Below are 61,668 nucleotides of genomic sequence, written 5' to 3' on the forward strand. Positions count from 1 at the left end.
GATACAGGACAGTGAGGGCACTCCAGCCCTCAGGGTACAGAAAGGATCCCTCATCATCCCTGTTATGGGTACCTTTGCAGCCACACAGAACACCTGTTCCTCCATCTTATCACTACAGCTTTTTCTTAATATTACCAATTTGTGTGCTTTACATACCTGTCTTCTTAAGGAAGCAGCATCTACAACTGTCATGTCATCTGGTGTTCCCTCAAGCGGCGTATCCAAGTTGGAAAGACCGTATCTACCAGATAAGAGAGAGAGCTTAGCTGTCTCATCCATGCAAAGATTAGCAAGTATCATATTTTATCAACATTCTAGTAGATGCATTTTTTGGTGGTGGTGCTGAGAAGAATTAGAAAACTTTTTTTCCCAGCTTTTACGGACTTGTCTATTTCAATTGGATCCTAACTGAAGAAAGCACAAAGACATATGAAGTGGATAAGGGCTTGACTGAATCTGGATTTATTGCTCTCCATATTTAAATATTTTTGAAGATTCTCCACACAGACTGACTTCTTGCTGGCACTTGGTCTATCAAGAGACTGTTTACAGTTATTTAACTGATTAACGAAACTTGAAAATTCCCTGAGCTAAAATGCTAAAGTTGCAAGAGACTTGGCAATAGATTAGAAATAACCAAATGAAGACCTGGAAAGAACTGGTGTCTTATGCTCAGTACCTACTTAAATATCCCAAGTGGACACCACTGAAATTAATGATATCAGTCCCTTTAATCTCAGAATTTTAAGCAGAGAACCTTGCAAATAAAGAATCTATTGCACAGTCACTTTGTGCGCATTAAAAAGTTTGTTCCCAGAGCACCTCTCAGTTTTCTTAACGTAGTGATTCAGAGAAAACACTATTCTAACTCCAGGGCAAGTTAATTAAACATGGCACATTTATTATCAGTTGGGAAGTAGCAGACAGTCTCTACGTATGTGTTTTGATCATCCAAATGCTATCTCTTAACCAGATTCTTTTCCAACAACTGACAGGTAAAAGTAGCTCCTGATGCTGCACCTACCACTGAGTTTGTCACTCTGTCTTAAAACCTGAGTTTTCAATGTCAGTTCCCCTTGACCTGCTTCCTCATTAGGAAATCTGAACAGCTGCCACAAGCAGCTTAGGAAATTGAACAAACTAACATCAAGATTATCAAATTCATAACAAAATACACCTAAAAGAACGTTCAGCATTTAATGCCAGTTAATGGTCAACTTTGACTAACCTGAATATGAGTCGTATTCCTGAAGCTTGCACAACGGATACTACTTCTGTACTGCACGTTCCTTCACCACTTTCAGCAAAGGTCTACAGAATGCCCTCAGCTCAGACAGGGTTTCCTCTCCCCCCCCCGCCAACAGAAAACTTGCCAAAGGTTTCCCTGTACCATTGGTCATTAACGTGTTGTTTCTGAACAAGGATTGCTGTTTCTAGATGACAGTTAACATTAGTCTGGACTTTGACAACAGTTAGATCCTTGAGAGACACTGTGTAAGAGATAGGAAGTTAATTATGTTTTGGTCTGTGTTTCTTTGGGTTGATGGGTGCACAAGGAGAGGAAAGGGCTACCAGCAAGAAATTCCTTGAGACAATCTCTTGGGCTGTTACAAAAGCGGAATTCCTGAGTTAGAGAAGAATCACCTGCATGGATCCAGTGTCTACCCAAGCACAAACGTAATCTCCATGTTGGTGAAAACACAGAAGTGTAGTGGGAAATGGGAACAACAGACCTGGAAGGGACTATATTTTTTTTCCTTCCTCCCGACCATGAGATTACGTGTCAGTCCAGTTCCCCTGGAACGACTGTCAACCCGCCAAGGTAACGGTAGTGAAAAGGCATCCACCAGCTACAACTACCACCACAGGCACATCACTGAGAACTCGTGGAAAAAATAAGGTGATGCCAGGTCAAATTTTCTGGCAATAAAAATATGAAACTCACTACTGAACAGAAAATACTCCAAGTATACTGCTAATGTAATTTAAGAGCCTCCCCTCGCACATCGCTTTGAGCCAGAATTCTGCAGCACGTTGTACCTATGAGACAAGTCTTTGCAGACGACTTGGAGGGGTAAGGAATAACCGCCTGAAATATTTCAAGAGTTGAGAGGGAGGATAGGAAAAAACACTGTGTTTTAAAATAAGGATACTAGAAATAGGGAAACAGAAGTCTGAATTTTAGAATCTAAATTAGCGGATCATGACTAACAAAAAAATGCTCTTTACCTGATGTTGTCATGATGAGGGTTAGAGGAAGTGGTAGCAGCTGACCCACCACGTAACACTGGCCTACGGCAGGTTTGTGTGGACAGAAAGCACGAGACAGAAACAGGAAATGACAAACAGAGAGAAGAGGTAAACCACACAGAACAAAGGAACATCAGAATACTTCCACTCACATTGTATAATGTTTCAATACAATTCAATATCTATTTATTTTGTTGTAAATTGCACTTTTATATTTCTCTTATTCAAATTTAATCAACACTGAATGTTTATGCAGCTAAGACACGTAGGCAGTTTTTGATTATATAGTTTCATTTACGGAAGACAAACTGTTGGAACAGTCACTTGGGAGGACGTTATCTGCCTTAGAAAATAACCATGGGAAACTTCAGGTTTTAAAAAAATCCCCCTTACCCTCCCAAACAAACCCCCACCAATAACAATGGAAAAAAAAGTATATATATACTTATGAAAGCCTTTACAATCATCCTCTCCTCCTTCTAGGGAAAGGGGAGATTTATCTTTTCTTTATTTATCTACACTAGATCTGATTCAGAAAACCTGGGCTAGTAGCCTAAGGACAACATATAGCCCAAAGAGAGGTAGATCTCTCCAGGGAGAAGCGACTAAAAGCTTCAAGTAGATGGTATGAACATCCTTGTAAGTGTTGCTCTTTCAATTTCTTTTCCTTTTCTTTCTAGGCAGAGAGAAAAAAAAGGTAGAGCTGATTAAGCTGCTGCAACTATATAATATACATTCACTTTGCAATAAGAAGTTACTGTGTCCCAATTTACAGACAATGTGAACACCAGCAGTACCTTCTGACAAAGCCACTACTATGTGTCTTCAGAACCTCTAGTAATGAGGCACTACTCTTCCACATCTGTGATGTGGACCAAACTCTTCAAGAGCCTGAAATCTTTTTTCACTTCCTTCCCTTTTCCCAATGCCAAGAGGAGGTAGTTGTACCATGAGTTTAACCCATGTCTACTCCAGGCTATAAAATTAAAGAGAAAGAGGATCTAAGCACAAAGATCTTTACAGCAGGTACACGTAGGAGGCAGAGACTCGGTGCTGAGGTGGCTGAGAGAACACTGTGGCCTGGCCTGAAAATGAGCAAGAACTATGCAAAAATATCATTTGAAAGGATCAGGATCTAGGAGCCTTAGCAAACTCTGCTCCCTGATGCAATACCTCCTGGGACTAGTTCCTACCCTAAGTCAGCACGGTAAGGGCATACCACGATGTTTTCCTGTCTAGCACGTAAAATAAGCCAGCATGATGTGCTTTACTAAACAGAAATACCCATTCCCAATACATACAATAAAATAATATTCTTAACTAAATGCATGAGGTCTTGAAGAAATTTATCAAAAAAGATATTCTTATTTTTTAATCAGAGAAATAATTCAGCTAATCTAAAGTCCTGTCTGAGAGATGCTAGGATGAAATACTTTGCTGAATTTCTCATGCTTTCTCAAACAGCAGCTGCAGAATTTGGAACAGGCTGCAGAATTTCTCTGCGAAAATAAGTCACCTGTAATTAAGGGGCAGATACGTGAAGGTCAGCTTGACAGTATCCAGCAGGCATCTCCCACACCATCTGGCACAGGACAACAACATTTGGATTTTGTGTAATGAGAATGATAGGTCTCAAATGCTCTCTGAACTCTCAGCCTCTGTGGTATCTTGTGGCAAATGAAGTTTTATAGCTGTTGCAGAACTAATCATACTAATTCACACTACCCTTCCCAAGGAAAGCCCCTGGCTTGGGGGTAGCTGAGGGCTACAGCAAGGAATAAAACTACAGCACTCTGGGATCTGTACAAATCACAAACTCGGCCCAAAGACAAGCTTTAATCCCACTTCTCAGCACAGCCGGGCTGCAAAGAAGCTGCACGTGATTTCTTCCTTTTCTTTGCAGTTCACTTATTTCCTTACAGGTGGACCCAAAAGGATCATCAGAACATTCCCCTGCCTCTCCCACACTTTTCACTTTCCTGGTCTTACATATCAACAAAAAAATTCATTATAGAGATCACAGTGGCCTCATAACTGAGATCACCTTACCCCCAAATCAGCATCAAGATTTTTGGCAAATACTGAATGCACAAGCGTAATATAGTCAAGCTACTACACACATGGTCTTCTTTAAAAAACTGAGTAAGAGTACATTACATCTTTGAATTTTCTGGCTACTTCTGTCAATTACATCCTAAACATTAATACATGACCAGAAGCAGCCGTAACTCTGAGGCCGTGTACTCAACACTTAATTTCACTGCAAATGCAGTGGCAGCCTGACACATGAAGGGAATGCAGAGTAATCCCATTTAATAACAGTGGGAAAACAGGCAATAAGGCAGTGACCAAATGAATCTGGTCTGTCTTCCTCTGCTTAGAGCAGAGCATGCAATGGAAATACCACAGTAACGATGCAATCATACACACGTGGGCTGGGAGCAAAACACAAGTGTGGACAGTCTAGGTCCCTGGGTCCAACTTCCATCGTGTCTGTGCATGCACACAGGGGACTGAGGCCATCACATGCCCTTTGCCCAGCAGAGGCAGCAGCTACGGTCACCTCCCTCTGTACTTTAACAGACCTGGAAATCTCAAAAAGGCTGTAAGAATGGGCACCAGGACTTTATGGATGTGTTCTGGACATGAACTGGGTAAGAAGCTCAGCTTCCAACACACAGAAAGGATTGGTGCATTGAAGAATCAGTGACTGGATGAAACTGTTCCTCACTTGTCTCTCTGCTCTAAGTGATTACTTCAATAAAGCATCAAGCTACTGTTTTTCCCAGGATCCTTAGCATTTTCAGACTCATTTCATTTTCTTCTGAACTATATTACCCCAATCCAAAGTCAAGCATAGCCCCCTGCGATGGTCTTAACTCCGGTCCTATTTTATTTCTACCATGAAAAATACCATTAACTTGCTCAATATAAAAAATGATGTCATAACACCTCAAGATATGAATATGTGGGTGAAGTTTAGCTTTTAAGAAGGATAATGGCTTTTTAGAAAGGGCTATCGTGAAGAAAGGAAATAGTAATTGATTTCCATACTTTCTTCTCCTAAAAAAAAAAAGGTATTTATCCAAGAGTTGAAGAATAGTCAGGTAAAGTACAGATTTCAACACAACTCTATTCAGATATGAAATTGCCTTTTTCCTGCTTTTAAGACATCACTAAGCTCTCCCTAAATGTAGGAGGTTGTTCTGGGGTGTTTTTTGGTGGTTCTGGTTTTCTGGTTGTTGCCTACAGCATAAAAGATCAGTCTTTCAAAAACACTAGGTATAGGCCCTACAGTCATTCAACAGAATTTGAAACAGAAAAATGGTTAGAACTGGAAAACAAAACTGACCTATTGTCCTTGTCCAAGCTGAAGGAAATGCAGGAGTAAACAGACAGTGTAAACAATGATCATTAAATTGTTGCCCATTTAAATAAACCATTATGCGAGCAGTGCCGGCTCAACTAGGCATAATTCGTTATCTGCAGCAGTACAATCAGCACCTACCGTTAGCAGTTTTAGTAGATTGGAAAATATTTTGGAAAAAAAAAGAAAAAGCAAGCCATAAAACAAGTTAAAATATTTCCAGCAAGTAACACACAGTCAGATCTCGCTCATTTTAAAAGATCTCTTCTAGTATTAAGCATAAAATGTTAAAATACATAAGGTTTTGAGATAGATAGCACATTACACAGAGCAAAAGAACAGAGTGCACGTTTGGAGCAATTTAAAATTAGCAGTATTTTGCAACCATGCAAGTGGATCATCCAAATTTCACATTCCTACGCCAGCTGGAGAGTCACAGTGGGTATCTGAACACCCAACCACAAAGAATACACTTTCACCTTATTGAAAAGTTTGGGGTTTGGCATCTATTTGCTCATTGGTGACAGAAACAGGTTTCCCATTTATTCTAGGAAGGTTAGTAAGAACACCTCAAAAATTAACCCAAACCAGGAAGAATAATGCAGCTTTTAAAGTATTCAGAGCCCTAGAAATTTTCTGATAATTGAAGTAAGTTGAAAGTGTATGTAACGCATCTGTGTATGCTTTCCAGAACCCAAAACATTGGCAAGAACATACTTAATGGAAGCCAGGAATAAAACCCGTTAGCTTCACTGCAGACTGGGGAAAGGGCTAGAATTTCAGTCTATATTTTAACAAGGACTCTTGGCACAGTATCCATAAGTGCTATTATTCACACACAGTAGAATTCCTCCTTATCTGGGAGCTTTAATTTTGTAAAATAAAACAAACTTGTAATCCCATCTGATTTTTAATACTGACAAGGGAAAAACGGTATTGCTACCCAACTGTTGACAAGCATCAAAATTTTAACAGCTACAGCCCAAAATTTCAGAGCCAGGGTTAAGCATCCAACTCGCAGAATTTCAAGGGTAACTATGCAGCTAATTTTTTTTTTTTTTTCGTATGTTTTCTTTTAAGTCCCAGGGTAAGAACATAAAGGCCAGCAAGGCTGGAGTTCTATATGATTCAGGAATAATACAGGTATTTATATCCAGTCAGGTCAGCAAATACGGTGAGCTACAGGAGGTGCCAGTTTAAAAAGTGACTGCAAACACAAAAATATTGACAATAAGATTGGCTTGATAGTGACATTTTATTACCAAAACAACTAGAAAGCAAATCATTTAAATTCACGCTACAAGATTTTAAGAGTGCTGCTGGGATGTTAGCAACCAGAGGCAGATGAAAGTTTCAAAGAACTTCCGAGCACAGGCCACACCGAGTGGCTGGAGGAGGAATGAGCAGTTCCTCCCAACGTTCTTGCCAATTATCTCCTCTAATTCCACCTCTTGGCAAGCCCTAGAGGTCTCAGCTGGCCCGACACTAGAGACTTACTGTGGGCAATTTTTACCTGAACCTCCGTGCAAACATGCTATTGACATGAAAACTGCTTTCAGTAAATCACCCTTACCTAGCCTTTATGTATGTTTCTGCAGTGTTAAACATGCCATTCTTTCATTTTGTAAAACAAAACAAACTTGTAATTCCATCTAATTTGGCACTTTTAAGTGTTACCTTAGATCTGCCAAATCAAAACAGTCCAAGGATATATCAAGTGGGCAAAACTCCACTGAAGAAAATGGAAATTGTAGAATCGTTTAGGCTGGAAAACACCCTTAAGATAATCGCATACAACTGTCAACCTGACACTGCCAAGTCCACCACCATGTCCTCAAGCACTATGTCCACAGGTCTTCTAAATACCTCCAGGGATAGTGCCTGATTGCCACGAGGCTTGTATTGGCTCATGACCTCTCAAAGTATCCACCCACCCATACAAACAGAGACAGCATTAATGAGAGGAGCAACCATTCCCTTTCTTGCTCTCGGCATCCAGCAAAGAGGTTACCATCAGCCATGTCTCAGAGAGAACTATTCCCAATAAAAAAGGAAAGAGACTGAAGTCTTGACACGTTACCAAAAGCAGCGTCTGCAACGCCTTGCACAATATCCTGCCCCGTTTCTGTACATTTGTTTGAGTGCTTTATGACAACATCAACCCAATCTTATTGATTTGCACCATTGCTCACCAGCAGAAAAGCAGAAGACAAGGCTCATAAATCTGCAGGCTCAGGGTCAAATATTAATTGCAGAAAACACTGACAATTTGGGAACAGCAAAGTCCTTTGCAGTCACAGAATAACACCTCCTATTTTGATTTTTGCTTGGAAGGAAACCAAAACAATGCTATATTTGACTCCAACAGAAGCATTTTGAAATGTGAATTTTGGACAATTAAATTGCTTGTGAATAGTGAAAGCAAAGGAAAGCAAAAGCAAATCATTTCATCTCATTATTTTGTAAACAGAAACCAAACTCCACTAAAAAGGAGAAAAGAAAAAAAAAAGAAAAGCAGCAAAAGCCGGCAGAATCAGTGACAACCAATCACCTGCGGTTTTCATCCAGCACATCCAAGACCTGCTGGTAAGCCCTACGAGTGGAAGACTGGATAAACGACAAAATGCCACGAGCAGAGTAAAGATTAGTTCCATCTTCAGGTAACATATTGGGAGGACAGACACGAGCCTGTTGCAGTGATGGTGTCACACTGTTCGTACAAGCACAGTAAATGAAGAGAGAAATACTAGAGTCAGATTTTAAATTTAAAAAAGCTTTTCAGATAGACCCCATTGCAAAATGCTTATTGCTTGCTTTTGGTTTACCCTTCTCCCACCACTATAACGTAACACTCCCAAATTCTAGTAGTGTAGGGATCACCAGCCACATTTATGTATGTTCTTCAGAAACAAACACAAGTGATAATCCAAGGACAGTTTTTTGATTGTTATACAAATTGGTTTTATGAAGTTCTTGTCCAGCTACCTCTCTATCTGTTGAGGTCCCACAGAGTCTCTTCAACAAAAATTTTGTTCAAGCTGACTAAAGATGAAGAGACTATTTTGACTTGCACATGGAAAAAAGCTTAAAGGCAACTGCAAGAAATTTTAAAAAAGCACAGAATTTGTATCCCAGTGACAACAAATTCCATGATCTGAGCTTTGACTGTGATGAAAAATCCTGTTTAAAATACACATGACTGAAATTCAAACATGACCATTTGGATTATACAAACTTCATCTCTATCAGTCAGAAATTAGTTTTGATAAACTGCCTTTGATTTGCTCGTACTTCTTTACATTCAACCTGATGTTATCCACATTGTCCTTTGCACATCAATATATTTTAATTTTTTTAATTTTTTTTTTAAATCAGGAAACTTTAATTAAAGGTGAGATGCCTTTTAAATAGGAAGCAATTTGTGTTGACTTAATTGTAAATATTAGCACAAATGTAAACCAAAGCACGAGTCATGGTACCCTTTAAATCTTGGAATAGTTTTTATTCCAAGATCAGCATCCATAGTTAAAAACATTTCCTTTGATCTTGCCACTCATGCTTTGCTCTAACAGTTTCTGGAGTTTGAATGCCAATCTTCCAGCTTTTGGTATTTTTAAGAAATTGAACAAAGCATTAGTGTCTGAGTGTTTGGAAGCTGGTTTGATATTTGGATAATCTCTAGATGGGTCATAATTCTATGGATACTCTTATTTTGCATGGAGTTGTTCTACGACTGGCTGGCACCAAGATCACAAAATTGAGTAAGAAAGAAAATTCAATTGAAAAGACAGATTCAAAGCATGTTACACGGATGTCACTTCACCCACAGAGAAGTTCAGCTGTCCTGTGCTTCACGAGACATGCAAAGACAGCATGGGCTGGTGCTTGGCTGACACTGGTCACAATTTATTACCTAAACTGCAAGTATCTGTAGAGCACATTTGGACAAGAGAAAGTAAAAAGGAGAAATCAATAAACATCTACTTTGCTTCTTTACAGCTTTTATCATTCTCCAGGACTTGTAGAATCCATCTTTCTTTTATATTTATGATGACTTCTACTTTGATTAATGCCAGTGGTCACATCCACACATTTTACTCTTGAATTGCATTGGAAATGTCAATGTTCACTAGAAAACTACTAAGAAGCAGGGCCAAGTACGGAAATACTGATAAACTGAATTTATGAGAATTTCTACTCCTTTGTGGATTTTCTGCCCTAAGGTAAATGAGGGAAGGGCTAAAGGCTTGAATTCGTAGTATGTTTTATATTAAAAGAAATTTTTCCTGCTCATCACTTCAGAGATTTACAGAACAGGCTGAAAGACAGCTTAAAAAAAGGTAACAAACAGTAATTACAACTATTGCAAACCAGAAGGTATTGTGGAATTCCTGTTTTCCAGAATGGTATTCCTGTAAATACCACAGTAATGTTACTTGCATACAAAGTCTTCTGTAGATTCTGGGAAAAAAAAACAAAAGCAAAAACCCCACAAAACTATTTAACTAAAATGGCACAAAATTCTCTAGAAGAAAGTTACATGTGCTAATAAAATGGAAAGTGTGTATAATAACAAAAAAAACAAGGCAGACTTCAGAACTAGATAATTCCTAACTCCGTGGTGTAGTCCCTGGACTACTTTATGTTTGTTGTTTTATAGGTGGCTTGTAAGAAAAGGCAGTTTCAAGAGATTACTTAATTCATTTTAAGATATTATTTAATTCTTACTTAAGAGATGATTTAATTATTTAAATCTGTTTGCTCCTGACTAAAATGTACAGCTACATGAAATTACTTAATTTTTCCCCATAAAGGCTATTGTTAATTTTAATATCCTTCTAAAGTGCATAGTCTGAGACAGACCTCTCTCTTCCTCTCTGCCTGAAAGCGAGAATAATTCTATTATGAGGATGTCAGGATTAAGGAACAAGGAGGGGAAAAAAAAAAACAACACAAAAATCAAAATAAGGAGCAAAATTTTTCTTCTGTCACCTTTTTCAGGATTCAAAATTATTGTCCTATACCCATGTGGTAGTCCTTCAGACTACGTCAGCGACCATGGAGAAGAAATACTATGGGCAAATATCTGATACACAAATCAGCCAAGATGACATAAGAAAAATAATCTCTAACATCAGGATAATTATCTAACATTGAATATGATTACTTATAATTAGACATTGTGGCCATTCCCCTTCTCTCCTCTACTTGTAGTTGAGCAGTCTTTATCCTAGGTATAATTTCATTTCAAATTTCTGAAAAGAATTCCTACATACAGCTCCAGCCACTTACTATACCACTCCCTGGTTACAAACACCAGTCAATTCCAGGGTGTGGAACCAAAACAATTAAAATGGAATCAGAAGTTACTAGGGAAGAGCACAGTAACATTCTACTATGTGCAGAGCAAAAGCTCTCCCCTAAATCTTCTCAAGACATTTGTGCTATACACAGGGTTTATTTCAGATATGTCTCTGACTTACTGTTCTGGAAGTATCAAATAGAGGTTAATAGATTTAGCTAGTCAAGGTTACTTTAAATTCAACCACAGAGACAGACTGTATTCTCATTAAAGACGTGCACACCATAACCTTTTCCCCCACAACTTGCATGAAGAGCAGAATTTCTCAAACTGTGCAACTGAACTCTCTAGAGAGATGTGTTTTTCTAAGGGAAAGGTTGGAGTAGGAAAAAAAATGAAACGCTGTCCCCTTTTCCATGCACTCGTGGTGGTTTGTTGACTTTCGATGCAGAAGTAGAATCCTTGCATTCAACATCGACTGGCCATGGACAACAAAAAAGTTTTGTTCCTCCAGCCATTCAAAAACAGCCAAAGAACAAAGAATCAAACAAACTAAAGCTAGTTTTGAAATTTAATTTTTCTTTACAAATCAGTTCTTAGTTGAAGTTACCCCTTTCCTTTTGCCGCTAGGTATTTTTCCCCGATGTTCTTTATACAGGGAAACGATTTGGAAAAGTTTGAGAAACCCTGAAGCAAAATTAGAAACCACACATTCAGTGTAGCAAAAGCTGTTTCAAATTTTACATTCTAAGCTACAGATACTTAGCAAAAAAAAAATTAGTATTGCAGAGAGCTACATAATTAAACACACTCTTGATTTTCAGATACCAGGTAACATTTAGGCTTACGTGCAGTCCTTAGTCGAAAGAGGTGACTGGAACCGTGGCATTTTATTTCTTGGGACAGTATCTGATCTGTGCCACCTTGAATAATAATTGTAATCCCTTAAGTATGTATCCTTATAAATAGAATGTAATTTAGAGAGCTGTCATTACTGCTATGCAGTTATTGTACAAGCAGGTACCTACTTGTTAGTCTCAGTTATTTTGAAAACATCTGAGAATTACTGTGTTTAGTGAAGCCCAACTACCGAAAAATTCTCAGAACTGTCTCTGCATGCATCTGGATGATGAGAAGATGAAAACAACAGAAAAGAAACAACTATGTGTACTATGTAGAGAACACTGTGATAGGGAGCCCAGCCAATTCTTTTGCTTCAATCTGACAATCTATTCCAGAATGTTTAATTTTGTCACTTTGTAGGTCAAGCACTGGAGTTTTGTGCAGTACATCTGAACATTTTGTCCAAGGAGGACAACACCATCCTAGATTAAAACTTGAGTATTATAGTTCTATTTAGAAAACAAAGGTTTTAAAAGGCAGTGCTCCATGTGCCTTTTCAACGGCATCCTCATCACAGCATCTGAGCAGACTATCATATCTATTAGAAAGCTGAATCAAGGAGGTGAGAGAAACAAGCTTTTTAAAAACAAAAGTATTTTCTGGATAGGAATTAAATACTTGAAATAAAACATGGACTTCACTCCCTATTTGAAGACGTGAACTAGACTCACACAAGCACAGGAATAAAGAGCTGATGTTTGTCAAGTTAGAGTACCATAGTACTTGTTACTGCAAAAGTGAACTACTTAGGCATGGTACAAACTTAAAAGTTGAGCCAGCTTTGATGAAGCAGCATCATGTCATTGCAGTAACTAGAACAAAGATTATTTCTTTCAGCCAACAACACTGGAAATAACTTCAGGAGCAGCTGGTTTCTTACATTTTTGTACCACTGGAAAAAAAATATTTCTAGATGCTCAAGAAATTTCAACGTGACACATATGAGGTAACAGGTGTACAATTATGTTTTCTGTAGTGCAAAGAGAATTTATCTACTTAAAAGGTCTAATTTATCACCAAGAAAACTAAGCTTAGAAGACATGCATTACATTTACTACAAACCTTTAATAGAAATGGTAGCCTATGAGCTAGGTGATACCCAGTACCATCTGAGGTAGCACGATTTACATCAAGCAGGTTTGTTTGCTTGTATTGCCTATTTTGAGCTATACAATAACACTTCCATATGCATAGCTTCTCTAAGTAGCTATCACAGTGAAAATAGAGTGCCACCTTGTCAATTTTGTTTGTAGATTCGCTGCTTCTGGTTTTATTTACATGAAACTTGCAAATATTTTTGCAGTTTACCTGCATTTTCCTTAAATTGTGAGGAAATGAGCCAAGACATACCCTTTTCACCAAGTACAAGAGACTTGGCTTTCCTGCATCTGTGTGAGCCGTTCAAGTTCTACCTTGAACACAGTGCTTTTGTAACCTGAACTCACAGAACATTCTTCTGAGAGTGACCCAGGTACACAGTCACATTCTCCACTTGGAGATTGACAAAGCCTGGATGAGCAAGAAATGCCAGGCTCAGCATCACTGGAAACGCCACAGCATGTTCAAAGTGGTTTCTTATTTTGGATCACACTGAGTCAGAAGCAGCAGTGATGACAGAAAGATAAGTGATTTCTAGGAACCTCAGTGATTCAAAGCAGATGATCTAAAAGGTGGGCACAGCATAACTTCTGCCTTAAGAAAAACAAATACTTGAGAAGACAAGACAAATTAAGTTCTACTAAAATACATTATTTGCAGGTCAGAAAGTATGAAATGCTGCAGTGAAGAAAGATCACTTCTTCCACATGGGGAGAGCACAGATACAGCAAGCCCAGTATTAGCTAGCTGGTATTTTTCACATTTTTCATCCTGGATCTATCTGAAGTTTATACAGTTTTGCTAAAAGACACTCATAATGAAACTGCTTAGCATTGGAAATTTAGTTTATTTAACTGACATTATGCAGGCACTACCATGGGCATCAAGAGAAGAAAACTAATCTCCACGTGTCATAATTTCCTGGCAGTTGTGAATGATAAATCGGGTCACTCAAGCTATCAGTTATATGCTCATTGATCATATCCTTTTCAGTTTACAGAATTCCAAGCTCGTATTGTATTGCTAAGCCTCTGAAGGACTCCTTGTAGATTAATAAACTGTCACAGCAAATAATATTCAGACCATTTTAAACCAGTAATTCTATATATAGCTACCAAGCAACCACAAAGCCCACAGGTGAGTTTTACAGGTTTCTGATTTTTGGATTCAGTAAGTCCAAACATATGTGAGAAGTCTGACAGCACCTGGATAGATCCAGTCAGAGCTGATCGTGCCAGTTTCACAATGGGTGGCTGGGCAGACACAGCTCATGGCTTTCAGAAGACTAAACTAACCTGAGGAGCAAGCATAAAGTGACTTCAAGAAATTGCAAGAATTCATATACCATCTGGTTTTCCTTTCAGTCCAATACATCAAAGACTGGCAAAGCAGAGCTGGTAACATCAAAGGGGTAAACTTTTTCACAGGCACCTTCCATCACATGAAGCCCACCTGTTCCAGCACGTATCGTGCAAACTATCAGATAGGCAAGTGAGGGCCACTCCTGCAGTGAAATTCCAGTATGACCCATCCAACAGGACACAGCTGGATGACTGAGGGAACCTGGGCACTTAAAAGGCTGCTAGAACACTGGAGATCGAGCTGATCAGGAGCTTATGGAGGTGAACCTGGTTTTGCCAGCTCAGTGAGCATGTACAGCTCAGCAGACTCAAGTATGCAGACGTGTGCAAGCTATCAGCTTCTATGAACCAAAAGCCTGGTTAAGTAAGAACAGGAAGATATGCAAAAATATTTCCATTAAGATCTGGAGCAGGAGAAGGAGAATCATAACATGTCTAGAACATGCATCAGCACGTGCATTTTAGACAAACTAACAGATAAATATGTAGTACATATAGTACCTCCTAGCACCCCTGCTGTAAATAGAAGAAAACAGACGTTTCTAGGACATAATTCACTTGATCTGTTTTAGACTAAAAATAGGTAGACCCTAAGTAGGTTATGCACTTATTTCCCCCTAGTTACTGAAAATTAAATTTATGGTAATTTAGCAACAGTGTTATACAGTCTACGTTGGGACAGATGAATCCCATCTTCTAGGTCTTGTATCTAACATCCCTTCAACAAGGGAAAGTATTCTTTATGGTAGCTGTATTAGAAATCATCCTATATGTGAGTTTTAAGTGTTACATTGCAAAAACAGTTACTGCCAGGTGGAGAGATGCTGTCATTGAGAATAAACCAGACTAATCAGACTATGATATCTAATACAAATATACAGACCTGTATGTCTTCAGAAAGCACCATAAGAATTGCTACCTCAGATGGTATCAATAGATGTAGTTCCAATTCTAAATTCTACTCACCATTTTGATGTCAAAAAAGATATCTACTCAGAGATTCCAATACATTGAGTATGTCGACACCAAAAAAAAATTAATTATTCTAACATTTATAAAAAATATACATATTCCTTTTTCTATGAATGAAAACCATTATGACACCAAAAAAAAAAGTAATTATTCTAATATTTATAAAAAATATATATATTCCTTTTTCTATGAATGAAAACCATTACATAGTATCAAAAGTGAGAGAGCCAGGAACATTTTCATGCACACAACTCAAGTTTCCTGAAAATTCAGGGGGGAGAAAAAAATAATTATACCAGCTCAGAAACTGAAAAATTTCCTGAAGTAACATTTCACAATAACTGGTGAAACCAACTGTGAGCCCACAAACACTCCCACCCATCCACTCCAACAAAATACTTCACAAATGAGTCACCTCACTAAACAAAAAGTATAGAAGTTAAGAAACGTGTTGGCTTTATAATACTAAAAATTATGTATTTGCCACAACATACAAAATATTAGTTGAAAAAACCCAACCAAATAAGGAGGAGATAAATAACAAAGGAAATATGTAACAAAGGTGTAGCTGTGTCCCTGCAGGCTGTTGCTCTACTCACATGGAATCGTTCCGGGCCAGCTGCCCGTTTTGCCGAGTGGCGTTTTCGCTCATGGAACGTTCTCTCTTCAGCCTTCCCACCGAGCGGACCTGTGTAAGGGGGGAGGAGGGGAGAGATCAGAGACAGGGAATTCCACAAGACACTTGATAACTTGCATTGGAGTCTGTAAAGTTAGATCTGCACTCAGATATAAGGTACATTTTGATGAGTTTCACAGTGATTAGGAGGAAAACAACTGATGACAGGATCTGATGCTGGTACATGAAAAACTTACTGCAATCCTGTCATTATCTGTCCATGTGATCTGATGCCAAAAGCACGAACAAACAGAATTTTGAGTATGTAAGAAAGCAACACTATGTTTAATATCACTTCCCATAAGTATATTTCTACTGTATTTAAACAGTCTGTAGAGTATGCACTTCATAAATATTTTTCATTTTCTAAGATGTCAGTTATACATCATACCCCTGGATGACAATGCTACATCAATCTTTGAAGTTGATTTTCAGAGTTTTATTAAAACTCACTAACTCTTTGTGGTCTTATATCATCTGGCAGCGAATTCCAAAGGTTAACTATACATGTTAAAAGAATGTTAGCTTGTTTTTGAATAACCTGCAAATTAAAAAAAACTTGCGGCTTTCTCTTCCATCAAAAGGATTTTTTTGTTAAAAGTATTTTGAGTATTTCTAATTATTACTTTATTTTTTTAAGTTCTGTGTAAGCCTACTGAGCATGGCAACCCCTAGCCATCTGCCAGTTAAATATGGAGCTTCAAAGTCATAATTAGAAGTACTACAGTGCTAATAAAAATATTTTTATATTTTCCCAATTTATGTTAGCACCAAGTATATCTGCATCATAGCAGAGAAATCATTGGTCATTTAACTTTCTTTAGTAGAGTGCTTCCCAATTAAGGAAAAAGCAAAAAAAGTACTAGCCTCTTCATTTTGAGGTGTCTGTTGCGGAGGTTTTTCTAGGTCCAAAAAATCTAGCGGTCGATCACTAAGAGAAATAACACGGGGAGGAGTTTTCAATGCCAGTGGTTTGAATGGAGTAGACTGAAGAAGGTCAAGGTCTGGTGGTCTGGAAAATGGAATGTCTTCACTATTACCTGCAAGAACATCAGTTATCAATAGAAAGCAAGTGGTTCTGAAGCCTCAGGGCTAGGGCTAAAGTTCAGAAACACATCACGTCAGTTACTTCTCCTAATCAAGCCAAATAATTAAGCATACTTTTCTTTAAGAGGTCCTGTATTGTCAAAAACTATGGTTAAAGCTCTTACAAAGGCCGCATTAATTGACACTTATCTGAGCAGTTTCTCTAAGAACAATGATTCTGAGTAATCCAGAGCAACATCAATTGTTAGTGCAAGTGTGGGCACTTTTAATCTCAAGCTATAGTCCTATTAAAGGTGTATTTGTTTAGAAATATGGTGACTGGGGATGTGAAGATGTCTCTCTTTCAAAGCATAAAATATATGCATGTCACACATTTTGCAAATTGTAAGGCCTTCAGCAAGTCCAGCTCTGTCTCTGTGAAGTCCATTACCATAAATAGCAGAGAAGTATTGATAGAGTCCACCCAATGACAGACAGGCCCTTAGCATAACTAGCATTTTGTTTATAATCAAACACATTTTGCATGGCTAATATATAATACATCTCCCAAACTTGCTATAGTTACTTTAGCTTATAGTTAATTAAGAAAAATCAGGTGTAAATCAATAATGGTTTTTGCTTCAGAAATGATTTAGTGAGATAAAAAGTCAGCAATTAAATTTTCTGTTCATAATTCATTTGTTAACTGTCTCGACTCCAAGCTATACCAAAACTATTCATGAAACACTTTTAGAGTTTAAGAAACTTCCTAAGTCAAAGTTGATAAGCAGTAATTGCTTGAAAACCAGAAGGCATTTTCTTTTAAAAATATATCAATATATATTTCTGTCCATCCAGAAGTTTGGAGAACTAATGTAAAGTTTTGCCTGTTTATCTTTTAATGTGATGCAGACATACCTGCCACTACAATCCGCTCCGGAACCTGCATAGTTACACTGGCATTTGGAAATCCTTCTTGGACGCCCTTCTCAAGGTCAGCATTTTGAGGAGCTACTTTGAGTTTTTCTGGGACCCTCATGCGCTGACTGATTCCTTCCGTGTATTCCATTTCATACTGAAGGCGGTTCATTTCTGCCATCTCGGCAGCTGGAGACGGGAACGCAGCCCCACTCATCCTGGCAAAAGAAAACAAAAAGCTGTAAGAGCAATATAGGAAACCAGCAGAAAGCGTGTAAAGGGAACTCTGTTCTGATTACTAGGCAAGCAAGAGATGATCCTAACTGAACAGACTTATTTAGAGAAACAAATTATTTGATAAAATTCATAGGAAATGTAGTGACAAGGAGCTGAGAGTTGAGGGCAATGACAGAAGAACAAAGTGATGCTGTAGGTAACGCTTAAAGCAGCACTGAGGGTCCTCAAATTGAGCTGTGACAAAAAAAAAAAAAGTAGATATTTTGTATGTAATGTACTATTCCTGCTCTAGCTGGCAGAAAAAGAAAACCAAATAAGGCAACAAAACAAAAAGAACCAGCAGGATCAGTTGGAAATCTATTCAGGATTGGCAAGGAATCTGAAATACTGATATGTATTCAAACAGATCAGCCTATCAATATTTGAGAACATGGATGAAGTCTTACAAAACTCCAGGTTGATGTCGGGAACAAAAGAGAGGGCTGGGCTTGGGGACCAGCCTTCTGCTTGCTGCCAGCCACCCAGGTCTCACTCCATCTTTCAAGGACAAAGCTCCTTATCAACAGCTTGTCAAATCAGCTTGAAAACCCAGCATATCCATCACCCATTCCTAATCACATGCAATTCTGTAAACTTCTCACTCCTGAAAATGTAAAAGACTTTCATGTAAATGAAAGTCTTACTTTTGCAGAATAGATACAAGATGAGCAGAAAGCGAACAAGACTTTATTTAAACTTGGAAGAGGTTGCCAGTACTTCATGTATAAATTTTCCTAGAAAAGGAGAGAAATTTCATGTGAAGCAGTGGGGGAATCTCCTAGAAACTGGGCTGTAAAAAACTTACTAATATGGCAATTGCTGGGAGCCGTACTGACGACAAACCCAAGATAACTGCGTTTTTGAGGTTAGCTTTAAGGTTGAGAGAAAAAGAAATCCTAGAGCTGCACTTGGAGGTGGGCTGCAAAGAGGCTGCTGATGGAAACCGTGTGCTGGAAAGGGAACTTGAATGGCTGAGAGAAGTTGTTCACCTGGGCAGTGGTGGGTGGACCTTGCTGATGGCTCAGACAGATTACGTTTATGGGCTCAGTCAGGAGAGAGACATCCTGGAGCTGCAGTCAGAGCGGGGCTGGAAAGTGGCTCCCAGAGGAAACTGTGGCTGCAAGGAATGCTCAGTTGTGAGAAACTTTTCATCCAAGGCTGGGGACCTTGACAACAGCTTAGACTGAGATAACAGTTATTTTTAGGGTTAGGATTGAGATAAGTATGTATTTCTATACATATATGTACACACACAATATGTAAATATACTTATCCTGGCAAATTTGCCTACAGGAAGCATAGCTTACTCTAGCAAGAAATCTTTTAGTGGCATTGCTTGAAGTAATGAAATGAAGTAATCTATCCTGGCAAAAAGGCAGGTTTTGCCACTATAATTGCAACTGCATTGTTTTACTATTTTTGGCAGCAAGGCTACGTCTGTTGCTGCCTGTGTGCTTTCCTATGCTGAACACGCAGAACTTTGTGAACAAAACGTCCTCAGCACAGACCATTTCTGTGACAGGTGAGACAGACCACAGGGCACTCCTCCCACCATCACACAGAAGCAATAGTTGCTGTATTTATTTATTAATAAACCATCAAACCTCAAAGGCAAGAAGGTCACTATGTTCTATGTAAACTTAAAAAAAAATAAGTTAGAAAGGAAATACCTGAAGTGATGCAGATTTACTGTATCTGTATTAATTTCTACTGTTTCCATCTATCAAGTCAAAGGAACTGGAACAGCCCATTTAATTAGAAATAAGCACTTTATAGGAATTCAAGAGGTGCTCAAGCAGCTCTGTCACTTCAAAATTCTTAAGATTTCACTTTGGGGTTTTTTTTGTCCCTGCCCTTTGGTCTTGCAAGCAAGATTTGTCCCTCTTGCAAGACATCAGCTACATCAGCCAGTGACTTGAACAAAGCACACAGCCTTCTGACACTTCCACATTCCAAAGGGTGCTTCTCATTCCAAAACGTGGATCGGTAAAGCAATTCCAAATCGATAGGAGTAAAAATCATAATGTCAATAAAGAGACCGAATTTTAAGAAGAACTTAAAGTACCCACAATATCTGCTGGCAGCAGCTTAAAGAACAGTTATGCTTACAAGACTTGACAAAAGGTGTTCCACTGCTTGGTCACTTTCTCATTTTGAAATACCTGTACGGCTCTAATTTTCGCAAACAAGCACTGCTACACTGCACCAGCACTTACACCCCAGCTTCCCTAAACTTTGGTATTGTTTTTGTACATAAGTCTGCATGACAACTGCTTTCCAGCTGGAAGGTAAAACACAGAAAAAAGGAGAGCATTAGAGCAGTCATTTTATAAACTAAATACCACTTTGGGTTTAACTGTACTTGCCAAGGACCTATAGATACAATAACTCAATGTCTTCCTACTCTTGCCTACTTCTCATCTACTTTGTGTCATTAAGAATTGCATTTTCTGTAAAAAGATTTCAATTTTTATACCTTCTTAGAAGAGAATAGCAAAACAGAGATTTCAGCAACAGACAATTTAAAATATTGAAACAGAGCAAAACCTCCAAGTATTTAAAGGTTATGTTTTCTGTAATGTTCTTATTACACAAAGCATTTTACAGAAGACATTAATAATATATCAGGGAGAAGGAGGACTTTAAAATTGATATTTAGAGAACTAAGTAGCTATAAAGGGCCATGAGAACAGAAGAGATGTCCAGGAGCGATGAGACAATAAAAATACAACCACAAACACGGGATAAATAAAGGACAGAGAGCAGCTGAAGCACAAATGAGCATCAGTGGCATTTAGCAAAAGAGAGAAAGGAAGGAGAAAATCCAGAGGAGGATAAGGGAAGAAAGAAGTTATACAAGGTAAACTATATGTGTTCAGAAAGACACAGGGTACCTCCCTTCCCCTCTCCTAAACAGGAACGGCACAGGAGAGACAGGGACGAAGCAATGCATTTCAATGTGAAGGATGACATTTTGTCAGGATTCTGGCAATAATCAGACATTGGCCGTATCTGTGCTGCAACTGGGAATGTTATGCACGGTGTGGATGTCTGAGTTCGTTGGAGATCTATGTAGATGAGCACTGGTAACAGCACGGCTCAGCCAGCACTGAGACACAGCAGGTTTTACAGCCTACACCCAACTAATTGTAACTCCTCCAGCTACAGCACTGCTTGTTCCTGAGGCCGCTACTTTACAACTGGTCTGTTCAAGTGCACGTCGGCTACAAAGTGCTCCTTTGTCAAGTGCCTAGATATCCTTTGGCAAGTAAAACGGGAGGAGGAGAGCTTAAAGCAAGGTTAAGGACATGTATTACAGGACACAGAGGACTCTATTAGGGGACCCTAAAACCGTCAGAACATCTACCACGGAGGCACTCGGGGTCAGAGGCTATGAAAGCACTAACAGAAGGATCTGAGGGAAAGGAGGGGCAGGTGTAGGCTAAACGCTGCAAGCTGTTCTACAGGGCACGGTTATGTGTGTTAACTCTTAAACACAACACCTCCGCTCCTCAGCACAAGGATGACAACAAAATACCCCAACCCTATTATACGCAAACAAGGCTGTGGGATCACAAAACACTCAGGGCTGTGTTCTTTCAAGTTTGTTTCACTCCAGCTGGAGGTTTCAACACCCGCATACAAAAACACTACTGGAAACGTTAGGAGGTAAAAAAACAACCCCACCACCCCCCTGTCCCAGCCTGACAGCCGTTTCTCCAGAGCAGCCGCACATTCCTTGTGCTGGGAGCGCCCCGGGCGGCCCCAGGCAGCGACAGACGCCGGGGGAAGGCAGAGGGGAGCCGGGCAGAGCTGGGCACACCGGCACCACCGGCCGCCCCACACCCGGCACCGGAGGGAAGGGACGGTCACCGACAACGGGTGGCCCGGGGGGGCGAAGGGGAACCGAGACAAGCGGGGGGCGAAGAGCGGGGCTGGGGCAGGAGAGGAGGCAGGGGTGGCGGACGGAGGGGCACACACGGGCTGAGGGGACGGCTGGGCTGAGTGGGGGGACCGGCAGCCGGGCTGAGGCCCCCGGGACCGGCCGGAGACGCTGCCGCCAGGCCCCGGCGGCCCGTACTCACCCAAAGCGGTGGGAAGGCGGCCGGCGGGCCCTTGCCCCGTCCCGGCCAGGCCCCGCTCCTGCCTTGCCCCGGACCCCGGCGCTGCCTCCCGCGGGCGGGGTTGGGGGGTAGTTACGCGGCGCGGCACGGCCCCGCCGCGCTCCTCCGGTAAGACGCAAAAACCGGCCGGCTTGTCCCCATCGGGCCGCCGTAAGGGCTGCCGGGCAGGGGACGGGCGTCACGTGACCGAACGAGGGCGGAAGCGGCGCTCGGTGTGAGGGAGCCGGAGCGCATCCATGTTTAGTGAGGGAACGGAGCGCCGGGAGGCGTCCCCAGGCCGCGGCCCAAGGTCACCGGCGGGGCACAGGGGCCGCTCGCAGCCGGTGCTTGGCCCTGGGCGAGCCCGAGCGGCAGCTGGTCCTTGCGCGGAGAGACCCTGTTCGGCCTGTCCCCCGAGGCGTCTCCTCGCCGCCTGCCCCTCGGCGCGTTGCCTCAGCCGGGCCCCGCCGCCACCGGTGGCGCCCCGGGGGAAGCGGCTTCGGGCAGGGCCCGTACCCTCCCACTGCTCTCTCTGAAACCGTGCTTTGCCGCCCCTCGGCCCCGTCAGCGCTGGCTGCCAAGCGGCCGAGCTCAGGCTCTGTGCTCACACCTTGGTGCTGTGGTGAATTAACCTAGTGTTGGGTGTTAATTCTGCAACGCCCTGTTGTCACGCGGAAACGCGAAGATCTAATTAAGTGGGCGGAAGGTGTGGCTGTGGGGGAGATGAACCCGGCAACCCGCCCTGCTGTGCGAGGGCAAAAGGCCGGGCGCTCCGGGGCGGCACCTGCCCGTCTCCCAGAAGAGATGCCCCGGGGCTCCCAAGCACCCGGCTGCTGGCTCGGCCTCACAGAATCACAGAATCTTCTAGGTTGGAAGGGACCTTAAAGATCATCTTGTCCAACCGTCAACCTGACAAAAATAGACACCCACACAACAAACAAGGAGCATCATCACTAAACCATACCTCCCAGCACTTCATCAACCCATCTTTTGAACACCTCCAGGGATGGTGCCTCAACCACCTCCATGGGCAGCCCATTCCAATGTCTGATAACCCTTTCGGTGAAAAAATTTTTCCTAATATCCAGCCTGAACCTACCCTGGCGCTACTTGAGGCCATTTCCTCTTGTCCTGTCGCCTGTGACTTGAGAAAAGAGACCGACCCCCATCTCTCTACACCCTCCTTTCAGGTAGTTGTAGAGAGCAATAAGGTCTCCCCTCAGCCTCCTCTTCTCCAGGCTGAATAACCCCAGTTCCCTCAGCCTCTCCTCATAAGACTTATTCTCCAGACCCTTCACCATCTTTGTCGCCCTTCTCTGGACCTGCTCCAGCACCTCAATGTCTTTTTTATGGTAGGGGGCCCAAAACTGGACACAGTACTCAAGGTGAGGCCTCACCAGTGCCTCGGGCCAGTGGGGCCTGCACCCAGCCTGGCCTGGGAAACGCTGCCCTTTCTGTGTCAGTCGCCCCCCCATTAGCGTTACATAAAATTTGTCAGGGAATGGGGTTGATGGAGCCCTTGTTCCCTGCCTCGCTTACCCCCAGCCGGCCTGTTGGCTCTGGCCACAGAACACATCTCCCCAGGGGGTGAAGCACTGCCAGGGGCACCATTAGGTGACCTGTCCCTTCCCCAAACTGGCTCTCGCTCACAGCACGGGCTGCCAAAGAGCGGCCCTTTCCTTGTGCTGTGGGTAACTTGCCGCTTTTCCAGTTCCTTACAGAAAAATAAAAATGCCAGTATATACAGCAGATACTTTTTTTTAAGGAGAGGAAAGCAGCCTCTGAGCTTTCCCCATGCTGTTTTGGAGGTCAAAATGAGTAGTGATGCCAGAAGTATTGAAGCGAATATTGATCCAAGGCCCGCAACTTGCTAATTCAGTTCTTTACAAATACCAACAGCACTCTTTTACAGAGGTAGGTGGTCTGAAATACGATCTCCTACCAGATATAAATAAAAGTTGTATAACATGGAGAATTACACATTATTTGCCCTTAGATGTATGATCTTATATTTGGCTTCCTTGAAACACAAATTGTTGGCCTGAGCACATCTTACCAGGCAATCCGTAGAAGAATCTTCAGTTTTACCACTTCTCCAGGGTCTACGATTTACAAACAATCAAAAGGGATTTAGTTTTTGGTTGTTTTGTTTTTAATCTTTAAAAAGTCTAAAACTGGTTCCTAAAGCACAAGGAAAATGTGGTCTTCTCCATATATAATTTTACACAGACATCAGTTAATTATTCCACTGAATATATGACTTGTTCATAAATTGAGTGGTCACACAATAAAAGCAGCCATGAACTAGTTCTTCTAATCCCCAGGAAACTCTCCAGAAGAGCCCAGATGGTGATTTCTAGTGCAGTATCACATTATGAATTACCACTGGTAGGCCATGACTCTGCCGGCCTGTTCAGGCCCCATGTATTCTGTCAGATCTCAAAAAGAATTGCATCAGGCTGTACCCTGATCCCCTTTAAGATGCTCCTTCCATTTTTTAATTGTGTAGAAGTCCTACTACAGATAATTTTCTTTGACAGTTTTCAGATCTCTCTGCAGTTACCCTTGATTTTCTTGTTCAGTTATTTAAGAATGTTACATACAACACTGGTCTATCAGTTTGATGTTCAGATGTGTCTTATTTTCACACTGAAATCCTCATGATAGTTTTAGGTGTGTCCTTTTCTTTCTGTTGCAGACAATCTGCTTGTTTGTCTGTCCATGTGCACTTACAGAGTATCTGCAGGTACTGTCTTGTCTGAGGAAACACAGCAAGTCCTACTCTTTTCTAGTTTTTGCAGGTTTTGGCCTCCTTGGTGGCTAGTCCTTTTCTTTCTTGAACCTGGAGTTACACTGGTTCCCTAGGCAAGTTGTGAGAGTGAGGCCCTATCAGCCAGCCACCCTTATCTTCCTAGTTTTTCCTTCAGCGTCATCACAACCCTTTCTCACATGCTATTTCTGTCAACAGTAACTTGCCACCCACCTCTGCTTCATGCATAGAAATCCAGCAGAAAACAGGAATGAATGCAAAACAGAAGAGAAGAGAATAACATGGCTGAGTTGTTCCAGATCGAAACCACTGTCTGTCAGCAGTCCATCACAGCATCCTAAGTAGAAATATGTCTAGGAAGAAAGCCAGCATACAGCATGCAGACATCAAGCCTGGGTATCTACACTGAAGTGCCAGGCTTCTAGTGCAGTCCAAAGTAGGGGAGATCGAGCATCTTTCTGAGGGAAAACTGCCCCAACTGTCTCTTAATCAGATGCCGCTTTTTTAGTCAGAGGCTACTTTTTTTTGTGTGTGTAAATGATATTGCATATCATTCTATGCATAGGTAGTAGAAAAGATCCTTAGCAGCGGGAAGAACAACAACAACAACAAACAAACAAGTAAAATGGGTCTTTTATTTAGTCAAAATATTTTTATTTGGCTGTATTTAACAGAAGGTTTGCTTTCATCCTTTCTCCCCGCCTTCCCTCCCCCCCCATTGTTTGCTTTTTATTTCTGATTTTTCATGTTTCCATTCTTTCAGTACAATATATTAACACCTTGCAACTCTTCAGCATTTTCCAGTTAAGGCTCTCAAAGCATTTACAGACCTGAGTTAACTAATGTTCACAATAATCATTAACAGTGGAGAAGTAAAATGATCTGCATCTGCAGAGAAAAGTTAAGATCATCTTTTTTTTTTTTTAACCTTTTTTTTTTTTTATTTTCAGTGACCAGCTTGTACTTTGCTGGCCTTGATGAACGTATGTGTCCCTGCAGTTGTGTTTCATACTTTCGAAAGAAAGACTGAGATCAAACTCAAAAGCTATTTATGAAAATCCTTCTTTAGTAACTTGTTGAAGGCCACACAATAAGTGAGCACCAGAATTCAAAACTGGGAACAAGACATAACTTCCAGTTATGTGCAATTCCATGAGACATAACCCTTTGTAACTTACCTTTCGACTTTAAAACTACAACCCATTCCCTTCTCATTCCCCATTATCCTCTACTGACCATTCCCAGCAGGCGTCAGCCTCAGGTACTTACATTCGGCATTTTACTACCAAATTTTACATGAAGGTCTCCACCATCATCAGTTGTATACAGTGTGCAATGCCTTTGGGTCACTGTAATGAGCCTTAATGGAAAAAAAAAAAAAAAACCCAAACCCAATAACCTAGCAAGCAATGGGTGTGGATTTTATCTTTGAGTATTTAAAGCAAACTTCAGAGTTTATGGAAAAATCTATTATGTGATTGTTTTAAGGAAAACACCCCATCCCCAAACCTGGTTCAAACAGAAGACTAAATATTAACTTGACATTAACACCTTCTTATCAGTAGTGCATCTGCATAGAGATTCTTCATAAAAACCTGCAAATTCACAATTATAACTTGCAAACAGAAGTACTATGACTGTTCAAGCAAACAATAACTTTAAAATATGCATTCAGTTCATGTAAATGTATCCTCTTGTTAGCTCCATCAGAAGATACTGGCATGAAACACAGATGAAACTTTTTCTTAGTTAGGTTAACACTGAAAATTCAAACAGTCAGACAAACACAATGCAAGTATTTTAACAGAAACAATATAAAATTTCACTGGCTTAAAAAAGACCTAAATGCGAAATCTTGGTTATTTCAGTGAATTGCTAGACCCTACATTTAAAATGATGCATTTACAGAACTATTCAGATGAATTAGGCTTCTTCTATAACACTAAATACTTGAATTCTCATAGATTGTGCAAGTATTAAAAAATATCAACATTTTAAATGTTAACATTACAGTTTTAAATAGCCTTGCAAGTGCAATGTTATAAATATAAAAAAACCACCTCAGAGCTACAATTTTATATAAGTTATATGAGTAAATGAAAGTGCTTTTCAAGTCTTTACGTTTGTCTACAGTTGGATTCTCTTATGTCAGTCAGTGCTCAGATGGTACAATATAAATATCAGTATTTCAAAAAATTTTGAATGCGTACATTTAACTGGATGGAATAAATGTTTTGCAGAAATGTGTGATAAATATTTAAATACAGAACATAATTTTTGATAAATATTTAAGTATGGAATATTATAAAATGTGAATATTATATTTTTTGTTTTCTATTAAAATAAAACAGGAAGAGATCACATCCTGATGGGTGTGTGATAACCTGATAATGCCATGGGAGCCCTTGAGCCATACAGTGATTGTTAACTCTATCAAAATCCCAAATTATGCTATGCTAAATACTTGTTCTTCAGTAGAGACAAAAACTTGCGATCATAATAAAGGCCAAATACTGTCAATTTTTGAAGAATTTAAAAGATCTCCTGATCTGTGTCAAAAGCTATGGAATCTAATGAAAACTTTCCAGCACTTTCACTTAATCAGGTACAGTCCCTCTGGGGAACACAGCTACCACGTGTCCCCACTGTACTGTCTCACCAGGGCACGGAGGAGCTCCCTTTCTGGCCAGCCACGAAACATCACTTTCATAATGATACAAAAAAGATTGTATTCCTGTTTGGCAGCCAGAGGAAGCGCAAGGTAAGCGGGGAGATACTTGTTTATTAGACAAGAAAATCAAAACAAAACAACCCTAAGTGAATCAATATATATTTAAAAGTGCACTGAAAATATTTCCTATTGAACCCAATCTCTCATAAGTGCCAGATTTTCATCTTAAATTATATCCACTTTGAACACTGAACATATGTAAGCTGATATTAGAGCATTTAGTTCGTCTTGCGGTTTGAAAAGCACATGACACAAAGGCAGCAAGAACACCCTCCATGAAAGACCCAGCACTGCCATAGTTTTATCATGAAGATGCAGCTGAGAAGTGAGACAGTTCCGGAGAAGCCCCTGCAGGCTGCCCTTACAAGCTTTCTCCAACAAAGTGCTCTGTCATTTGCCAAAGACAAAAGTCAAACTGTTGCCCTACCTCACCGCAGTGCTGCACGGGCAGTTTACTATTTTCTTTCCAGATGCAGTTGGACTTCAATAAATTATAGCTCTTCAGAGTTAGGCAATTCTTTGTAATTAAAGCAGAGTTTCATGTTCCATCCAGAGTGGCCCCTGTTTAGAGTGGTCTCTTCATGCAGACCTGACAACGGCTGATGATATTTTCTAGTTCTCCTGCTTTCAAAGTCTGTGGCAGAGGTCTCCTAAAAGAAAGAAAAATAACATTTACTTTTTTTTTTTCTTTAAAAACACAGGGTTATTGACAACACCACTGAAATCCTTGACTTGCTTAAGGCATCTTTGTGCTACAGAATGACTCTAAACCTAACAAAGGGGGGACGTCTAATCTGAGGGGAATTATTAGGGGAGCCCCCACGTGTTACGCAGGCAGTTGTCTCCTCGGGCACTTGCAGCACGGATGCAGGGAGGTACAGTTTACCTGAACATTCTTCTTGGATTTAATGATGCCAACCAGAAGCTGTAGGAATTTGTGTAGTAGTTGCACGTCCCCCTGCCATGGCACTCTATGAATGGGATGGCTCGAAATTCTTCCAAACAAGACCCAGGAGATGCCAATGCTTGGCCAGAAGCTTCTGAGCCGGCACTTGTGTACTGTAACCACCAATACAATTTTTTATGAGAACTTGTCCCTCAGCTTTTAGTAAACTGCAGGCAGAAAAAAATATCTCTTTCTAAAACATACCATATGGTCTGTGGTACATTTTGGACAAAACAAAATGAACACAGATTAGTTTTATCAAAGTTATAATGAAGCACAGAAGCCTTATGAAAAGTCAAGGACAGTTATGGCATTTCTTCAGTCCCTGCAACAGCCTTTTTCTGCTCCATGAAAAGGCATGAAGCTGTAACCAGCACAAAGACTAGAAAGTAGCTGGCTTCTGTCCAGTTGAGGACTAGAGTAACTGAATTACAAATAGGCCAAATCCCCTATTTCTTGTGTGTTCCTGGTTTTTGTTGCAGTGGTTGCTTCTCCAAACAGAAAGCGAAGGAATTTTCCTCCTCTGTGTTGGTAAATGCTTGTAGAAATAGCTCTAAAATAATTTATGACAGTAGAAAATTGGCTAGAAAATAAAATTTAAATTTGGTGACGTTAGCAAATGATTTTAACCAGATGCTCAAAAAATCCTCTCATTCTTTTCCAAGATTATGATTACTTAGGATGAAATCCCAGGAGAGACAAGTTTCATGTTAGACCTAAAAGGACTTTAGATCATGAAAAAAAAAAAAAAAAAAAAAAAAAAAAGTATTTGTAATACAAAGCAAAAAAAAAAAAAAAAAAAAAAAAAAAAAAGAGAGCTATAATTCTATCTTTTATTCTCATTTGCTGACATCCTTATGAGATCCCACAGGCATGGATAACAAAGATGAAGTGCTGCCTCCCCTAATATAGATATACCCTTATTCCCATAATTGGTTCTCAATTTGCAGTCACATGAATGTACTTTCTTCACTCATATCTCGTTATGGCATCAAAACAGCCAAGGCAATCTTTTGTAGACAGTGTACTGCATTTGTTTTGATTTTAGCCTTCTGCTGAATTCAGCCCAAGATCAAATTTATAAAAGAACTGCCCGGCATGGAAGTGGGTCAGTTATTTCTGTGTATTTTTGTTCAGGACTGGTTTAACCACTCCACTCGCCAAACCTGTTCCCTAGATCTTAACATGGCACATGACAATAAGAGCATGCAGTTATTTCTGTCAGACTAAAATCCTATGGTTCTCCTTTCATCTTTTCCCCTTTTCTTCCTGCCACCTATTTTTGAGAACAGATCAGAATAGTTGTTCCTATGCTTCTGGTATTGAGTAAGAGTTAACAGAATTATTGTCTACTTCTTGGCAAAGGAAAAAATAATTTAACGATTATTAAGAAACAAACAAGCTTTGAGCAGATGAAAACACCAGTGAAAGTAAGAGGACATAACATTAATTATTCAAGTCTTTAGGTCCTTACCATAACAAAAGAAAAACCCTTCCAGAGAGATACCCAGCCTTCTGGACATGGAGGAACTACTGTTGTTTGGCTGTGAACTGCTATTACCATTGCAGCTCCTTCACACACAATACACCTGTAAGAAGAAACTGCATTCAGTGCAGATATGAGGAAAAATATGAAAGCAGACAAAAATTGTATCTTCTAGGATAGTAGCTACCTAATGGCAGGGTAGCTGCATGTGTGAGTTGTAATGTAAATGTCACAACTCACACAGGTTTTTTCTGTTTAATGAGGAGATGATAAGTAAAAGGAAGGCAACCCAAATACCTTGCTTTGCAATCTCTACTAATAACACCAGAGAAAAACTGGTGTAAGATGAGAATTAGTCCCAGAACTTTTGAATTTCCTTACTGAAGTAAGGAGCTAAATTTTACCCTCATGTGCTAACTAGTTTATGTTGTTATGGTTGAGATCAAAGTTCTATACCTTTATTTGCTAAGATTAGAAAAAGTAATTTTTATTTCTTAAACGAAGAAACTATGAAGCTGAGCTACTAGATTGCAATAACTGCGTAGGGCAGTCCAGAAGATGGAGTGCAAAGCTCGCCTTCCCATCTTTGTTTTTGCTAGTCTTGGTCTTCCATGCTTTTAGAGTATTTCGTCTTATGATGCTCTTCTATTCTTCTATTCTGCTCAGCTATTCTAAAACAACTAGAAAGGGCCACATTTGCACAAGAGCGTTTCATAGGAGAGAACCTTCAGCCCCAATTTACAATGTTCTTCAGCAACTGTATCACACATAATTGAAAGCAGAACTTGATTTGTACTGTATGCCAAATAATGAAGCTGTCTTTATTTTATTTTAGTCCGTCTCCGTTTTTTAACTGCAGTCAGTAGGATTGTGGGCTATATTCTCACGTCAGCTTTGCAGGTCAAGCCCTGTGGTGGGACCCTAGCTTTAATCTAACTTTTCTTAGTGCATCACTGAATTCAGCTGACTAATTAAAAAAAAAATCAGCTGGTTAAGAACAGTGTTTGTACTGGCTGAGATAGGCAAGTCTTTGCCTGAGATTTGCAGTTCAAGACGAATTAGGATGTCTGTGTGGTTCCAGGCCAGAAGAGCTAAAATTCTTATACTCTTACCTGCTTATATGGGGCTCTAGTGCCCTGCCAGAAATGGGTGCCATATCCACTGGCATCACTGTCGCAGTTGACAGCCAGTACGAATAGTCATTGCGAGAAGCAAAACTACAAACATCGTTGGTGTTACAGAACAAGAATGGCATGGTGGTAAATCTCTGCAAGCAGCTACCAGCTGTTCCTAAAAGGCAAACGAGGAGAGCTTTGTGAATGATAGGAGATTATATTTAGTGCAGCAAACAGAAGAGAGACACAATGGCATCCAGTCTACTATAGTGAATATATAGAGAATAAGTATAAAGAAAGAAGTGTCTGTACAATGGAATTACCCTAAAGCAAAATGCTTATGGCATGTATACAAATATGTATATAAAAAATAAGGGCTAGAAACAAAATCTGTTAAACTAATAGTATCTTCTTGAATGACATTGGTCCTTATCACAGCGGTAGGGACTCTGCTGCTTAAACAAAAGCTTCTGGTGCCATTTTTGACACCCTAAAGCATCCCCTTTAGTCTACAAAAAAAGCAAGACTCTCTCACATCCTGTGTTACTACTGTCAGACCTGTGCAGATTTTATGAACATCTATACTAGACATCTATCCATAAGTAACTGAATTCCTCCTCAGAAATGTCTAGGCACAGCAAAAAGGGAACATGGGAGTGCAGGAAAGAAAGGTGTCTTTCAAAGCCATGATTCCTAAATTGACTGAAAGCAGCAGACCACTCTGGGGAGTGATGGCTGAAACCAGTGCTCATCTTGGACACTTACTGTCAGTTTGATTTCATGACAACTTAGCATTACTGGACTATAAAGAAAATTATCCAAAAATTTTTACCAATACAGTACCAAGATCTTGTCCATGTGCTCGTTCATTTCCTTGTACAAAAAGCAGCGAGTAGCCAAAATAGATCTGCGATGTCCCATGTGGGCATGAAGGAATCTTTGTTGTTTGACTATGCCGGGTAAAGATAAAACCTCTTCTTGTTGGACCAGCAGTGGTAGAACCTGGTAATCCAGGTAACCCCTGTAGACCTGGAAAGCCAATTAGTCCAGGTTCTCCTGTGGAGAGGAAAGAAATACGACTGCAAATATTCTAATTTTGTTTGAATTTTTACTTCATTTAAATTAGTGGAACCACTTGAAAACTAACAAAAAAAAATCAGTAAGAATACACAACTTGAAAATTGGTAGTATTTGTTGTTAGATGTATTAACTCCTTCAGACCTAGCTCAGGTAGCTTTACATTGCACAGTTTCAAGGAATAGTGAGCTATTTTAAACAACCATGGCCATTTTTACCAAAAAAGTTGTAAAGTAAAAACATTTTATGATGACTAAATAAAAATATTTAGTTCTATTTTGATGTCATAAAAAGGCACACTTATACCTAGGGTTTTCAAGTGGATAAATAAATGTTATTAATAGCAGAGGAGCACAGTCGAGACATTATTATTTCAGTTGTGAACATGCATCTGTTAAAAGTTAAGAATGTGCTTACATGTGTTTGTGGCCCTAAAGTTACTATAAATGTTACACAATCTCAATACGTGCAAGAGGAAGGATTTAGAGAAACAGGAAGACAGTTTATCTGTAAATTCAGTAGTAGCAGTCAGAGTTGTCTGCTTTCCTCTACCTCTTTGTCCTGGAAATCCTCTGTCTCCTTTTGGACCAGGCAGTCCCGGTTGACCTGGATGACCAAAACGTCCTGGTAGACCTTTTAATCCTTTAGGTCCTGAATTGTAATCAAGAAAAATCCAGGATCATGTAGCATTAGTTATTCTAGATTTTAATAACTGTTAATGAATAAAGTTAAAATCCTCATGAAATGTAGCTGCATTAAAATAAAAACATGAGCATGAATTTAGTAAGTTTTGAGGCTATCTGTAGTGTTGCTGTCACCATATTTCCCATCAGGAAAATTACAAGGAAATATTGAACATATTGCAGAAAAATAGTCTCATAAGAAATGTTTACAGAAACCAAAGCAAATCGCTTTTTCTTTTAGGATGTGTCATACAATAGAAATATTTCAAAAATATATTAGCAGGCCATAATCTTTGTGGTCACAGTTTGCAATTCTATAAATAATGCAGCTCCTTTTGAAAAAAATTTTAAGGAAAACGTAAAAGAACAATTCTTTAGTGCCTGCTTTGTTATGCTGGAGGCAACTGTCATTCCTGAGTGGGGCCTGCCTTCTGGCAAGCCTGTCCCCCTAAGGAGTTTCCTTCCTGGGATGGAAAGCCGTGGTATTGACCATTGCACACCCACCTCATCCCACCTGCTTCTCGCTTCCCCATCCCTCAGAGCCGGGGCAGGCTTCACTTCCAGTGCCAATGGAGAAGCACCCAGCCTCTCCTTTCCCTTCTCACCCCCAGACTATGACAGACAGAACCACTTCATAGCACATCTAGAATACTTTTATTACGTGTGGTAATTTCCCCCCCAAAATGACAAACTTCCTGAGCATGGTTCTGGTTCTATAAATATGATGAGTGTTCTGATCCAAGTTTACTTTTTATTCCATTATTTTGCTTACATCTATGTTGAGGGATAATCTTACTCGCTCGCTGACTGTGAGGGTGGAGGGCAGATGGAATGGGACAGGTTATAAAGTTGTTAACAAGGTATAAAGAGCTATTTTTAAATATGGAGAGGTATATTTAAAGACACGTCGATTTTCTACGCAGAAGAATGTTTTCCCACCAAATCAAAATGTTTCACTAAGCAGCACACAAACATGTACAGAGATAAAAATATAAACCACCTTCTAGTCCAGGAATCCCTTGAATTCCTTGATCACCTGGCGTTCCTGGGATTCCTGGCAGTCCAGGAGGACCCTTGCTTCCTGGGATGGAAAATACTCTCTCAGGGACTCCAGGTGGACCTAGGAGCAAAAATATAATGAAAAGCTATTGCTTTATATTAAAAGAAAGCAAACAAACTACAAACCAAAATAAACAAATCAATCTAAGTCTTCTGGCATTAGAATGAGAAGGTTGGTTACCACGCTGGCCCTTTGGTCCCCTTGGCCCTTCTGCACCTTGTGGTCCAGGGGGTCCTTGATTACCCTTTTCTCCTAAAAAAGGAAGATTGAAGATATATCTGTCTGGTTTAAAATGTCAAATCAACTGTCAAAGTTTCAGAGACTTATTTACGAGTCCTGCATGATCCATGCAACCTTCCCAAAGAGTAACACAGCCTATAGACTCATCTGAAGTGTGAAAGTGGACTTCTACATCTCTGCTGTTACTGTGTAATTTATAGGTCAAGTGTATTCAGTTTACAAGAGGATGTTTCCATTCCTATCTTCATATAATGTCTGCTCCCAAAAATCTAGCCTACAATCTCAACTTTAGACTATGTCTTTTTATCTTATGTGTTTTTGTCACTGAGTTTGCAGGTCAAGTGATGCTGTTCAGTGACGCTGTGCAGCTCAACTCTCTTTAACTCCTACTGTCAGTTATGCTGATGGGTGTTAGGAGGGTTGTATAGTTTTTCAAGTGTTTAAAACTGAATAAGCAATTATTTTCACTGCAGAAAAAATAAGGTTACATTCAGATTACTATCCATGGCTCTGCTGGAAATAAAAAAAATGTAAGATGTTGTTTGTTATCAAGTCAGGAGATTTGACTGACTAAGCCATGAAATGAGAGCTTTTTGCTTAAGAAAGTATAGTTACTATCTATGCGGTGACTTTTCAAATTAGAAAAAATGAAAAATACACAACAGGTAATGACAATTTTGTGTGACTGTAAATCATGCAATCGAAAAATGAAAATACTGGAGTAATGAAGACTTATATCAGATTTAAATCACTAGAAAAATGTCTAAATTAAAAGGATTTTTAGCCAGCTCTCTAGGACCACACCTGTTACTATTTATTACATACATAATATTGTAATGCAACATGTAAATGATTGCATTTGGCACATGGACATGTATGTAATAAATACATGAATACCTTTTACACCTGGGAATCCAAGAAATCCAGGGTCCCCTCTAGCACCAGGATAGCCTGATTGACCTTCAATTCCCTGCAAATCAGAAAACACCAATAATAAGCAGGAAGCAGCATCTGCTGCTATGAAGAACATTTTCTTTTTGTTCAGAATATTCAAAGCATTAAGTTCACAGAATATGCTACAACTGGAATTATCTCCTCCATTTGTAAGCATGTCAGAAATAGGCGTATCATTGACAATGTTATTCTGTAATACAGAATGGCCAAGGAAATGATGTCAGAAATTTGCAATAGTTTCATTTTGGTCCACTTAACTCCATAAAAACTGCTTTTTGTATCTATTTTAATATCTTTCCTCTATTAGAAGATTTTTTGGGGAGAATGGGGTGGGGTTTTTTCTGTTTGGTTTGTTGTTTTGTTTTTATTTTAATTGTCCTCAGTGTTACTTTCATGGTAAGAGCAAAATTAATAATGGAGTAAGAAACAAGCAATATTCTTTTCACTGACTTTTGGACCGGGAGGACCAGTGTCTCCAGCTGGGCCTGTTGGCCCTGGTATCCCATCTGCCCCTCTAACGCCTTTGCTTCCTTTCATGCTGAGTGTGGGAAGACCAGGAGGCCCTGGAAAACCAGGAGCACCTATACAGAAACATCAGAGTAAGTAAAGACTGCTGCCAACAGCACTTCACATTCATTACATACAATGCAGTACAACATTCAGCAACTCTATAATGGTACTCATGTTTACCACCTCAGTGATTCCCAAGGAAATACAGACATTTTTAAAAAAATCAACTCAATTTTCCTAGACTGCTCATTTAATCTGAGATCAGAGTTGAGTTCTTGCAGAACTCTCTAGCACTACAGTTTTTTGGATATCCTCCAGCTGTAGTTATGACTGTAATCACACTCATACTATCTCACTTCTTTAAAGTTGGATGTTAGCTACCCTCCAGACCTCATAGGAAGAAAGCAAAATAATGCAGTTGAGTGAACTGCAAGGCTTAGCATTTTTAATTTTCATTTACATCATACTGCGTAGACCATCATGGTGTTTGCAATGGTAAAATTGCATTAACGGATAAAGGAACTACCTGTTTAATTATGAAACTCTCCTGGGGAAGACCCCTTTTAACCTTGAGTTCTGGACAAGCTGAATTCTGCTTTCAATTATCAGTATAATATCATTTCAGATAAATAAGGAGTTACAACAACACACCTGGTCTTCCATCTGCACCAGCAATACCTCTATTCCCTTTTTGGCCCATAATTGCCATGCCTGTTGCGCCTTGAAATCCAGGTAACCCCACTAAGCCAGGAGGTCCAATGGGTCCTTGATCACCCGGATGACCTTTTATACCTGGTGGCCCAGGAAAACCAGGTAGTCCCATGTCTCCTTTGATTCCTGCAAAGTTAAGTATTACATTTGGGGAGAGCTGTCAAGAGGATAAGGTGATGTGATGACACAGAATATGGGCACTTACTACACCGCAAAGGTGAAATTCAGCCTTTATTTTTAGTACAGAGAAGTCCCCAAAGCACCTTGCTACTGTAAAGCAAAATAGTTGTGAGAAGGCAGGACTAAACCCTCTACTTCAGAGATTGCTCATACAAAGGAATAAATGTGAGAGGAGGACAGAAAGACCAGAGCAGGGAATATTTCTTTATACATAAGTAGAAGAAGTGCTTCTTTGCCCATAGGAATCAGCAAATCCTTTTAAACTAAATTCCAGTTAAAAGCACCAATATGAGTACAACAAATAAGAGAATACTCCAAAATGATACTGTTCTAAGGTTGATCTCAGAGTGCATGATCTAGATATGAAAGGTATGAAGATAGAATATTTTTTCTTTAAAGTAAAGCAAATCAATGGATTTCTACCAGTACTAGAAATATAATGCAAAACCTAAAAAAATGGGAAGAGTCCCCTCAGTCAACTGTTCATAAATGTAAAAGGGGGGATAAACAAAATGCAATCACTGTAGCTTTCTTACAGTATGCTTAGTGTTTAGCAGCATCATCTTTTTTCATTAGAACATACTCTGTTAATCAAATTGTGTATCAAAATAAAATTTTAAAAGCTCTACAAGACATATATCATGTTCACAAAACCATAGACATTAGCTTCTTTATTCCCCTTTTCCAATAGTCTTAAATTTGCAAGCAAGAACTTGACTTTTAATATATAGCACCAAATCACTGATCAAAAGCACAGGATCACTCTTGATTTCCTCTCACACTCTTAGTGCCATTTCAAGCATCCAAAAGCAGGAGGCAACCTGAAGATGAAGATGATTATTCTGGTATATAAAAACTAAAAAAGCTTTTGCTTTCTGCAAAGACAACTCACCTCTACGACCAGGCACACCTTGAAGGCCAGGGATTCCTCTCCCTGGTGCTCCTATGAAATATTAGGACATGTTACACTCAAAGTCCTGAATAACTATTAGAAAACATCATAATTGTCTAATATTTCATACATTTCTTCAGAATTCACTGAATCAAAATGTAGATTTTAGTTATATGTAAAATATAACTTATTATTTCCATTTCTTCTATCCATATATACAAATTAAATTTGTAAATGTTTCTTTATAGTAGGAAATCTTATTGATCAACTGCATTTGAGGTACATTCTACAATAATGTGCTTTGTCTTTTTTCAGAGAAAAAAAACAGATGAAGAATCTGTGTTTAAGAAAAACTGTAGAATAAATGTAAATATCTAAAAAAGAAAATACGTTAACAGGGATTACTTCAAAATTATTGTGAAAAAACTTACCAAATACTATGAATGCCTTCCCAGTAACCTGTTTATACTAACATGCAAAGAAACATTTTCACTATAAAATATGAAGACAATTTCTGCCAGAATTCAGTGGAGGACTAAATCTATCTGTGGATGCTGATGACATCAGGAGTAACATTTAAATAAAAGGTTTTACAACCCAAGGGCCAGGTCATGGAAACCTTCACTAAGCATCTGTGTAGATACTGTGAGTCCTTTTATCTTATTTCCATGTAATACAGGGGACTTTAGGTTCTTTTAGTCTCTTTGAGATTAAACACGTAAGAACTGTAAACAGCAATACTCTGGCTCTTACTGACATTAACAATTTAGGTGATGTTATGCCAAATCACGTGTACAATAGAGCAGTGACCTATGCATTTGGGTTGTTGACAGCACAAACAACAATTACATAGAAAAACCTGTGAATTATGTAAAAGTGAAAAACCTTCTAGTTATAAACTTGTCTTTGGCTCCACAGAAACTCTTATTAATCCTTCCCAAATAATCCTTGTCAATTTAACTAGGGAAAAAAACAATTGTAAAATACAATGAAAATATTTCAGTGGTGTTACCTGGTTCTCCCTTTACTCCTGGGTGACCAGGCATACCGTCCTGACCTTGATTACCTCTTTCACCAACAAGTCCATTTTTTCCAGGCTCTCCAGCAGCACCTGTGAATAATAATGGACAAAAATAGCACTACTGCTATTTTACATTTCAAAGGGAGAAGATATGAATCCCCTTTATTAAAATATAATTAGTTCAGCTGGTTCAGAGATAGACGTAACTGTGTTGGTATCTAAACATTTGTAAAGAGCAGCGTATAATTTTTATTGAGCTCACTGGACTTCAATAGATTTTACACCCCCACTGCTTTTCACAGGCAATAACTTCCCTGTCTTTCAAAGACACTTTAGTACCCTGCCTTTGATGTATCCCAAGCTGGTGGGAATCCACACAGGCAGTATGGTTTCTCTGCCTGGCTTTATTACAAATTCAAGATGTCTCTAAACAGGGATTAGATTCTGATCTTTGCTAACTCTGCCGTTTTGTCAGTGCAAGTTCACTAAGTCTACAAAACCACAACATCATAATTTTGATGAGGATCTCTGAATATAAGAATATTCAATGCTCTTTTTGAAGACAATAACTGGCACTCACTTTAATAAAGTCTGCATTGCATACCTTTCTGTTGCTGCATACTTACACACTCCCCCTTAGGTTGAATAGTTTGATCTTTTCTGTTGCTTTAATAAACAACTACAACTCTCTCCCCTCTTTCCACTCTAATTCATTTTCTTCTCCTCCTCATCTAGCTACATCTTAGTATATTATTCCCATTTAGGAGGTAGAACAAGCCTTTCTTACAATTGTGTGGATATAACATCTTGAGACCTCTGGATGGAGAAAAAAAAAAAAAAAAAAAAAGGCAAAAAGCTTTACAGTAGTCAAACAAAATTAAAACCTCTTGCCTCAGCTGAACTGACAACATTAAAAACAAGCTGTTAAAGACCTTAGCTGGAACCAGAGAAGGTAAACGTAGCCTTGAACTAGCATAAACAGAGATTGCCACTGCATCAGTTAAATTCTAAAAAGCTCAGAAGAACAACATCAACTGCCTCATTACAAAGAAAATAACAAAGAAAATAAAAAAGCAGGGGACAGTGATTTGGGAGAGATGCTATATACCATACCAGGAGGGCCTGCGATGCCCTGTTGTCCTGGGCGGCCCTGCTGTCCTTTAACACCAAGATCTCCAGGAGGTCCACGCTTCCCTGTAATAAGAAAGAGTGTGGGAGAGGAGAAGAGGCATAATCACTACATGCAGACTCAGTCTGAGAACTTTGCTATAATTTCTGCTTTGGACAGCTGTGAAACATCTCTAGCTGACATAAGCAACCCTGGCTGCGGTGACTACAAAGGAGCTGTTCAGGTTTACAGCAGTTGAACGTGAACATGTCACCCCACGGGCACCCTGTGTAGTTTATTGAGAAATTACCTTCTTCTAGAAGCATGTCAACATCTCACCACCCCTCCAAACCAAAACATACCTGGGATTCCTGCAGTTCCAGCTTCTCCTCTGATCCCATGTGGTCCTGGTACTCCCTGATGTCCTGGATGACCTTGGGATCCTTTTTCTCCTTTGCTGCCCAAAGCTCCTGGGGGGCCTGGATCTCCCTGAGAAACAGCAGTTGCACAGACATGTAAAGAATCGCATTACATTAAATACATTTACATTCCATATTTGAACAACAGAAAAATCATATATAATTTTAAAGGTTAAGTGTAGTCACAGTTCATTAAGATTTTCTGATGAAAAGTCTTCTTTGACTTGAAGACATGAAGTCTTCACATAACAGCCACTGATCCTTTAGACATAACTAAGAAAAAAAATATCTTTCTTTAATCTGTACAAACCAACCAAAGTCTTTAGATGTTTTCACTGACTTCCCTTCAATTTTATTCTAACAGCTCTTCTTTTGATTCAAATGTACATTCCCTACATAATATGCAACTATACAAAATACTGAAATGCATTTTTTTCCTTGAATTTCTACTGACTTTCACAACAGTAATCTCATTGTGGCTACCCAGCTAACACAGAAAATAAACAGCTAATTTAGACAGATCACAGGAGTTACAGTACAGTTTGCAGCCTCAACCATGTATTTCAGATCTCTCATATGTAAAAAAACTCCCAGTTGTTCAACAACCAGAATATGTGGAGTAAAATTCTATCCAGTTGACCTAAGTTAAAAGATACTGTTTTTTTCTTAGCAATATATATTACTGAACATAATACATACCAAACGTAATATATATTGCTAAGAAAAAAAAACAATTCCTTTTATGTAATGATATTACTAGACTGTCAAAAACCAACAGCACAATTTTAGATCACAAAACTTTTGCACTTGCTAAGATTATATTTTCCTATACTTTTTAACATACTAGTATTGCTACTGCTGACTTTTTAAGTGCAAGTCCTTGTTCTTAATGGATTAGCAACTTCGACAGAATAAAGTTATTTCCAAGATGTTCCACCTTTACAAGTAAGACATTCTTGCACCAAGAGAAAGATGAAGTACAATGAATTAAAAAATTTCTCCTGAGTAATGACACAAGAATTTTCATATTTCTTATCACTTACAAATCATCTGCTTCTACAAACTCTGCAGCTCTTGCTTGCATGTTGTTCTGTTTCTATAGCCAAAGGCTCTGCTCATTGCCTAATACGACAATGTTGCCATTGCCTTGATACCTTTGGACCAGGTTCTCCTGGAGGCCCAGCAGATGGGTACCCACGATCTCCTTTGTCACCTGGAAAGCCACCATAGCCTGGTGGACCAGGGTCACCTGGTAGTCCTGGAAAGCCTGGAGATCCTTTCTGTCCTTTTGGACCTGGAAAAATACCATTCTTAAAAGGTTCATATTTGCATATCACACCTCATGTTTTGCGATCTACAGCTCATATTCAGATATTCATTCCTCATTAAAGTGATTTACACAGCCACGTGATTTTCATTCTAAACACATTAAAAAGAGGTTCTTACATGCAAAAACATATAAATTAAAGAAATTATATTTCATTTAGAGAGAGGGAGAACTGCATTCTGCAAATGAAGCAAATGCTGGGGTGGTGAGAAATCTATAGGTACTGCAAAGAATAAATCCCAGTGTAAGTATTTTGCAGTGGGCTTACAGAAACTGCTCAGGTCTGTGCAAATGCTTCTATACGGTTCTATGAATTTGTAATATGGCTTGACAGAAAATAACCTGGAATTCCCATGTCCCCTTTGTTTCCTGGTGCACCTGGGAATCCTTGTCCTCCAGGAATCCCTGGAAGACCCATAAATCCTTTGACACCTGCAAGATGAAGAAATAAATGTCATCTTCACGTTTGCTTTAGACACTGGCTGGCTGGTAGAGCTGTCATGAACACATAATCCTCTACTGCAAACCTTGTCCTGGCACCTTATTGTTTTATAAATCAATATGCAGCCTCTGACCCCAGACAGAGATAAAATTATCATTACTGTTGTCAGAAAGTCAAGGAAATAACAAGTATCCTATGTATCAACATTAAAATTAAGCTTTGTGACCACAGGACTTAGGGGCAACAGCTGAAATATACTTTTGCAAATTTTTATCAAGATCATGATTTTGTATTGCACTGGACTCTCTTTTCATTGTCCCCCAAAGTTCAGTCTGGATTCTGGGCACGTTGCAATCACATTACTACTTACTCATTAAGCATTTCTCATGACTAGTATACTCAAGAGCTTTTTCTTACATGGCTTAGGCACGTTTTCCCCCACTTACTTATCTTTAGCCCAATTTAGCTCAATTAACATTCAGTGTAATGACTAGCAGATCTTGTTGCATCTAGAATGTCCAGATGTCTAAATTCCAGGGTACTAGCGATGCCTGAATATAATAAGGTCTTATTTTGTTCCATAAAAAGTTAGGGAGTAGCACAACGTGCACTTTTTCCTGCAATGGCTACACTGCAATGACTACAGAAGATGTTAATGACAGAATATAGCAATAAAACTATAATGACATACAGCACGGATAAATGCCATCATGAAAAGAGCAATTTTAATTACAAGTTTAAACTTATTTCTAATTGTCATCATTTTTATGTATCTCAAAAAATCAAAAATACAGAATATAGAGCGGTAAAGATGTTTTATTAACTTTAATTTGAAAAAGCAGATGCATTGTCTTACTCAAGGGTCAACATTTATCACTATGCATGAGGTTATGGTAACAGCAGAGCAAAACTTTGTAAAGTAGCTTAGGTAGGTTTATAATTTTTGCAGGTTCTTTTTAAGTCTGCTTTTTACTGAACACCTGGTAACTTTAAAAATATAAGCCACACATGCAGGCTTTGAAAATGGAAATAAAATCAATCTGATAAAAAAAAGCTCCTGAAATATTTCTGTGCACAATTGTAATGCTCATGTTTTAGAATTCTTATTTTTTTTTAATAATACTGGGAATCCAAACTTCTGTTTATAAATACCAATTTTTATTCATTGGCCTCATCAGCTTTTAGATTTGAAAGTTATTATTATTCAGGATTTAATATAATTTTCTATTTATCACCCCGAACAGTGGTCTATATTTGGAAGGAAACAGAGAATCATTTGGCAGTAGCTGCTATGACGTCCAAGCAGCAGTTTTTGAAATTACTTAGTTTCAGAGTTCTCAGAAAAGCTTCAGAGTTAATATAAAGAATGTACTACTGCTGCTGGAGCTACATTTATGTGCTAGCACTGAGGCAATATTATCTCTACTTTTCACATGATAGAGTAATTTTCAATATACATATTCCATACCTGGCACACCAGGTATTCCTTCAGACCCATCAAGACCTGGGGGACCTTGCACACCAGCATCTCCTTTTTCTCCTTTTAGACCCATTCTTCCTTGAAGTCCTAAAACAAAGTTTCATTTTAAAAAAATATTACAAAACAACATCTTAGAATATGTTTTATGTGCAGTTTAAAGTTTTATAACTCTTAAAGCTAATGAAGCAGAAGTGGGGCATAGGTTTTTCACTCTGTGAACACACATAAGCAAGACACAATGTCACAGTTAACGCCTTCTGTATTTCTCATATGGAGACAAAAGAAACTTTCTGAAATCTTCCATAGGAAAATGTCTACACAAAAAGCCAGATAGTGTTAGTTACGCATGTACAACTCATATAGAGAGAGTATATATTAATATTGCAAACAACGGAATTCTTCTGACAGCCAAGTATTTCTCAGCAGACTCAATTGCTTTGCAATCCAGCATTTAGTTGGTAAGTGCACCCGTTTACTAGCTCTGTAAAAACATGAATGTATAGCATATACGTATAAATATGTATATAAACCTCCTAGTACTACTGACATATTATTATTGGTTTAACATTACAGTAACAGTTTTTTTTAAGGAACGTGGATATGTAAATAAATATAAGTGTAACATTCAACTATCCCATAAATAAAAAAGCAGTTACATTGTACAGCAATAATTATTTAAAACCCATAAGAATACTCTCAGTAGTAGAGTTAGTTTTCTTCCATGTTTTCGATTCTACTGGAACTGCAACGTAGATAACAACCCTAACCAGTTCTGAATGACAGAATAATGAATGTGTACCTTTTAAGCCTCGTTCTCCTTTAGTCCCAATACCAACCAAGGTCTCAGATGGTCCGGGAAAACCTTTATCACCTAGTTCACCTTTTGCTCCAAGAAACCCTTTTCTTCCCTTTAGTCCTGGGATGCCAGAAGAACCTGCAAGGAAATATAATGAAATTTTCTGAAGAAACCTGAAGATGATAGGATAAAGCAAGCAATGAGACTCCTGTCTTCAAGGACAATTACATATGTCAATAAACATTCCAAATCAACAACCTAAACTAGCTTCTTAATTACTCCAATCATCAATAAAACATCTATAAGCACAGATTACGGCAAGAGATGGTAATTATTTCTTATATTCAATATATGTATAATCTGTTGAGTAGATACAATAATGATATTTGGAAGATGACTGGGATGGAAAAAATAGAGAAAAATAGCTCTCTGCTCTTTAAATAATAATGTTCTCATTCAGCTCGTAGACTGCATATATATAGAAGCCAAAGATTTACCAAGACAAAGAAATTATGGTGCAACACACATACTCAGGAGTGATAACATACATCAAGATGGATCACAAGACTACTTCAGCATGGAAGTTTCTATATTTTAAGTAACAATGAAGGCAGAAACTGTGGCCACTTGCCTCTGATACCCGGGTTGCCCGGTCTTCCAATCATGCCAGGGGGTCCAGGAGTTCCTAACAGGCCCATTATACCTGGCTCTCCCCTTGAGCCTGTGGAATTGAAGCAATAGGAGCATATTTTTTAGTATTTGATCAGTGAAACAGAAAGCTTCAGAAAGTTATACGTGCCTGTCACTTAAGTGTTTCATTGCTTATTTTTTTTCTCCATTTCTGTAACATACTAAATAAGTTTTCCAGTCTTTAATGATATGAACAGCCCTTACACAAACAGTAAACCCCAAACTACCTAGATTAGTAGCTGCAACAGCTTCTATCAATGAGTGAAATAACTGACAGTGAGGATAATGTAGCTGGGTTATCCACACAGGGATGGGAGACCTGTAATGGGATGCAAAGGAAAGACATTCCTTTCTGCCTCAGGAACTGAAGGCTAGCTGGGATACAACTCCACTCAAATCACATCAGAAGTCTAGGTTTGCATAACTGAGTCAAATAATACATGTTTATCATTAGTTTTATAGATTGTATATATAGAAAGATATGTACCATCTCCTTCCCACAGAATAAAGAAGGATTTGATAGCAATGAAAAAACCTTTGTTAGAGATAAAAAGCATCATAGGACTGACTTTTTTTATTCTACAAATCAAATAAAACAGGCATTACCTACCTCACTTAAAGTTAGCTCTGGCTAACGTGACAGATTTTGATCTGACTCAACTCTGTCAGACCCAAGATCTGCACTTGCTTTTTAAGAAAAAGAGGATAGCATCCATAAGCTATCTGTTTGAAAAGGAATGCTGAGTAAGAACTAAACACTTTACACTTCCATTATGCTGGGGAGTTGCTTTAAATGTTAACTATTTCATGTCCTACTGCAAGGACATTACTGTACAAAAAACAATGTAAGGTAGCCCTCTGTTCTCAGAAGACTGTAATATAAAATTCCGTACTATGTCATGACAGCTTCAAGACATACTTGTCATTTAGGGAATGACAATTTATTTGTTTTCCATATAGACAGATCTCAGTGATATATGAAAGCTGTTGATAGAAAAGTATTTCAGCATCTTCAATTTGGAAAAGCATGACTGACACCCTTCTGCAGAGACTGACTTAATTTCTACATCAATCAATCCAAGTATTTGGGAAATCCTTACCTGGCACCCCAGAGATCCCTGGCCTTCCAGACTGTCCCCTGAGACCAGGTAATCCTGTATTTCCCTGAAGACCTATTAATCCAGGCTCCCCAGGCTTTCCATAGATTCCTGGGATACTCAAGCCAGGGGGACCAAGGTTTCCTTTTGAACCTTGTGAACCTCTTCCTCCTAAGAAAAATGCATGACAGTGCAGTATAGTACATCAATCTGAAAAATAAACCTTCATCTCTATCTTGCCATTATGAGAATGAAAAAAAATCCTCCTGTTTAAGGCAGATATTAGATCTGTAAGACAATATACACGTTTGGGAAATCTTTAGAGTTATGGATTGTTTGTCTGTTTGTTTTTTTAAAAGGCGGGGGGAAGGCGAGTAGACAATTCTTGTCTTTCTCAGAAAAAGAAGAAAAATCCAAACACGAAAACCCCACCAATTATGCATTCATCCTCTTAAAAAAAAAAAAAAGTAAAAAAAATAAAAAAATTGAAATATCTTTTTGAAGCCATATACAGGAGGACTATGCTAGGTATTCAAGTGTGCTTCTTTTGGACTGATAATCACACACAGTATATGCAGGTACTTTTGAGACCCTAAATTGTTTTTTACCTAGCTCAGCTCTTCCTCTGTTCTGTTTCTTTATCAATGACATTGCACCAAGGAATCTAAGTTCAGCCCCACATAGGAGACACAATGGAAATATGTTTTTTCCTGTGGAATTTGGGCCAGTTTGTGATTACTCTTTATATTATACAATGGAATCTGAATTGTAATCCATCTCAATCAGTGCATGTGTTTCCTTCCATCTGCAGAAAGTGCATCCTCTTTAAATGGACTCACATTTTCTTGCATACTGTCCTATAACTAATATCCCGAAACAAATTCAGTTCCCTCATGCCATTGGAAGGTAGAAACAAAATCCCAACCCACCCAGCTAAATGGCACATTTGATTCAGAAGGTCCTACCTGGTGGGCCTGTAGCTCCCTGGCCACCTGGCAAACCTGGCAGCCCAATAAGACATTCAGCAGGTTTCCCTGGAAAACCTGGATCTCCAGGAACTCCAGGTGAGCCACGGTCTCCTAAAAGAAATGAGACTGGATTCAAAACTATTTAATTAGAAGTTTCAGGCTTTGCGTAAGCATTGTTTGTCTTGGCTTCCCTTTCCTTAAAATAACTTGCTGTGTTCCTTGAGCTTGTTTGACAACGGTACCTCTTAGGCCGTCATCACCATCACGTCCAGCATTCCCTGGTAGGCCTGGAAGTCCTGGAAATCCAGTTTCACCTTTTGAGCCAGGAATGCCACGACCTCCTGGTGAACCCAGTCTACCTGGCTCTCCAGGAATAACCATGCCTGGGTCACCCTGCAACATAGAGAGAAATGTAAACAATCCACTATGTTTTGCAAATTTGCCAAAATATTTTCTTTGCTGTGTGATCAATTAACCTCTTTTATTAGGGGTTCTTTTACAATGTAATTTTTAATGGCTCCAATTCAGCAGACCAATTGGATGCTCTCTATCAACCAGCTGCAGGTTCTATACCAGGGGAGTAATTCATCTAGCTTTTGAACTTTATCTCCTCACTCTAAGAAATTGCTACCAAGCAAGGCAAGACACACTTCCCTCCATGTGGCCTTTACTGCATTGTGCTGTTTGCTGTAGCTGTGAAAACCTTCAGACCAGTATCTGAAAATTTGGTTAAGTTTGTGCAAATACAACTTTTCCTATATTTTTATCAAAATATTTATTGACATAATCAAGGTGAGCAACCAGTGTTGGAATCTTGGAATACTCAAAGTCAGTTGCTGGTTTTTTTCATTCTTCTGAACATTGTTTTCTATGAAGACTGGTTTTACCACAAATGCCCCGAGTCTATTCCCCAAATAGAAAGTTTGAATTAGTTTTTTTTAGGCTGACTGAACTGCTGGTTTTTTGAGTACTAGCTTTGAGTACCAGCAAATCAATATGTTCATAAAGCAGGTCAGTAGAGCTGAGCTTGTACCAGTCACTGATATACATAAACCAAAGGCCACTCCACATCTAGCCGTTCTGTGGTATAAAACACACATTAAATAATAATTTTTTTTAAAAAAGTCTACAGCCTTAAACTCCACACTCCATCATGTGAAAAAGCACACAAAAGAATGACATATGAGCACACAAAGAAATGCCACTTTTTCAAAACATTTAGGTGTTATTATTTTGTTCAATTTAGAATCCTGATTACAGAGTAGCCAAGAGCCCTATATTTACATATGCCATCAGTACATTAGCTTCAGTTCATCAGCAAGAGTGGCTGCAGTATTACCTCCAACCCACTTGCTTTATGCTTCAAATCAACAGATCACTTGCTATAATTAAATGCAAACTTGCTTGTCACTGAGCTCCATCAAATACATGCTTAATTGCAACTTCTGAATAGCCATCTTTTCAGAAGTTGTGGCCTCAAATTTTTGCTGTGCAAAAACTTGCAATGCAATATCCTCCTCGTGCTCTGAAAACCGCACTACCAAAACATCCCAAACACTGGGGAGTTCTGAAATCCCATATCTGAATGTAAAATTTTGACTTGAGGCCCTTTTTTATACAAAGAATTTAATTTCATAGTTTGTGCATCACTGGTCAGGAAACTCCTATATTCCTTACACTTAATTTATTTGCTCAGCATCACATTTAATGAATGGGACCTGTGGGAAAGTCTGTGCTGTATTTCCAACCAAACCTTCTCTCCTGGTTGTCCTAGGTTTCCAGCTCGGCCTGGATCTCCAATCTTTCCTTCACAACCTGGTGACCCTCTGCCTCCTGCAAGCCCTTTATTTCCTGCAAAAGGAATTAAATGGCAGCACAGATGTTACAGTTATCACCATATTTTACAAGTGGGTATTTGTATGGATGCAGTAATGACCCTCTGACACTAAAGTAGCTTACATAAGCTGAAGACAATATTGTGATTTCAGAGTTGCTGTGACACACTGCATCTTGTTCCTTACATATTTACTCAATGTTTACTCTAACGCTGCTTGGTTACTTTCTACAAATCAAGTATTTCACATGGAATGTTTTTTTTCAAAGTGAGGCTATTCTGATATCAGTTCCCCATTCTTTTCTTTAACAGCTTGGTAGTAGTTTTAGTATCAGAACTTAACTTCGCCCTCCTTCCCTGCCCCCCGTCCTGACAGGATTATGAACATTTGGCATTTGTTAATATTTCAGGTGTCCACAGGGCAGTTTGAATTTGCAAGAGAAATGGCCAATTTCACAGTATTCAAAATGCTTTCTGTTACCTGCAGATTAGAGCAGATATTGCATTGTATGTAACTAAAATTGATTAAAAATAAAGTACTGACACTTATACAGCTTTGTCTCTGTAACAGATAAACAGGTAAAGAGAATCCATCTGAAGTACGTGTGGCACTCAGACGTGCTGCACCTGTTTGGGCAGTATTCCAGGAAGCATCAAAGTCTTTTAAAATATTTTCCTACTGCTAGCTTTGATACTTGTTTCTCTGAAATACTTAAAAACATTTCAAACTTGCAATTTATATGCCTTAAGACAGTAAATTACAAGAATGCTAAAACCACTTCCCTGTATGATTAATGTTCATTGATATATATTTTTTAATTTGTTGATTGTTTTTAATGTGGACTGAAAAAAAAAAAATCAGATTTTTTGGGAGGTGTGCTTTTTTAAAAGATCAAAAAGCGTATTTTACCTTTTGGACCTGGGTTTCCAGGAAACCCAAGCCCTGGAAAGCCTGTGTCACCTGTTGGCCCTGGATGTCCTGAATCACCTTGCTGACCTCTTGCTCCAACTCTACCTGTATGAAGAAAATAAGAAAACTGTGATGTATCTTACCACAGAACATCAACTTGTAAGATTAGGTGTTATATAGTTTATCAATTAGGATACCACTGTAGATTATATTAGAACTTAGACACTATTTCTCCTCCACAGCAGATTTTCACAGTTAAAATGCTAAATTATGTTTACAGTATCAAAAGCAGGCATGAGTCTGTGGGTTAAGTTTTTATGCAATCTGCCCAAATTCCAGACTTCTAGGAACAATTACGTTCAAATCTTCCACTTGTTAAGAAGATACAACTACATTCTATAGGGTTGAGGCTTGTAACAGCAGCAACTAGCTACCATAAAGCTTCCAAGAAATTTTCTTATGCTGTTCAGGACAGCTTTAAAGATTATTGTTCTACAAAACCAAAGCAATGATGCCTTATGGTTAGCCTGAATGTCACTTACCGTCCTTCAGTGCATTCAAAAATTCTGCAAAAATTTAAAACACCAGCAACCAAAAAAGTCCCACCTAGAACCCAAGCCCAACACCCACCCAAAAATGGAAACACACATTCTTAATATCCTATAACAATGGTTAGTAACATTCATATCAAAAAAGGAACCAGGAAACTTGGTAATACAGTTACTTTTTTGACTGTGCCCCTGGCAAAGGCTGAGAAGGGCCAAGGGCTTGAGGAAGATTAAGAATACTTTAACCTAATTTTGTTCCTTTTGTTTTGAAGGTTGCAGCAGTCCCAGCATAGTTTTGGATATGCTTTTGTCAAAATTATGCCAGAGGTGCCTTTCTGGATACACAAGCTGCAACATATGCACCAGATGTTTCTGATTCTTGGAGGAACTAAGCTGTAGCGTAGGACTACATGGAATCTTGAAAGGGAATGTGACAGCTAATTCCATAGTTTCTGTACCACAGAAATCCTTTTTATAGTTATTTAAAAGTAAGCCAATGGTTTTATATGGCCAGATCTGGGAGAGAAATCCCAACCAGTGAAATTTACTGCATTTAGTGCAGATGTACTCACCAGGCAGTCCTGGGGGTCCAGGTAAACCATCTGGTCCTTGAGGTCCTGGCAATGCAGGTAATGGAGTTACCCTAGTGGTCTCTCCTTTCAGACCTTCAGCAAATACAAAATTAAAGATTACAAAGCCTTATAGTTTGGCAACAGGTAATCTTAAGCACTAAAAATATTAGTAATCAATCTACTTGGTTAAAAATGCAGTCTTCTACACTTCCCATATTTCTGAAGCTCAACAGACTTTGAAAAGCGTTCAGATCCTGGCTTTATTATAAAGCAAAAGAATTTTATTGACATCAAGTCCACCTGCAGTCTTTCAGCCCTCCTCCAGTCTAGTGGAGACCCTTCTGGGTCAGCAGGAAAGCACAAAGTCAGCAGGAAAATGATACAATTGAGAAATGCTTAATCTGCATCTCCATTTCATAAAGATTTAATGGGTACTCCCTTTAAGAAACCTTGAATATATCTGCCACCCAACTTTGTGTTCTTCCAGATTACGCTGGCCTATAAATACGTACACTGGTATGTTTTCAGCACTTAAAAATGATTAAGTTCTTCATATCTTAGAATCATAGAATCATAGAATTGTCTAGGATGGAAGGGACCTTAAAGATCATCTAGTCCAACCATCAACCTAACTCTGACAAAATAAGAAATAAGCAATAAAAAAATCACTAAACCATATTCCTGAGGACCATGTCATCTTCACCTACTGACTTTGCTAACATTAATAATGATGACTGGATGCATATTTAAAGAACTTTTTTTTTTTCATGATAAAGACAGTCAAGCACTTGAGCAAGTTGCCCAGAGATGAGGTGCTGGCTTTGTCCTTGGAGGTTTTCAAGGTCCAACTGGATAATGCCTTGAATAACTTGGTCTGAACTTACAGCTGACCCTGCTCTGAACAGGATTTTGATCTAAAGACTTCATAGGGTTCTTTCTAACTTCAGTTATCTTATGAGCCTAAGACTTTTGCTATTAGCTCCAGTGGGACCAAATTTGGAACAATGCTGTGGAAATCTCACAGCAAGAACAACGTCCTATGTTTCAGAAATTATGTTTTTGACTTCAATCCATCTCTGCAATTTCAATCAAGTACTCTTTAAGATAGGTAAAGCATGTTAAAATAGGAAGGTACAAACCAGCTTCTCCAGGTAATCCAGGTGGACCAGGTATTCCTTTAGAGCCTTTGAAACCTCTTATTCCTTGTGGTCCATATCCTGGAAGTCCAGGAAGCCCCATCTCTCCAGGAAGACCAACATTGCCAGGCAATCCAGGGAGTCCTCTATCTCCTTTTGAACCAGCCAATCCCTATTAATGATTACAGGTGTACGTATACAAAGTGTTACTTGCTTTCCACACCAACTTTCATAACAAAACATCCAATTCTCTGTCTGAGTATAATCTTGCACTACTTTAATAACAGAGTAGCTCTGCTAATTTAAGAGGAATTTTTCCTCTGATTTACTTAGGATTAAAAGAATGTAAATTTTAATATCAATGGTTACAAATAGAGGGTATTAAGAGTGAAACAGTACAAATAAATACAGCAGCTTCGTTTTTCAATAGCTGTACGCTGTGTACTTTTTTCTTTTTAAAACAGGTTTGAGAAAAAAACCAAAACACCTCAGCTCAGATTTTCCGGGAATACTGTGGAGTCAGGTTTAGAGATAGTTATATCTGAATCGCTTTAACAGATTCTCAGCTGACACAACACAACAATAATTGTTATTTTTTGATTCTGCTGAACAAAAAGATGATTCTTAGTGAAGATTATGCTTCCAGTTTTATGGTTAGTCCTCCCAACTTTTTTGGTTTCTCTCAGCCCTGACTGAAGGTTAAACTCCTCAAGACTGTACAGAACTATTTGAATTACTATTTCCTTTTAAGCATTTTAAGTAGTTGGGAAAACTGTCTTTAAAAAAACCCAAAAAACCCAAAAGCAAATCTTATTCATCATAGGAATACAAGGTAACTCTGTAATATAAATATCCAAACTAACACCACAATAGACTGCTGAGGTTTTTCAGCAACACGCACCTACACTAGCCTCATGTCTCTCTGGTATTACATAAGAATATCTACTTTCATTCTTTCCTGCATATTGATTATGCATATTGATTGCTAGAGTAGAGCATAGTACCCTTAAGTCAGGTACTAAGTCAGTTAAACTACCTGAATAGATTAAAAAACTGTTATTCAAGATACAAATACTGACTTAGTTTTTCATGAATTCTGTATTAATTACAAACAGTGCGTACCCACCTCTTCACCTTTAGAACCCTTGGATCCTTTAGAGCCAGTTCTCCCCAGAAGTCCACTTGAACCTTTTCTTCCTTTGTCTCCCCTGGCCCCTGGATCTCCTCGCTCACCTTTTGGCCCTTCGGGATACACATATCCTGGCTCACCTTTTGATCCTTTATGTCCTTGATCTCCTCTAAAACCTGGAGGTCCCTGGAACAGAGCAATCAAAAGAATTTCAGTACTAGACACATGTCAGCTGTTTTCAGGCTTGCCTTTTTTTTTTTTTTAAATTAAATACCTGATAGTGGTTCTCTTTGTTCTCACCTTTTTCACTGTAACAGCACATCAATGAACAGGGGATTTTGGAGCTTTTTTTGTTTTTGTATTTTTCTCCTGCGTTTATTCCAGTTGGACCTGATTATCATTTCATTTAGGCTACTATAAGCAGGAATGATGCAGGATCATTTAACGGATCAGACTGTTAGCTACCTGGTTGTGCTTCGGTGGCACAAAAAGAAGGACAGGAAAGTACCTTAAAATCTAATTACAGGTGTCTCCTCCATGTGGGAATATCTCCCCAGGAACACTGTAACCGCCACAGTTAGTGCTACTTATAGTTAACTTCTCCTCTCCTTTCTTTCCCCCTCAGGATACAAAGTGGGTTCTCTATCCCAGCCAAAACTAGTGCAAGCTGAAAACATGCTGGGTTCTAGTGATCTTGGGCTCATGAACTCTTGGCAGCCTTCTGGAAAAGCCCGTGTGTAGACTCATTCAGCACCTGTACTGCAACCACCACAATAAATACTTGTGCATGACTTTTTTTTTGTTGGACAGTACCAACTGTAATTTCCCATAAATAATTACTACTACAGGCATAAGTTAGAACAAGCAAATGGTATGTCTGTGGCAGCAGCTGTCAGCCTTCCTTCTTCATAATGTTTCCCAAGAGGGAATGTCCTTTGCACCCCTGAAGAGGGTATTATGAGAAGGAAGCTCCTCTGCACAGCTGGGGCTTGAGCAAGTCCTGAGTATGCTGGAAACAGAAGTAGTAAGAAGTCTGACAAAAATCACAGCACACAAAACTCTATATATGCTTCACAGCCACTGCCATGATTATAGAATTATGTAGATGAGCAGAAGTTAACTGTAAACTACCCATACCAGGCAGAAGCAGCAGCCTAGCCATCACGAAATGCAGCACAGGTTAATCACACATGTATTTACCTGCCCTGCTGCCTGGGCTGTGCTTCTTACTGCACTGAGCAAAATAGGCTCCTGTAAAGCCAGGTCACCGTACCTTACAGTCTCTACCTAGGCCTTCCATGCAGACATATCCATTACTAGAGAAAGAAAACTGTTGAGATCACCCAGTATGTCACTGCATGTAACAGCAACCATGAGGTTTCTTTGAAATAATTCTTGTGCAATCTGAAAAATAATCTGAAAAACCAAAGTCTTACTTGAGCTCCTGGAAACCCTGGTGCTCCTGAAGAACCTGGAGAACCCTTTGGACCTGTTGTTCCTTCTCTACCTGCAAAAGAAACAGCATATTTTGTGATGAAAATTGAAAAAATGGACATGGATTTTGACAAGCTCCAGTAATCACACCCAGCATTGAATGTTTCTGCTTGTTACATTGACTGCATCATCATAGACTGATTCATTGCCTAAGCCTATTAGCATTCTGACTTCACATCTTTTATGGCTTGTGCTCATATCAGTGGATGGAGCTGCATCAGGCTCTCACACTCATCACAACCTCAGGGCTAGTTCAAGGACTGCAGGCTGCAGACATGCCCATACCTGATTCTCATGCTAAAAGCAAAATCATTGGCATTTCCTACTATCCTGTCAGAAACAAGACAATTTACCAGGCACGCCATCCTGCCCATGTGGCCCAGGAGAACCAGGACGACCAGGTATTCCTGGAACATAGCTGCAATCAGTACACACATGAGCATCATCACCTGAAATGAAAACAATTCATTAGTAGTTCCACACAAAATCACTCCCAAGCCTAACTAATGCGTTACATAGTCTGTTACAGAGGACAGGTAACACTTTTTGGTCAGACAGTGGCAGAATCACGGCCTTAATTTTGTTGGGAGATGACTTCCAACAAAATACAAAATTGCCTGCGGTCAGACAGTGAATCAGAACTGATTACATTTAATTAAAACTGCAGGAACACCCAGTTTAAATTCAATTCTAGTTTTAGTAAACCGTTTGAGTACAGTCACTCTGCTGATAAGCCAAATTTTCTCAACAGAAGGAAAGGATATTGGCTTAAACCAAAGGATATTGGCAAGCTCCATAACAGCCTGTGTGACTTTAATGGCTAGCAAGCGGCAAAGAGACTCAGCATCTCCTGTGGTGAAGTTTGCAGAAGGAACTTTCTCTCGGAGAACAACTGTTCATGTTTAATATAACAATATGACAACCCTAGCATAATTGTAGGGTTTTATACCCTACTGTAATAATTGTTTGTTCCAGTGAAGATCTAAGCCCTGCTGCAGTGCAGCACAACGGGTGTGCAGCACTGGCACGTGCACTGCTCTTTTAGCTGCTGTTTACTGTAAGGGCAGGAAGACATCTTGCTATTCCTCATCAATTTTCTTAAATCTCTGAACTCAAATGGCTTAAGAGGTAAATTTCATTCAAAATCTCATGAGGATCCATGAAGATTACTGGACTGCACCATCAACTTCTGAGTGATAGTTTTCTGAAACTGACCTTTCATGCCAGTATCTCCTGGAGGTCCCGGAGGTCCTGTACACCCTGGCTCTCCAGGTGGTCCTGGTAGGCCTGTTCTAAATGTTACTCTACCTGTTAATGAAATGAGCATGGCACCATTACATGAGCAGATTATTCAGACAATTCTCTAGTTGCTAAGAGGGGAAAAAAAGTGCAGGGATGAGCTGGAGTATTCTGATCCTTAAGGATCCCTCACAACTTGAGATATTCTATGATTCATTTAAAAAATAGAACTACCTGGACAAATACAAAAGACCTGCAACTGGAAATATTTCAGGATAAATATGATAATGCCAAAGAAAACCTCAGCAGACTGTTCCATCCATCTGTCTAGCCTGTAAAAAGCATAGTCGCTTCTGGGGAAAGTATTTCCATTTTATTTGAATCAACAGAAACATAATTCTTTCTTTTACCATGAATGGAAGGGAAACTTTTTTAAATCCTAAATTATTAATGCTGTTCAAGTATCTTTGACACATTTATTCTGGCATATTTACTATTAATTTGGAAAAACAGAGCGTGCACTGAGCTCTTCCTAAGGTGATGCATTTGGAGGATAAATACATTTTTCAAAGAGAGAGAAAAGGGAAGCACTACATTGGTATTGCTTCAGAAAAACTTTTTTTGGCCATACCACATGTAAAATAAACATGATGTTATTGGTACTCCTAGTTAAAGAGGTATTCCTACGTAGTAATTTTATTAGAATTTTTATAAACTGCTACTGTTTTATTTTCATGCTGGCAGAACTTCAAGCCTGCTCTAAGGCCTGCTAAGACCTCTGGAGGCATGCAAGTGATTTTTCTAGCTTTCAGATTAGCCCCTTCTGAATTTACTTTTACAGATTTACTACAGCCCTTGGAATGATTAATTTAAAGAACAGATTTTCTCTCATTAGTCTTTCCTGGTTTTATGCACCAGAGTTTTATAGTCAGAGTTATACAAAAAGGTAAGAAATCTTTATACTGGGAAGTCATTGTATTTTCCCTACAGAATCTCATTAGCAGTGGAGGACAGACCTTTGCTACATACGATTTCATGAGAATCCTAAAACAAAATTTCCAATGAGAAATTATATTCGACCATATTACTCAAAACATACTCTATAAATAAGGTATTTATATAATCTCATATATTAGATATTGAGATGACTCTGGATCTGTTCTCGTTCATCATAATGTAGAATACTGAAATGTCACCTGGTTCTCCTGGAGGACCTGGTAATCCAACAGGACCAGGTCTGCCAGTAATACCAGGTAGTCCTGGAGGGCCTACAATACACAAGCCAGCTTGTCCTTTTTCTCCTTTTGCTCCTTTTGGCCCAGGAAATCCTGGGGGACCTCTCAGACCAGGTCTTGTCACACCTAACCAAAGAGGAAAAAATACAAAAATAAAGTTAAAGAAGAAGTGGAATTTCAAAGCAAAGTAAATGCTCAATAGAATGAGTGAGAGATAAACATACTGAGTTCATCCTACAAATCTTTTTTATCTTGTAACATATTAAATAATGACAATGAGACTGTTAAGAAATTTAAAAATTATCTTTAACCTCTCCTTAAATGCTTGGCCCATCAAAGCTTTTGGATGAGATTTTTTTACCACTCAGAGATACCTCTCAAGTCATCTGAAGTTAAGATTCCACAAAGCTGGTTCAGTATAACAGGCAGGAAGAACAAAGTGTCTTATTGTTGGTACTGGATCATTGTACATACCTGGTCTACCAGCATACCCGGGAGGACCCTGTGGCCCTGCAAAAGCAATGTATTTAGAACTTGAATTAAACCACTGTATACTCTGCAAAATCACTACTCAATAATATTGACTGCAAACTTTGGGCTTCTGCATTTCAAGCTTACTTTATCTTTTAAGAATTTGTTTTTGCCTGAATAGGCACCTACCACTTATGCATCCGTTGCATACTGACAATTCTCACTGAAATCTGGCAAGATAAGGATGTTTACAACAGATAGGAATAGGATCCACCACATTTATCTAAGGTGGGGATGCACACAGTTACTTGAGAATGATTTTACATGACTTTACAGGCCTGCAAACTTGCTTATTTTTGCCACTATTATTTGCTCTAGTAAATATACCACCTCTTAACAATGCATTAATTTCTTTGCAAGGCTCAGCTTTCCCGTTGTCATCCCTTGGAAATACATAAGTAGATTTATAGCAACAAAGTGTATTCACTGAATGCAACACAATCACTTGGATACATAAATATTCCTAAAACTAGAACACCAAAACACAGAAAGCAAGGACTTGCTAGATGTGTACGAGACGGTCTACAAGATGCTGCCTCAGAGTTCAGCCCACAAGTCCTTGTTATATTGTGTTACAGCTCAAATAATAAATCAGTACATTTTAATTTTACAGCATGGCCAAAATAAACATAATAAAAACTTGATAGCAAGAGACAAACTATGAAAGCTACCAAAAAAAAAAGAGAAAAAAATACATGATCTTTAAGAGGAGACTTACAGCCCTGATGGTTTGCCTATGGCAAACAAAATAATGTGCTGATGCAGCAGTCCACTAAAGTCATGAGACAGGATGTCAGTGAGCTTATTTGCTCAACTCAGTGCAAAGGAGCGTGCCAGATTCATTATTTTTAAAAGGAAACACAGCCATAAATCAAAGTCTCAGGAAACATTTCAATTCTGCAATTTGCTTGGAGCAATTTGGAAATACTCTTGTAAAGGCAGAAGCAGGTTGCTGGGCGCTCAAGAACCCAGCCTGCAACAAGCCCTTTGAGTGGACAGCTCTTACTAAGAGATTCTAATTGTGATGTCCCACTCACCAGGCATGCCACGTTGACCTTTTGGTCCTGGAGGTCCAGGGGGTCCTTCATCTCCTTTTTCACCAATCACAGTGTCATAATACTCTGTCTTAAGAGAAAGATGGTAAAAGAAAGAATAGTAAGAATGAAGAGAGAAGCACAGTACCTCATATTGAACATTTCATTAGAACAACATTATGATCTCATTCATAATTTTGATGTTGCAACACCATGAGACCTAACTACCTAATCACATGGTAGTTACAAGGTGCCAGAAATGAAATCATAATTGTTATAGACAGGTAATGTCAAGAGGCTGTGAAAACATGTAGGGCTAAGATTTCAGCTCAATTCCTCAGCTCCCAGAAAACTCCTCTGCCTGCAGATGCAATTATATAGGCAAAATATAAGCTGAATACCCCATCAAAAATATTATGGTAGCACAAAGTAGAAAATATTCTTGAGAGAAACCTCTAGGAATGGCCTAGTCTATTCCATTGGCTCAAAGGAGCATCATTTATATCTAGACTACTCTTTTCAATAATCATACATGGAAACAGACATAAATCAACCACTTCATGCACATATGCATTAAAATGTCATTCCTATAAAGATGAATACTTAATTTATTAAATTTTAATATTATGATGTTTCAAAGTTTCTACAAATGAGAGGCAAAATCAAAAGGCAATTTGCTGTAATTATTTTTTTTTTTTTTAACAACCCCAAATTTTTGCTCTCTTCTGGATTATTTTGCATGAGCACCATTACTGGCAAATCACTATTATAATAATTATTATGCCTTGATATAAAAACATCACACTGAAATATAAGCTGACTACTAATGTATCAATTTTAAAAGGAATAAGAAACTGCTTAAAATTAAAATTCAAAATGTTTACCTTTCTCCTGTATGTTTTTTGAAAAGCAGTGGTTTTTTAGTACTCTCTCAATATCATAAATGAATCAGCTTTTTACAAAGTTACTTCTTAGGAACAATTTGGACAAAAGGTTTCCATTAGGTGTACATGGGGCCTTTAAGTAAACCACTAGTGAGGTAGCATGACTAGACAGAGAACTTGTATTCATGGCATCTCTTTTTTTTTTTTTTTTTTTTCTTAGGATTTTAAAATTAACACCAGCTGTCCTGGAACTGATTAGAGATTGTTTTAGAAATTAACTCCTGTTCTGCGACAGTCCATACTCCTGTCAAAATTGTTGGAACTGAGTGAGGTCTAACCAGGCTCTGATTGTGCATTCAGCTTCACATGAAGGAAGATGCCATCTCTGTGAGCCTCCCAGCAACATCACTACTTTGAGAAAGCCATCCCTCAATTAGAGTATCATAGGACGTCCATTATTGTGTCATACAGTCAGTTTTTCTTATTTTTAATTGAATGGTTTAGAAAAATGATATGATGAAGATAATTTACACTTACTCGACCACAAGCTCCAGGTGGACCAGGGTTCCCTTTCATCCCCTTCATCAGAGGACAGAAATGGGTTTGTTTATTGGAAACAATACACGACATGACATTTGGTACCCACTGTTACTTTAGTACATTGCTCATAACATTAAAGAACTTCTACTCCTGACCAGTCCTTCACCACCCAAATCGCTGTTCTTTACACAACTCTTCAGCTAGTTATATACACTAAAAATTGCAGGAACACACATCAGCAGGCATAGATGGACACCAGATCAAACACATAATCTAGTTCTGCTGATCCATACTTTATTCCATGATATCATTACTTGTCATCCGTTAGGTAAAGTAAAATGTATTATATACACAGTGATAAATAAAATGATATAATAACCCCAGAACATACTTTATCCCCATCCTCAAAAGCAACAACAAAACCATTAGATGATACCTTAGCTCCTTGCCTGCCAGTCAGTCCTGGTCTGCCCTGTTCACCCCTTTGTCCCTGCAGGTGACAGTACACAATTTTATGAAGATTAATCTTTTAGCACAGCCATCAGTAATACCTAAAACGGAAAGCTGCAATCTTTCATGGCAATGGCAAGTGAGTGCGACGTGCCCAGGGGAAGAAATCCCAGGGCAGGACATGGTTTGGGTGCAGTTCCGTGTCTGTGGGAAATACTGCAGGTCTCTTATCCAAACCTGCCTTTGTAACAGCCCACTCCACCCACCCCAAAGTTGAGCAGGCTCTGATTTGTTCTACGTCTGCAAACTACTATTTCTGAAAGGGGAGAAACTGAACACAATGTAAGACTTTCACATTCAGTAACTCCCTTTCCCAAAACTTGGTCAGTCTGCACGATGGTGCCAATCTCAAGAGTTGTAAGCAAGACCAGGAGAGGTCTGCTGCTGCTGCTGCTAAGGCTTTCTGCAAGTGTGTACATGCAAGGAAAAGGCACTTCTTGGAGGCTTATGCAGTTGAATTCGCTGCTAGTTAGTAAAGCTGAAATAGGACCAGAGCAATGACATGTCTTTGTCATGACACAAAGTTTAGCTGAGATAGTAGAACTTTGCGGTCTGTCACCCCATGTTCTTTGTCAGACTGGCCTGTGTTTAGACTGTTGGCAAAGGTCATTTTGGTATGATGAAGACAATGTCTTAGAGATACATGGAACAGGCTATTCTGACACTAAGAATTTTGATAAGGTGTTTGTAAGTTTACTGTGACCCTAATGATGTCGTTAAAGTGGAAGTGAAGTAAATATCGAAGAATTTATATTTAAGCAATTGAATACAGTATTCCAAATACATCTGAACAACTTCAGCTTTTAAATTAGTACACAAACAGGATAAAAAATTTTTTAACTAAAAATTTTTTAACTAAAATTAAGAACTATATGATGACAAGATGACAGTTTTAAAATAAATCAGTCATTTTGTTTCACGGCAAGGTAGCTGTGACCTTGGCGATAACTTTTCTTTGTAAAAGAATATATTTGATTCTAGTGATTAAAAATTATTCATTTTGCTTCTTGATTTATGCTGAAGGTGTAACACTTTTGCAAAAATTTCAATATGACTAGCCAGAACTAAACTCAGTAGAATTAATTTTTCATAACTTAAACGGTGTCTCAAACACAAG

At 39.0% G+C, this 61,668-nt stretch overlaps 2 protein-coding genes across 10 annotated transcripts in view; both read right to left on the minus strand.

Moving 5' to 3' along the window:
• The window catches only part of MFF (mitochondrial fission factor), a 23,487-nt gene extending 1,047 nt beyond the window's left edge, over nt 1-22,440 (minus strand). Inside the window, exons 1-10 of one of the 9 annotated variants that reach the window (XM_014951776.1) lie at nt 22,235-22,440; nt 19,139-19,266; nt 17,874-18,091; nt 16,797-16,969; nt 15,853-15,941; nt 11,768-11,842; nt 8,169-8,327; nt 5,603-5,620; nt 2,230-2,292; nt 157-241 (exon numbers count right to left, since the gene is read on the minus strand). In XM_014951776.1, coding sequence (XP_014807262.1) covers nt 157-241; nt 2,230-2,292; nt 5,603-5,620; nt 8,169-8,327; nt 11,768-11,842; nt 15,853-15,941; nt 16,797-16,969; nt 17,874-18,090 — 879 coding nt within the window. In that variant the 5' untranslated portion in view covers nt 18,091; nt 19,139-19,266; nt 22,235-22,440. The remainder of the gene's footprint in view (nt 1-156; nt 242-2,229; nt 2,293-5,602; nt 5,621-8,168; nt 8,328-11,767; nt 11,843-15,852; nt 15,942-16,796; nt 16,970-17,873; nt 18,092-19,138; nt 19,267-22,234) is intronic. The other 8 variants (XM_014951775.1, XM_014951778.1, XM_014951777.1 and 5 more) reach the window with 8 other exon arrangements.
• Nucleotides 22,441-28,635: 6,195 nt separating this feature from the next.
• COL4A3 (collagen, type IV, alpha 3 (Goodpasture antigen)) lies at nt 28,636-60,077 on the minus strand. The gene is made up of 34 exons (XM_014951741.1): nt 60,039-60,077; nt 58,621-58,708; nt 57,527-57,562; nt 57,014-57,178; nt 55,794-55,886; nt 54,932-55,027; nt 54,521-54,591; nt 53,082-53,270; nt 51,959-52,127; nt 50,820-50,912; nt 49,700-49,804; nt 48,709-48,806; nt 47,198-47,348; nt 46,953-47,066; nt 45,991-46,158; nt 44,832-44,921; nt 44,204-44,338; nt 43,393-43,491; nt 41,825-41,914; nt 41,310-41,449; nt 40,099-40,225; nt 39,742-39,822; nt 38,620-38,718; nt 37,608-37,658; nt 36,476-36,661; nt 35,765-35,895; nt 35,258-35,330; nt 34,301-34,372; nt 34,061-34,180; nt 32,930-33,028; nt 32,144-32,356; nt 31,298-31,475; nt 30,174-30,288; nt 28,636-28,812 (listed from the first exon to the last, which is right to left on the minus strand). The coding sequence occupies exons 1-34, from the start codon at nt 60,075-60,077 to the stop codon at nt 28,636-28,638; spliced, it is 3,951 nt and encodes a 1,316-aa protein (XP_014807227.1).
• Between the last annotated feature and the right edge of the window lie 1,591 nt (nt 60,078-61,668).

The sequence above is a fragment of the Calidris pugnax genome, unplaced genomic scaffold (assembly GCF_001431845.1).
Source record: "Calidris pugnax isolate Ruff unplaced genomic scaffold, ASM143184v1 scaffold197, whole genome shotgun sequence".
NCBI lineage: Eukaryota > Metazoa > Chordata > Aves > Charadriiformes > Scolopacidae > Calidris > Calidris pugnax.

Excerpts from the sequence above, each read along its gene's own strand:
- COL4A3 (XM_014951741.1), bottom strand. The coding sequence starts at position 60,077 with ATGAAAGGGAACCCTGGTCCACCTGGAGCTTGTGGTCGA. Across the intron at positions 48,807-49,699 it reads TGGAAACCCAGGTCCAAAAG|GAAATAAAGGGCTTGCAGGA; the intron begins GTAAAATACGCT and ends TTCCTTTTGCAG. Across the intron at positions 44,922-45,990 it reads AGGGATCTCTGGGGTGCCAG|GCTCAAGGGGAGAGCCAGGT; the intron begins GTAAGGATTTCC and ends TCAATTCCACAG.